Genomic DNA, 72,089 nt, shown 5'->3' on the forward strand with positions numbered 1-72,089 from the left:
GTCTACTACCACATGGCTTCAAGAGTGGTCTCACAACTACTATTCTTGCTTCTTTGACAGTGGAGATCCTACACAGCACCAGTCATATTGGCATCAGATGACATTCAGCTGTGTCTGGGCCAGCAGCCTCTATACCAGGGCGTGCAAGGTGGGTAACAAACGGGAGGAGCTTGAAGGCACCGTGCTGCTAGAAAGTTATGTGACACCTTGTTGCCATTACTGAAACTCGGCGGGATGAATCCCATGGCTGGAATACAGCTGTGGACAACTATGGGTTGTTCAGAAGGCACAGAGGAGGAAGGAGGGGTGGACTGCATCATGAGGTGGATTGAGTGTGAAGAGTTGTCTCTGAAGAAGAGCTATGGGCAGGTAAAAAGCCTGTGGGCAAGAATCAGAGACTGAGGCAATGAAAGGAACCTTGTGGGTGGTGTCCACTTCCAGATCAAGAAGAGTCTTAGAGCCTGTGTTTTGAATTACAGTAATAGTTTTCCTAAAATTACTGTATAAACCCAAATATTTTTCAAAAACCAAAATAATATTGTATTTATTTTTCTTAAAATAAAAAGGAATATATTTAAATTTTAATTGTACCAGATAGAGCTGGTTCATTTTGCATTTAATTAGTTTGAAAAAACCCTGAAAGAATAGTTGGTCTGACTTGTCATATATACCTTCTTAGAGAAATTTAATTTCGTCTGTGCTTTACTAATATTGTTGCTGTTGTCACTATTGTTGTTATTTCTTGCTGTTTAAACTGGAAAGAAGGGTGACCCTGCTGAAGCAGTGGAAAGATTCTTGTTGGACTTGCAAATCATCTTGCATTTATATAGATTTGGTGCAAGTTCAGTTACTGAATGTGTACAGTTGCCACAGAGCAGCGGTTAGAAATAGTTATCACTGCTTGCCATTGTACTAAATGCCACCAGTAAAGAGAGAGGGACTTCCTTTTCTTTATCTTTAACATTGATACATTTATATATTTTTAGACTGCTTTCCAGAAATGTACCATTCAACAGTTCTTAATCAGAATCAACTGGCACTTCTGGGTCCTGTGAGAAAAGCAATAACTCTTATATAAATAAATAAAGGGGCCTGGTAGAAGTAGTTCTGCATACTGAATCCAGTCCATCTGGCAGGGCATGCGTCTTTGCAGTCTGACTGCACTCACATCCTGTTTTGGGAACAGACTCCAAACCATTCTATCTGCCTGGGAATTATTCAGAGTGGTTGTTAGAACAGGTCCAATTTGTGCCACAAAAGGGTTTAATAACATACAAGTAGCAGAGGCGCTTGACTTACAGTGTCTAGGAAGCAGCAATAACACAATGGAAAGGAAAACTAGGTACTTAAGTTGGACGTATGGTCAAAGCACCTCTTTCTAACTCTATACACTAAAACTCTCTCTTAGTTAAAAATTTCTTCAAATCTTGCTGTTTTTCCAGAGGCTTCTCCTTTCCCACCTTATACATCATATTCCTTTTCTTTCCTTTGATTTTTCTAAAGCAGGGAAAATTAAATTGAAACTTCATTAACATTACTAGTATTCTGCATTTAATATGTATTTATGGTTTTCCAAATATAAAGCTGACAGCTTTTAAATGGTGTTATGTGGCAGTCTCTGGGTCTATAGAACCTATGAGGGTACTCTTGAAGATATCTGGAATAATATTGGGTTAGCTTGTTTTTCCTTTGTGGGTCTCAGTGCTGTTGGCCAGCGTTTTATTGGTCAGTCTGGCATGTGTGAACCTCAGATTCTGCAGAGATGTCACATTAGATGCTATTAAAATACTCTATTGTAACTGCAGAAAACAAGTGAAGGCTTTCTAGAAAAAAATATCCTTCAGTCTTTGACTACAGCTGAAGCATTTCCTCTCATATAATGATGAATTAATTGAACTAAGAAAGCATTATTATTGCCATTAAATGCAAAATTTTTTTTAAAAGCCATTCACAGCCAACTTTTAAAATGCAGTCAGATTGTGCTACTCTTACAGGAATTTGTCTGTACTTCAGGATGTTATATTCACATTATACTAATTCATAATAACTGTTGTTATTCACTTCTTCTGAATAATATCATGTGCATTACTTTATCAAAATTTCAGCTCTCACGGATAGAATTTTTTACAGCTTTATGATATAGTTATTTGAAGTGGTATATTTTATACTACATGGGACAGAAAGTAATGAAGAGTAGATTTTTTAATAAAAGATATTTAAATATCACTTTTTAAAAAAGTTTATCATGAAAGTGAGACCAATTATAAAAATCTATGGCACTACTGTAATGGATCATTTAACAAATCATTTGTTAAAGGCAAAACTTTTTCTGCTGATCTGGATTGCTTGTGAATAGTTTATATATTTGTTCTTTGTTTTTCCCCCCTCAAATTCCTTTATCCAAAATTATCCACTGGTTCATCTTAGTTTTAGTTTGAAAGTTATCAGTTCACAATGACTATTAGACGTTAGAGCTGTTCTCAACTTCTGCTGAATAGAAAGTTACGTGAGATGTTTTTCCTCCCTTATCAGGTGGGATAATGGGATGCCCTTTTTGTGCTGAGAAAAAACCCAGGAGTCAGCAGAACATATTCAGCTGTAATAGCTATAAAGTGGTATGAAATACAATAGGAATATCCTGTAGAATAGTCAGCTAAAGCACTTAGACCTCATTACAGCTAAAGACCAAGTCAATGCAGCCAAGTGTGCATCAGCTGTTATTTTTGGGTTTCAGAAATCAGGTGTTTTAAGAGGAGGGTCAGCCAGCCTGTCATCAAAATCACTTAGGTTACAAACATGGAATTAACTTTTCATAGGTGTTGTTGAGTATTTACTTGGACGAAGTTTCACCTGTAGAAAAACTCTACATTGAATTACTTATTTTTGTAGTCTTCTCCAGTTGTGTAAATATTAAGGGAACTGTATAGCAAGTCTCATAAGGGATTTGGGCTCATAAGAACATATTATTTTTCTTTATGCCTTGGGGGCAGATGAGAGGTAACCCTCTTAGTAACTTTTTAGTAGAAGAAATGTTCAATAGAATTAATTTTCTTTTTTCCTTTCTGATTTTATACTGTGTTGCTGAGATGAATTGTCCTTTCTGCAGCTTGCATGCTGAGAAAAGAAGATCCTTTAAATAGGTAGAAACTCTGGCAAAATGTTTTTCTAAACATACGACAACATTTCACTCCTCTTTCAGATTAACAAGCCCAGTATTTTATATTCCATTCCAGAAAAATTAGTGTGGCGTTATAACTTTGTGATGCTTTTATGGTTTGTCTTACTTTTCTGCTCTGAGTAATGTAATTGTTAATCTCCTTTGGTTTAAATCCCCCATTAATTTCCTTTAATGCTTTCCTATTTAGAAGATCATTTTGGGATGCTTTATTACATCTCCATTTTTGTCCACCTCTCCAAGATTTTCTGACAATAGTTTTTGGTCATACATTGTAATAAGTAATTAATTACTTCAGGTTTTTGAATGAATTTATTTTATATCTTGATCATACAGAATTAACCCTGCCTAGGTGGAGAAAAGTCAAATCAGCTATGTTCAAAATTATTCAGCGTTTAAATTTGAACTTTTGTTCAAGTGCAATATATTCAGGAAGTAAACTTTAATAGGATTATCATTTCAGATGTTATTCTGACCTTTTATAAATAAAAAGGCCTACACAGGTTATTTTCCTACCCCTGCAAATTAAAAACACCAGAACTGTTCTCTGGTGCTGAGGTCATTGTCATGGCAGTGTCTACTTTATTATTAATGACCTGGACTAACCTTCCATAACAGGGTGTCTGCATTAAAACTGGATTATCCCATCTCCCAAACAGTGCTTATTGAGACAGAGAATCATGGGAGATGCTAGCTGTGCTGCAACCAATGCCAGGGATTGTTCTAAACAACTGAACAGTGTAGGTTGCTGAGTTTCAGTGTCTTTGGCTGAGAGCAGGCACTTACAGAGTCGTTAGTTGCAGTCAAGAGGACTGAGAGAAACCCTCTTGTTTTGGCTGGGGTAGAGTTAATTTTATTCACAGTGGTTGGTACAGGGCTGTGTTGTGGATTTGTGCTGAAAACAGGGTTAATAACATAGAAATTGTTATTGCTGAGCAGGCTTACACAGGGCCAAGGCCTTCTCTGTTTTTTGTGCTGCCACACTGGAGGAAGTTGGAGGTGCCTGGGAGCTTGAGAGGGCAAACAGCCAGAACAGGTGACCAAAGGGATACTCCAGATCATCTGACATTGTGCTCAGTATATAAAGTGTGAGGAAGAGGAAGGGGTATTTGGAGTGATGGCATTTATCTTCCCAGGTCTCTTTGTGTGTGAGGGGGCCCTGCTCTCCTGGAGATGACTGAACACCTGCATGCCCAAGGGAAGCAGTGAATTAATTCCTTGTTTTGACTTGCTTGTGTGTGTGGCTTTTGCTTTCCCTATTAAACTGTCTTTATTAAACTTTCCCTATTAAACTCAAGCCATGAGTTTCCTCACTTTTACTCTTTCAATTCTGTCCCTGACCCTGCTGGTGGGAGAGTGAGCAAGTTGCTGTATGGGGCTTGGCTGCTTGCTGGGGTTAAACCTTGTCACCATCCAAAATTGCTTTCAATGGGGCATTGCTCAGTGATGTTTTCCCCAGAAATATGGCCCAGAAGCCTGAAATTTTAGGAATGTCCAATGGCCCTGTAGGCACTGAGCAGCTCAGCTGCAAAAAACTCTTGGGATCCACAAGCAAGACATTCTTCCCTCATTCTTTAAAGCCCTACCCTGTTGATGGTACGATGAGTTTGCCTAACATGAGCAGCAGAAAGTTTCACAAAGTGAAACAGTGGCAGCCACTTTGCCCAGGATAAAGTAGGAAGAAGTACTGAATATGTATATCTTTTTTATGGAGCAACCTGAAGGTAAGATTGGAGATTAATTCAGTCTTCCCCTCTGCCTGAATAGATTTATGCATTTCTTGCTACAGGTAAGCAAATATCTTTCAGATTGTCTTACAGCTGCTCAAGTGATTGAATAGATGCCGTTTAGTCAGAATCTGTGAAAATAACGTAAGATTTTTTGGACCAGACAGAGAGAAATGAAAGACGGATTGGTGATCCACTGGCATATGGAAAATTGTTGTCTAGCATTTGCACCAAAGCCTTTTTTTGTCTAGTTATAATGCAGTGTAAAACACAGATGCTTGGAACAGTGGCTTTGAGCAGCTGTGTGCTTCTCAATTCCATCACTGTCTCTAGTATCTTTGTGGTTAGGACACTTGCATGACGAAAAAGAGAGGTAACCTTAATTTGCTTCAGGCAAGGCAGTGATTTAAACTTGATTCTTCTGCTTCTGTGGAAATGATCCAACACATTGAGCAAGAAAGGGAGATAGAAAGAGGGTGAAAGAGTGACCATTGTGTTTGCAAGGGAAGCCTGGACCTTGCTGTGTTTTGGAAGGAGCTTCGGCACCATTCTGCGGAAAAAGGTCAAAGCTAAACCTAATTGGAAGGAGGCATGTCTGTTTGACCTAACACTGTTTGTCTCTGTCCTGAAAAGGACACTTCTATCCTGTCTTCACCAATGCTCATTGTTAACAGGATTTGCACACAGGGATTTGCATTTTGACATGTCTATTTCTTTAAGAACAAAGAAGTTTCATCAAGAGATGTGATTTGGTTTTGACTATTAGAATTGAAAAAAGTATGTAGACTTCCAAAAACAAGGAAGGCTTCCTGTAAAAGATGATATTCATAAGTATTTATTGCTAGCGGCTTATGTTATTCAAAAGCATTACAGATTTTGATAATTGGCAGTGTAACAACATCTCTTTAGGACAGTCTTATGTTATTTTGGAGGCTGGAGTACTCATTAGAGAAGCATGAGGGTGACAAAATAGCATGTCTAAATAGGCCCAGCAGCCATTATCAGTCATTTCAGCATCTCCCTGGCTATTCAGTTGATTCAGAAAAGCTTTTAAAAAGACTGGCAATACTTAACAATTTCTGCAAAAGCACCTTGGGTACTTTGATATTTCAATATCAACGGTCTCTTTTGTCTTTTGCAAGCTGAAGATGTTTCAGCTGAAAGGCTTCTACTTCAGTCATGATCTAGAGTTTGTTAAAGTCTTATAATACCAGGAAGGTATTTCACAACTTCACTGTCTGAACTGCTAAATTTTTAGGAGAATAAAAAAAAATTCATATCCTGAGAAACACTTTTGGCTTTTAAATGTACCTCTTCTTAGAAAAAGAACTTTTATTGTCACTTCTTGTCTTTTTTTCAAAAAGTCAAATCATAAATTTTTTTTCTTTCAAAAATGTTACTTTTTCAATTTCCTGGACTAAATTTTTAAAGACATAGATTATGCCTTTTCCTCTTAAGTCATCATAATGATGCAGTCTATTTGAGAAATACAGTCTACATATCTGCTACCAAATATGAGAGCATGCAGCAATGTTCTATGATTTATCCAGACTCGGTATTTAATATGTGCATCTATCCTATGTGTTTCACACAAAGTACATGCCAGGATAGAACTTGGTAAACAGCTAGTTTAATGCCATCCAAGTATAGTTTAATGCATTAAAGGAAAGAAAATGCCATCTAATTAATAAAAAGTGCAAATGAAGACACTCTAAGAGAATAGCAGAGAATGGAAACCAGTGGGGAGGAAGAACCACTACCACAGCCCATCTGCTGGAAACCTCCCAGACTCTACTCTGCATATCAACCCCTCCCCTTGTCCTTCTCGTGCCTGCACAAGCTGTGCTTCCCTTCCCAACGGTAGGGGTGATGAAGAGGTCATGAGCAGGTACAGATACAGAAGGAAGAGATGGAGTGCCACACTGGGATTGTGATGCTTTGAGATGTATAGTGGCTTGTAGAGACAGTGAAGTTTGCGTCAGTGGGGGAATGAATTGGAGTAGATTTGGTTTTCATGGTGGTGTGGCCAGTATGACACCTGTGTGTAATATGAACTGTTTTCAATATCACTGGTTGATTCTATTTTTGCTTATGCTCTACTTTCCAAGTAAACTGCAGTTTGTGCTAAATTGCTTAAATTGTCCAAATGTAAACCAGAGGGTGAATAAGAAAGTTATTGCAACCACAGAGGGATCCATTTCCTTTCTCAGCCAACTATAACTCTGGGAAATTTAGTTCACATAAGAGGAACTATCTAAAAGATATATTGAGTCCTCAGTGGAAGATCTGAACAGTATTCATGACATTGTAAATAATGCCCAAAGCCACAAACAATAATGATGACAAGTAAGTAAGCGAATAATTGTTCCAATTTATGTTCTATTTCCTAACTTTAAAATGCTTGATGTTCCAAGATGAAAATCTTCCTCTAATATATAAGTAAGATTTTTAGTATACAGAGAGGTATGGGAAGAAGCCTGCTATTTCAGGCATGTAATCTGGCTGGAGCACAGCACTCCAGTTCTTTTTGGCTTGCACATAGCTCTGCACAGTTACTTTCAGAGACCACAGGTATTCAAATAGCATTCAAAGGTTCTACAGCATATCCCATTGGTCAGCTCAGCTCCTCTGCTCTTTTGCTTCCTGGGACAATAGGTCTTGATGTCATGTGTTGCCACACCTTCCTTTTCTGGTTTACCTGTCTCCTCTAATCTGCGACATTTTTCCACTGTCTCTATAACAGCGTCAAAATCCACCTTTTTCCACTCAGTACAATAGGACACTTTAGTAGTGATACAATGAATCCTTTCTTGCTCATCTGTTGCCTTAGGTCTCTCCAAAGTTCCTGATCACTACTTAATTTTCTCTTCTGCCTCTTCAGCGGAATAGATGCTTGGGCTAGCTTGTGAGTTTCGTGGCACAGTGAAGCAAACAGATGATGGACTGAAAATTGCTTGCAGCGTATATCTGTATCTTCAGTATCTTATGCATTAATTTAAAACTACTATGCCCCACAAACAATGCTTTGTATTTGCATATTAATTTAATTTAGAGCTGGATTTGAAGAGCGGATCCATCTAAGAACAAGGACATGGTTTCAGAAGAAAGCACTGTTTTGCCATTGCCTGCTGCGAATCCTGGTCTCACCACTCATTCTTTGGTCCTAACAAACAAACCATTTGTTATCTCTGTGCTGTTGTGTCAGAACTATTCAACTAAAGCATGGCCTGCCAAGCAAGCATGGGCTGCGTGGTATCGTGCAACACTGCAAGCATGATCTGTTTTGCAGAATATACCTATGCCATGGCAGTGCCAAATGATATGCTGTACTTCATGCCAGTGCCTGAGATTTGTGTGACAAAACTTAACTAGCAGGAAAAAAAGAAAGAAAAAAAACTGACAGGGACTACATGTCCAAAGCCGATGCCCTCCACTTAGCAGCCCAAGGCAGAGACTGACGCTAACGATATACACAGGAGTGCGTAAAAGAGTGGGTAGGATAAGGATAGCCGACCAATGTCAACTCATAAATCTGCAGCCACAAAAGCAAATAAGGTGTGCACACTGATTTGAGTGGGAACTCCCTGCCTGGCTGTCAGACACGTTCAGCCCTGGATGAGGCTGTTCCAGTTCACCTCATGCGCTCGTCCACTCTGAAAATGAAGTGTCCCAGCTCCTACGAACAGAGAGCTGGGTTGTACATGCAAGATAAGTTTGTCTCTTTTGATGGCTGAACGACTCTTCATCAAACCTTTAAGGGCTTCATGACACACTTTAGGTATAAAAATTTGATAGATGGATAAGAGGTCATGGAACAGGAAGAAAACTTTTGTTAAATTAATTCTGTTTTACTAAAACACCAAGAAACTGATAATGATACCAGTTTATTACTCTTAGTGGTTTTGCAATTGTGTGGTGGAAATGTAATAAAAAATGTTACAATATTATAAATAATAAATTTAGAGTCCTTTTGTTACCTCTTATTTTTAAGCTAAAACTTATATTCCAAACTGCTTAACAGTTGTATTTCCTTAAAATGTGGGGAACATTTCACAACACTTTTTATTGTCTAGAGGTAGGTTGTTAGCTGTCTATCTAAACCTGATGAGCTAATAATCAAAAGCTGTAAAAAAAAATAGATATTATTTCCTTTGATGGCATTCCACATCTCTTAGGCTGATGAGTACCTCATGGTTTCCACTTACAGGATGTGATTTTTGTGCGGAGAAGTCAGAGGGACTATTTGCGCTTTGCGGGATCACACACTTAGGCTGTGTTTTGGTCAATAAGGAAATATGTTCTGACAGATTTCTGTTCTGTTTATCACAACTGTGGTATAACACAATTTACATTTGCATATAGACAAAAAGAAGTGGAAGGAAGTAAATATTTTTAGAAATATTTTATAATATGTCATTTACTTGTAAGTAATTATATATTTTTAAATATAATTTTTATATAACGCAATTATATAATTTAATTACGTTATAATTTAAATACTTCAAATGGAATCTGAGTTTTGAGTCTGATTCAACAAGGAAGACATCTTAACTTCTGTCAAGAAAGACAGAAGTTCTTCATAGAGCAGTGAAAATCTGTCTCCTTTGGTTTATTGACTGAATGCAGCTTTTGCATTTTCAGTTTAAGATGGTCTTTTAACAGTCCACATTTCTAAATCACTGGTGATGAGATATCTGTGAGTACATACCCGCAATGTATAACACCAGGACTATAGGTGTCGGCGAGAAATAACCTGTTGAAACTTTGTGTCATCACGTGGATTCTTGGTCTTGCATAAACGTGAATAGTATTTTTATTGTGTGGGAAAACGGGAATTAGGTTTAACACGGTACGGTGACCGCGGACTGTCAGGACTCCCATTTGAGCGCTGCAGAGGGTGTGTTTTGACTCCAGGTGCTGTACAGTCACCTGTGCCGCCCGCAGCACGCCGGGCCCGCGGGGAACGCCGTGCCGCTACATCTCCGTGGGAAGCGGAGGCCCTGCAAGCCCGGGCTCGGGACCGCCCTGCTCTGTGCCCGGGGCGCCGGCAGCCCAGCCCGGGACCTGCCCCGGCCAGCAGCCACCTCCTGCGTTCCACCACCTGCGTTCCGCCTCCCGGCCGTGCCCGGCCCCGCGGGGCGCCGGGGCGGAGCAGGACCCGTCCCGCCCCGCCAGCCGCAGGTCGGACAGCTGCCCGCCCGATCCCGTCCCGTCCCGTCCCGTCCCGTCCGCGGTCGGAGTATCCGCGCCCCGGCGCTGGCCGATGGATCCCGAGGCGGCGGGGGACGAGCTGTCCCGCTTGCGCGCCCTGTTCCTGGCGTGCGACGCCCGCGGCTCGGGCCGCATCGAGCGGGAGGACTTCGCGGCTCTCTGCGCCGAGCTGCGGGTGCGGCCAGCCGAGGCCGAGGCCATCTTCCAGCGCCTCGACAGCGACCGCGACGGGGCCATCACCTTCCCGGAGTTCGCCCGTGGCTTCCGCGGCGCCACGCTTCAGCAGCCCGGCGGCGACGACGGGGAGGAGGAGGGTGCGGAGGCGGCGGCGGCGGCGTGGGTCGCCGCGGGGCTGGAACAACCGTGGAAGGACTTCGAAGTGCGGCTCGGGGACGAGGCGAGGTACATCCCCAGGTAAGGTCCGGGCCCGCCCGCTCCGTCCCATCCCGACCCCGCGGTGGGAGCGGGTGCGCGGCCCCGCGGCTGGCGGGGCTGAGCCTGCCCTCGGGCACCCGTGCCCGCCGCCGAACCGGCCCTGCCGTGCTGCGGGACGGGAACAGCCCTGCTGGCCGAGCTGCAGCCGGCGCTGACGCAATCCCAGCTGGGCAGCGGCGGTGGAGCCTCCCTCCTCGCCCCCTGCGCCTGCCGGTGTAGCGAACCCTCCACACGCCTGCTTCCCGGCCGGCGTGATTTCCAGCGCTGTTCTTCCAGCATGCAGCCGCTCTCCTGGCCTCCTCTCCGCTGCTCTGCCAGCGAGCCACGTGGGAAAATCAGGCCGGGAAAACGCACGGGATGCAAAGTTCTGCCGGCTCCGCAGGAACTTTCTCGCGGCGCTGTTCCCCGACCGGGCCCCAGCATCTTTCTTCCGCCTCTGTCAACCTTTTCCACTTTAACGATGTTGATAAATACGGCCCTCGGTCTGATGTTTGTGAGAGTCTTTGTCCTCGGCCTCAGTGAAATGAAGACAGTTGATGGTAGCTTGGTTTGAGATTACACCCGTTTACCACGGGTCTGTCAGTTCGGATCTGGTTCCAATATACAGAGGCACGTTTTGATGACTCTCAGTAATCTGCCTGAAAGCTGAGGTGCTGAAGATTAGTATGAAAATGCTGGCTATAAAAAGTGCAGAGTGATTCTGCTTCATTTTAGAATTGTAATTTGTGATGGAAAACAAGCAATCTGAGTTTCAGGATTTGGCAGCTAGTCAAGAGAATTAAAACAAGTCATGTACATGAATATATCTGTATATTGTCTCTATATAGTGCTCCTTAAATTCCTGCCTATACCAATAATTTGGTTCCAGCCACATTTGAAAATGTGTTTGGAGGATGAGGTGAAAAGTTTCTTTAGAGTAATTCTCAGTTACTTAACTTACTACTCGAGCAAATCTGGAGCCAACTCTTCTTTTTGGACTAATACCGGTTAATCTTTCTGGACTGTCCCATTTTAGACAGATCATACTTCATACAGTAACTTTGTACAGGTCCTTAGTTTGTTCGTGGTGCTTTACTTGCTACATACTTGATTTCTGCAGAAAAAAAACAAGAAAAGAAGGCTGAAAACTTGCAGAAACAGTTAACCTGAAGTCAGAAACTCAGTAGGAGCTGAAAAAAACCTGACTTATGAACAGTGGTAACTTCTGAAAGCATCTGTCTCCTCTTGGTAATAGTTCTGTGTCAGTATCTTAGTTACTGTTTGCGGCAGCAGTTTCAGTACAGTCTAACTGATTGTCTGAAAGGATAATAGTAAGGAAGTGGAATAGCTTTAATTGTTCCACTCTGCAGACACATCTGGTAGTTTTGCTATATTCATCGTGACATAGTGTAATTTGTGTTAGGATACTTATACTTGGGAACTGCAAGCAACTAAATTTTGATGGTTAAATACTATCAGGTGGGCAGTATTTTGATGTAAAAGTTTCCTATTCAGGTTCAGTTTTGAACATCCTTCATAGTAGGCTGTATTTGTTCGGTGTGTGTCAGTGTCAACTGAAGAACAGTGTGCCCTTTGTTTTTTCTCTCTCCTGTCCTGAAGTGCTAGAAGCAGGTCTGTTTTACAGCTCAGCATTTTTTCCATTTGTAGCCCACATCTTTTTTGTCGAAACATATGTGCAAGGGTTTTTTTTGTATGTGAGTAGTCCCACTAAAATCGTTAGGATCGCTTATGTGAGTAATGAATATATTGAAATTGTTTGAGGAGTCTTAAGCAGTAGAATGTAACAAAATCAAGTGAAGTACAAGCTAGACTTATTTATCTTTTTATTTAAAATGTTTAATTTGTTTTAGTTGTTTGTCACTTAAGCTTTTTATTCAGGGGAAGGCAGTACTTTGGAAACTACGTCTTCAGTACTATAAAAAAGAAAAGTTGATGTCCTTATGTTGTGTTTTATTGGTCTTCATACTTTTGCTGTAACATTGACATTGAAATCTGTTAGAAAAGTAATTGCAAAGGAGAAACTCCTCAAAACCAGATGAGTGCAATCGGTAGTCCATATTTTTTAATCTCAGTTTAATTTCTTGATCATTTTGGGATTCAGTTCTCAAAATGCTCTGCCTTGGGGCCACAGACTAGCAAGACACTGGCACGTATGCTTTGATGCTGTTGGGGTTTATACAGAGAGAAGCAAGGCATGGCAAATGGACGTAGTGAGATAAATCCAGGGTTGAAGTCAGGAGAAAATTCCACACTAAACACCTGTGGGTCTCTGTCGCTTGTCACCTTGACTGAGTACCTGTGGAAACCAAAGGGAAAATTTTCACATGATACACGTGGTTCTGTCTCTGTTTCAGAAACTAGTTCAGTGTCTGTGACTGAACTTTTGAAAGCAAAACTAATCCTCCTTAATGAGGTATGAAACCCAATCCGCAGTGTAATAGCAGGCATTTGATGCAAAAGTATTTACTTCCAGGTACTAAAATAAACATGTATAACAATAAGTATGTTTTGAATTTAATTACTTTTTAAAAAAGGTAGTTTTTTTATGGGATGGATCATACCTCTCTGCAGTTTGGTATATCAGTTGCACTGTCCTTTGAGATTATACTTTAAAACATTGTCATGGTTTGACTCCGGCCAAATGCCAGGCATTTACTACATCTGCTCTCTCTGCTCTCCCCTGCTACAGCTGTGCAGAGGAGAGACAAAAAAAAAGTTAACACATACAATCAAGGGGTCATGAGTTGAGATAAGGAACCAGGGAGGATGCACTAAAGACAAAACAGGCAAAAATCTGAAGTTCCAAAGTGTTACTAACCTAACAGAGTCAGAGGAAGATAATGAGAAGTAAAAATGAGCTCTTAAGACACTGTTTCTTCACTCAACCCCCTCCCTCCGTCCCACTAATGGCACAGAGGGGGACTACCTGCTCCCCACCTCCTCACCACAGCTAGCAGAGGGTTTTCAGCTCTGGTGCCTGGAACACCTCCTCCCCACCTTTCCACTGACCTTGGTGTCTCCATGTTGTTTTCCCCTCACATGTCCATCATCTTCAGAGCCATCACAGATTGGCTCTGCTGGACTTGGTGAAAACTTCCAGAACCTTCACACAGAACACATAGGACACATCTTTGTGCCCCCTCCACCCACTAGCAAAAACTGGACTAAGCAAAACCAACACTAATATTCAAGTCTGTGCTGAAGCTGTGGTTGTATTGTTTGCAGTTAAACAGGCAGAGTAACATTAAAGAGTTTCTTTACAGCCTTGCTCCTTTCTTCCTCACCTGAACGGATTGTTTGAACTAAATTCAGTTAGATTTCTTGGTAAGGTGGTTACTGTGAGTCAAAATATTGTTTCTGTTAGCCTTTACTTTTGCTTGGTGGGCAATTTGCCTCTAGGGGAAAAAAGGTGGAAAGTCTTTCCGGGCTGATAATCTAATGTGTGAAGTCAGACTATACTGGAATTATACAGAGAGTTGTTTTTTTGGGTTTGTTTTGTTGTTTTTTTTTTTTTTTCATTGATTTCATTTAAAATACAGCTACCCTTCTGCATTTTTACATTTAATCAGGAAAATGAGTAATTAAACATAAAATCATGCAATGCATTTAGTTTATATGTATATGTAGTGAATTGCCAGCTGGAGATCTGTTTTATTGAGAACTCAGCTATGTTCCTTAGTTTATTCCTCTGAGAAGTGTTTGCCATGGCACAGGAATGGACAAAAAGGAAACTTACCTTTTTGGTGCTCTGGGCAGTGAGTGCTTCAGTGCACTGCCCACACTGGAAGGGTTTAGCCCTAGACCACATTACTGGATGTTGCGTTCTTTGTTATGGCCAATGTCAGTTTGAATTTTAGTGGCAAGATTGAAAAGTTCCCTCCCCTGCTCCTAATAGACAGACATGTTCATTTAAGCATGTGGGAGCATCTCCTAATGGCAATCCTTTTCTGTTCCTCAGTTTGGGCAAGGAATGATCTAACATCCTCTGACACTCCAAGAGAAAACCTATACTTTCGAATGCTATGACACTTACTTCTCTTTCTAAATTACAGCCAAAAAACTTCCTGGAAAGCAGTTATGTCAAAGCCTTCAGTCAAAAAGAACAAAGACTTGGGACTATCAAAAAAAGACTAAGCCGTACAAGGCAACTTTTGTGTGCGATTTGGCAAACTGGATAATCTTATTGGAAAATGAACTGAATTGATTAAGAGCATGAATGGGGGGATGAATCTGAAGTAGAAAGTTTGTATCCCTATTTCGAGTTAAATTATGGTGCCTCTGAGAGTCCTCATACTCCATTGTTTTGCTTTTTAGTCTTGGGGTCTGTTTTATTTGTGTGCCTTATACTTTCAGCCAAGCTGTCTGTTCATCTGACTCTGAATTCAGTGCTTCCCGACTGTGAGATTTTATGCATCATACAATTCCAAAGTCTCCTAATGTGATTATGATGACAATGTGCCCCCAGTCATGTCATCTGGAGCTATATAGAAAATGTGGATCTGGGGGATGTGATAAAATGAGAAAAGAATTCTGTTCTTAACATGAGCTACTTAAACTGTGAAGACAGGCGATGCTCATGGGATATATTGCTGTACTACAGCAAAGAAGAGGAGCTCTGCTGCATAAAAAAACCCGTCCAAAACCTGTCATGCTCTTGCTGTCATGAACCAGGATGGATTTTTGCCAAAGTCAATACAGAGCACAGTATTAACTTTTGTCAGCAATTTGTGTTTACTTCCATGAGATGGTGAGCCATGATGTCAGAACTGGAGAGGTTTCCTTGGAAGTTGCAGCATGCTCCCTGGAGAGGGAATAAAGGCAGATCCTGAAGGAAAACAAATGCTGGGTCCTTTTTTGTCACAGTGTTGGAGAGGAAATCTCTTCTGTAAGAATGTTGTCTTATCTTTTAATACATCTCATGACAGGGGTTTGAGAGATGTGCTCTGCTGAAAGTGTGATGGATGCCTTTCTGTGTGCTAGAAGACTTTCTGAGCTACTTTTACTGCTCTTCTGATTTTTTATTTAATTAAAACAGCACCTCTGCCAACTAACTTAAGCACTATAGCATTAATTTTTCTGGTATTTTATCATATGATCATTTGCCATGATGCCTTTGAGGTGTTCTCCTTTTCCACAGACTTATCTTTTCCTGTCTGTCCCACAGTCTTCTGCACTGCTGCTCCACTGGCTCTAAATCACACCTCTAAGGGAACAGTATTTATGGCTTGGAAACATTGCAGTCTTTTCTCTGGGAATCAGACCTTGGCAGTGCTGTAACCCCCTCATCTGGTGGTTACAGATTTGATTGTCTTCTTTGAATGCAGCCTGTTTTTGAAGGGGCAGATAAAGAAAAGTTAGTATTAAAAAAAAAGCCCATAGTGGTTCAAGTTGATAAATACTTTGAATTTTACACTTAAAATTTTGAGTAATCTGTTTTTCCTCAAGGCACTCAATCTAGGAGAAAATGTTAGGCACTCAGCTGTGACAAAATTAGATACTTTCCGTTCTGTATCAGATTTGATTGTTCTTTTCTGCTGACTGATACAGGGGCATATCCAATGTGTCTGCTTTTCAGAAAAAGGTCCTTCTCCATCTCTTGGTGGCACACATAGGCTGTTGGTCTCCAGTGTAAGGACAATCATCAGATGCATAATGCTTGGGCTTTGTTTTGCTCCGACCACCCACCTCAGACCTTCCCAGCTCAGACCACCTTATGCTTCATCTCTTCATATCTGTACCAGAACAGAATTGTTACAAGTGATCAGAGCAGTTTTACAAGCTTACCTGCAGTGGAAAGAGGTCATTTAAAAAGTGTTCTAAAACAAAATACCATCCTTAGGGTCAAATTGAGGGCCCTGTATAACATAGCATATTCTTTTTTATGACTACACAGGGAACACATATAAGGTACTGAGCAACTCTGGAGTTGTTACTTGTTGAAAAATTCCATCATCTTCCAATGAACTGCATTCAGCGTGTGGATTATTAGGCAAATGGTCACTGTGCAATCAGCAAACCAGAAATAATACTATGAATTGATAAATATTAATATAGCTGTGTGGATTAAAGGAAATTATGAAATACGTAATATCTCAAAGACCAGTGTTGTGGGGTTTTTTGGTGTGGGTTCCCCCTTCTCCCCAACTCACCCTTCTGCTCCTCCTGTATTCTACTATGGTATTTTTAATCTATCATATTGGAAATTGGATTATAATTGGAGCAGTTTTATTTTCTTTGTGCAGTTATCGCAGGAACTCTCTGAAACCAAGTGAATACTGTAACTTTGCTTAAGTTAACTCATGTGAAGCTGTGCAAATATTGACTAATTACTCTTACTAAGTACTAATTTTACAGATGGTTTATGCTATAAAACCTTTGAGATGAAGTAAGGTAAAGCCAAAGCACTACTTGGCCACAATGCTATACTTTTTGTGGATACTAATGTTTTGTGTCTGTACTTTGCAGAAGCAACAGAAATAAATGCATACATGATGGGTAGTGTAACTATAGTGCCAGATGAACAAAGTGACAGTCTTTCATGCCATATATTAAAAAAATGCTCCTATTATGCATTAGCATTTGTGAATGTCCACAGTTGTGTTAGTGTGGAACTTAAAGGTGTGCAGCTAAATACAATGAAAAATGAGTTTAGGATTTCAAGGAAGACCAGTTTTAATGAGCGGATCCAGGCATTTGCAATGAATTTTGCTGAAACTTTTTGTCCAACAAAAAGACAGTCTATTTAGAGTTCAAGTCAGCTTGGTGAAATCCATTTGTAAAATCTTCATTGATAATTAAATTTGAATAACTAATAAATTTGTAGAAAAAAATAGCATGTATTCAGGGGTAACTGAGAACAGACAAACAAATTGGGCAATATTCATTGCAGCTAATCTGTCTTTCTGCAGTGGTGTCATTGATATTCACCAGAGCGTGTGAAAATGGAGGAATGATTAAAAATATGAAAATGGCAATTTGGAACAAATAATCTGCTAGTATTTTATGCATGTTGATGCAGAGTGCACATAACTGCTGCTAATTCATCGTGGATACTTGGAGTGACTAAATCAATAACAGTCTTTCCCATTAATGAAAGTGTATTACTTCTTCCTGAAAGCATAAGTGATTAAGTAGTCCTGTCAGTTGTTGCATGACTTTGATTTCTTTTCTGGTGTGTTTTTTTTTTTGGTGGGTTGTTGTTGTTGCTGTTGTTGGTTGGTTGGTTTTTGGTTTTGGTGTGTTTTTGTTGATGTAGTAGTTGTGAGCCTAGTTTTTAATTAAGAAACCCTTTAAAATCGTTGCCCGAGAAGCACTCACATAAGTATCACTCAGAGTTTCAGTGATCAGTTGTGATCTATAAAGCCTTCCAGGCCCTTTTCAGCATCTAGCATGGTTATGGTTTTATAGGTATTTTTTGACCTCTTAAGACTAAGTGCTGCTTCCTAAAACTGTCACTGAGATATTTTGAATCCAGCTATGTGGTAGCTGGTCATTGGGCTAAGAAAGAATGTGGAATATAAATGTTCCTTTTAATCCCAGAGGGAGAATAAAACCTCACAGTAACTACTTTGTGTTTCTGACGGCTGCATCTTTGTGTCGGATTAGAGACAAATTTTCTAGGAGGAAAGTGGTCTGAACAAATGCCTCCCCCAAAGCAAAGGGCTTCCAGCACCCCCTCCCCCACCACAAAAAACTTTCTTGGATGAAAGTGAAAAAGACTTTATTTAACAGCACATTCAGAGTGCCCTGCAAGGTACAGGGGAAAGGGAAAGGGGAAAAGGAATTATTAAAGCTAAATAAGCAGCTGATGAACTTTAGTGTCCTTTTCCTCAGGCGTAGTTTCCCCTCCCCGGGGGTCCCTGGGGAGCCAGGTGGAGTTGCTCCGGTGGCTCCATGGAGGATTCTTGTCTGCCATCCTCCGGGGCTCCTTGGATTCTTGGGCGAGAAAGCAAGTTGAGAAAAAGTCCAAAAGGGAGACAATGAAGAAGCAATCCCAGGGAAAAACTAGCAGCAGCAGCAGCCAGTGAAAAGGATGTCCCTTCCTCCCCTTGCTCCCCAGCAGAGGAGCTTGGGGAAAAGTTTTCAAAACAAACTGTGCTTCTGCCAGCTGCTGAACGCAGTTAAAGCTACAGGACCACGTTTCTGGGCATACAAGCAAACAATAGGGAATGCAGGTTTATCATAACATCATGCCAAGACAATCTTTAAGCAGATTTAGCTGTGTGGCAGAGGCTCAGCATCACAGACATAAATCATTCCTAGTTTCAGTTTGAGTATGTATATTTCCAGATTACAGAATGTTCTGAGTTGGAAGGTACTGACAAGGATCATCAAGGCCAGCTCTTCAGTAAATGGCCCATAAAGGGATTGAACCCACAACCTTGCTGCTATTAGCACCATGCTCTAACCAAGTCATCTCAGGTTTGCATATACTTTGAAAAGAATCACAGAATATCTGGGGCTGGAAGCGACCTCTGGAGATCAGTCCAATCTCTCTGCCAAGGCAGGGTCAGCTAGAACAGATTACCTAGGAACCTGTGCAGGTGTATTTGGAATGTCTCCAGAGAGGGAGATTCCACAACATCCTTGGGCAGCTGTTCCAGTTAAACACCAGTGCTCTGACAGCCTCAATGTAAAGAAACTTCTCCTTATGTTGAGGTGGAACTTCCTGTGTTTTAGTTTATGGCCATTGCTCCTTGTCCTGTCACTGGGCACCACTGAAAAGAGTCTGGCATAATCCTCCTGGCACCTGCCTTTGAGATGTTTATGTCCCCTCTCATGTCTTTTCTCCGGACTAACCAGGCCCAGCTTCTGCAGTCTCTCCTCATGAGAGAGATGCTCCTGGCCCCAAATCATCTTTGTGACCCTCCACTGGACCCTCTCCAGTAGCTCCTTGTCTCTCTTGTGCTGAAGAGCCCAGAACTGGACACAGCACTCCAGATGTGCCTCACTAGGGCCGAGTAGAGGGGCAGGATCACCTATCTTGACCTGCTGGTCACACTCTTCCCATTGCACCCCAGGACACCATTTGCCCTCCTGGCCACAAGGGCACTGACAGCTCTTGGACAACTTGTGATCCACCAAGAGTCCCAGGTGCTTCTCCACAGAGCTGCTCTGTAGGAGGTCAGCCCCAGCCTGTGCTGGCATTGGGGCTGTTCCTCCCCAGCTGCAGACCCAACACTTGCCCTTGCTGGGCTCATTAAGTTTCTCTCTGCCCAACTCTCCAGCCTATCAAGGTCCCACAGAATGGCAGCACAGCCTTCAGGTGGATCAGCCCAGTTTAGTGTCTCAGCAAACTTGCTGAGGGTGCATTCCATCCCTTCATCCAGGTCATTGATAAACAAATTGAACAAGAATGGTCCCAGTATTGATCCCATGGGAACACCACTGGCTGCAGGCCTCCAGCTGGATTCTGCTCCTCTTGTCACAACCCTCTGAGCTCTGCCTTCAGCCAGTTCTCCATCCACCTCATTGTCCATTCATCTAACCCACATTTCCTGAGCTTACCTGCCAGCATGTTATGGGAGAGAGACAGTGCCAAAAGCCTTGCTGGAGTCAAGGCAGACAACATCCACTATTCTCCCCTCACTGACCCATCCTGCCCTGCCATCACAGAAGCCTATTGGATTGGTCAGGCAGGATTTCCCCTTGGTGAATCCATGCTGACTACTCCCAATGACCTTATTCTTCTACATGCCTGGGCGTGATCTCCAGAATGAGCTGTTCCATTCCCTTTTCAGGTATAGAGATGAGGCTGACTGGATGTGTTTTCCCAGCTCCTCCTTCTGATCCTTTTTGAAGATGGCAGTAACTCCATCTTTCCTCCAGTCATTGTGCAGCTCTCCTGTTCTCTGTGATTTTGCACAGATAATGGAGGTTGGCTTGGCAACATCTGCCAGCTCCCTCAGCACCCATGGGTGCATCCCATCAGAGCCCAGGGATTTATGGGTGTTAAGTCCATCTAGTTGATCTCTAACCCAGTCCTCTATGAACCAGTGGGAAGTCTTCCTTTCTCCAGACTTCTCTTGCCTCCAAGGTCTGGGACTCCTCATATCTGCCTTGGGAGACTGATAAACTGTCCATCTCACCGTGGGTAGTCCTATTTCTATTTTATATACAATGCATTTAAAAGACTCTCTGTGTATTTACACTCTTTGAACAAGTGACATTCTTCAGCATCTATTTCTGGATATGAACAGTGTCTGCTTCTGTCTAAAATTTGAAACTATTCTAGAATAGTTTATTGCCTGTTTTGGTGTGCAGTTTACAGCTCTGAAGGACAATTGCTTAAGTGCTAGGAATTTATGAAATGTAGCATGTGTTAGCAACTCTTCAGCTATCAAAAATAAATAGAATTTCAAATTGAGAGGCTACAGAGAGGTTGCATTTTGTAATGTTTAGCGTACAATGAGGTTCAAGACTATTCAGTGTTAATGGAAGTGTTAGGAATTCTGTAAATGGTAATAACTTGAGACATTGAACTTACTGTTTGTCCAGTTGCATGCACTTGGAAATCAGTGTCTAAATACTATAAATCTTCTATGCATTTGACATGTAATTGAGATATTATGAACCCAAACCTCAGATATACTTTGTGATACACAGTATCATCAGAAATGTTCCAAAATTCTCTTGTGCAAGAAACCCATCAGTACAGGAATCTCACTTTTGTCTGTACATTGCTATAGTACAGAGTAAAAGAAAGGCAGATTTAAAGCCTTCAATTTTGTTTTATTTTATCTTTCCTAGTTTAAATATTTCTGATGGTGCTATTAATGTCAGTGCTGTTTTGTCACTAAAACTTGTTGGCAAGAGAAATGACCTTAACAGTTCTTTAAATGCAAACCATTAATTGAATTAATATGCATTTGATGAGTTCTTTAATATTACTTTATTCATACATAGTTTGTAGCATCTGATGATCAGATAAATCTGTTCATTATTGTTACTGTTTGTGAACTTCAACATTACTCTGTTTAAAAAACATTTTGAAAAAGAAATTGCGTGAATATATAGGAAGATATTTAACTTACTGAGTACAGGTAAGCATTAGCCTTTGTAAAGGAAATCCTTAGGAAGACAGAAACACATGTATGCAGAAATTTCTCTGTCATCATTAATGTTTATCTCTTTGCGCTGGTCTTACATTTCTGTGTCTCAAAATGGATGTCAACATTTCAGTTGGAAACAGTTACAGTATCCTGAAATAGTTAAGTTGCTTAAAATGGGAATTAGAGCTATAGTGACGTTATGGTATTGTTTTAATAAAGTTAGACCTTCAGTGGGGAAATCACATAGAAGAAGCAGAGTGCTGCAGTGTTGATAATCAAAGCTGTGGAAATGCTTCAAGTGGGAAAAAATGAAGAGAATATCACTGATCATTAGTACCATATGTATGGTGCAGGTATTAGGTAGCACTGCCTCCACTGAAGATAGGAAAACATCAGCTGTCTGACAAAGAGGATCATTTAGTCAAAGTTCAAGCTTTCATTAGCAAAAAAAAAAAAAAGGCATGTATTTGTGACATTAGATATGGCATTAAACTTGACTTGCAAAACACTAATTTTGGTTGCATTTCTGCCTCTGATAATGTCTACTTCCTCATTGCTGTCCTGCTTCCTCCACCTTTTTAGACTTGATCTTCTCTGTTCGTTTTTTTTCCATTCAGGTTCCATTCAGTTTTAAAGTTCTTGAATACCTGTTCATGTTCTAGCGTGTAGTCTATGTCAATCATATTCAGTTTTCCTTGGAACTGCTAAATTCTCTTATAGAATATTTTCTGTTGTATTGCCTAATGTAATCCAGGTGTTGGAATCTAGCATGTTAAACAAGGGTTCACATGACATACTAGTAGTATGAACAGAAATCAGTGCTATTTATGTAGTGGTCCGTGTAGCAATGGTTTGGCTTTTATGCTATTCTTTTTTTTATCTTGTAAAGATTCTTTGCTTTGACAATTAAAATGGTATGCAATCTATGTAAATGAGTGAAGATCAAATAGAAATCAGAATGTACTGTTCCTGCAGTGAGGCAGCTTTTACGTATGAACTTCACGAGAGCTTGTAACATCTAAAGGATCTACAGAAATGTTTTCTTTCTTCTCTATGAGATGTATCTATAATTTTTCACATGAGAATCCTATACAGAATTGACTTCTTATAATAATGGATTTATTTGAATATAGACGAGAATAATTTGTCTGAAACTGAAGAGAGAGAAATGAACTATATTCTCATTTTGCCTACAGTGCACCTCCCTCTACCCCTTTTCCATTTTAACTTAGGTATTTGGCATTCATACCAGTTTTGAATTCTTATGCAACTCCTGAAATGTTAGGTTTCTTCACAGATTATGATTAACATTAGAGCAACCAAGAAGCTTGATACACATTGTAGGTTACTCCAGTGGAATTCTCTTCACTACACCATGAATAGAAGTAAAAAAATTCTTAAGTAAAGACATTTTTTCAGTACCTATATTAAAGCAGAGAAGTGGAAATGGTAAACATAATTTAGAAGAATTTAAACTGTATTGAATGTTCAAAGCCTATATCTAGCTTGCTAAATTTTAAAAGTAGACAATATCTTAATTTTTAGTACATTTTTCAAACCTGTCATAGAATATTGTTCCAAGTAAGTGCATTAAAATGTACATATCTCTCTTTTTCAGACAAGAGCAGGTCAGTGTTCTGTATCAGAATATACACATAGCAGAACCAAGATTAATCCAGCCATATGAGCATGTCATTAAGAACTTCATTCAAGAGATCAAACTTCAAAGCACAGAGATGGAAACTTTGGCCATAGCAGTAAAAAGGTATAGTGAATTGTATTTCTAATTCAGTTCTGCAATTTCTTCTCTTCTCATGCTTCATTTGATCAAACTACTGAGAATTAATGCCAAATTAAGGCATGCAAAGTATTTCCATTAACTGAGTTCAAAAGTTTGTTTGTATGCACACACTTGTGCATAAGCATGTATAACAGCATGCAAATGATTACCTGTTCATACTTTTGATAAGTTCTGGACCAAATTTTTTCAGACTCTCTTATTACGTTAAATGTGTTAAAACATTTTGACTCCTCTTCCTTGACTGCAGCTTTGAGTTTTGCCATACATTTTCATTATACTTTCATTTTAGAAACCATATTTTTGCTTTGTGAGCTTCAAGGAGTGTATTTACCTGTTTTAATGACTTGGCACTGAAGTCTCACATAATTTCTGCCAAAACCAAACAGATTAGCTCAGGACAGAGATCTCGTGTGTGTGGGTGATGTAAGTTGCTTTTGAAGTCTCTTCATAGGGTAACAAGAGGTGCCTTTTAACTTTGTAACTTAATTTAAAAAATGCAGATGTGATGTATTTCATGCTAATCATCAGCTTGCAGCTATTATTTAAAATCTAATTTGCCAGTATCTTCAAAATAATTTGGGATTTAGGTTCCCAGCCACATCAGTTTCAAGGTCTGGGTAATGTTAAACTGTTTCTATGTCTGTCTGTCTGTCTAATTTGTTTCGGTTGAGGTAAGCAGATGTGTTTCACACAGTATTTCTGTCAAGCCAGAGGGCAATTCCTAAGAGAATATTTTCTTTTAAATTTTAGAGCTCAGGACAAAGCAGCAGTTCAACTCAGTGAGCTAGAGGAAGAGATGGAGCTACGGATACAGGCTGCAGAGCATAAAGCTAAAAAGGAAGTGAGTATTTTATATTTATAGAATTTCACACAGAATTTCACAATTACCAAACTCTCAGTGTTCTTAAGCAGTATTCATGGCCAGCTGTGGTTTTGATCCTGAAGGGCTGACTCAAAGCTGCTGTAGGCAGGTCTTGGATGAAAAGAAGCTATCCATGAGAGAAAAAAATAAATGAACTTAATGCTTTCTTAAAGCTTTAAGTCTGCTTAGGTGTAATAAACCAAGAAAAAAAGTCTTTCCCTTTTGTGGGAACATACTAGCAAAGAAGAGTTTCCTTCTCAGACCAGTTGGAAATAGAGTGGAGAAAATGATATTTCAGCACAAAAGAATGGAATCTAATTCTCCTGGGAAATGAATTTATGTAGAATTTAATGCTTAGATTATTCGGTCCTGCTTTGTATATGTGCCTGGAGTAATATCTTTCTTTCCTCCATTGTCCTGCAACTACATTTTAGAGAGTTATAGACTTGAGAGAGGGTAACTGTGGTAAGAGTATGTCAGGGCCCAGGTCTCTCAAACTTGATGGGAAATTCTGTTCTGAGCTGCCCAAGTTTTAGCAGTTGTTTCAACCCACTTGCAGTCTATATGAAAAAGTATAAAAATCCTCTTCTCCTTACGCAGGAAAAGATATATTAGAACCACATGTGACTATATAATTCAAAGGAGCAAGACCAGCTGCTGGCTTCATTTTGAATTGCTGCTCCATTCATTTAAGATAAGCTGAACTTCATAATGGACATAAGAATCACAGTTTGTGAAAGTGTTCTAATGTGGACATAAGAAATACATTAATTAAAACATATATTGTGGGCATAATTATTGCTCCATAGGACACCCAATATAGTGAGCATCTATATATACTTGCTATGGGTGCTTTCGCCAGAGTATTTGCAGAACCAGATGCAACAAAATGCTGTCTGCCAACTTGCTGATTTAAAGTAGGACTCACACTAATTGATATGTGAAGGTAAATGGTATTCTGATAGATTTGCTTCAAACAGCATCTTTTTCTATGCAAGAGAAAATGGTCCTACCACATCATAAAGGCCTATTGTTTCCTTATAAACAAAATATAATGGCATAAAAAGGATAAAGATACCACTCCAGCAAAAAAACTATGGTTTAATATGTTTAACTAGTGGTAATGCATCTCTCAGTAGAAGTACATTTTCATTTCCAGAGAAACTAAATGGTTAATGAAACATAATAAGTCACTGAAAAAAGCCCTGAATTCCCTTTTCCCGCTACTTTAAAAGGATGACTGGGATGGGTGCGTTTCCTCACTCAGAGAATGTCTACAGTTATGTACCAGCATTATGCAAAAGTACATCTTCTATGTATTATCCACATCTAGTCTGTATTCTCATACACGGTTTGCATATAGCTATAGGTATGAAAGATGGCTGTAAACATGTTTCTCAGAAGGCTTTTTTCATTTTCACTCTCCAGTGTTCCTTGTAGCTCCTAGCTCCACATACCGCACCTACTAAAACGCCCTGAGAGTAAATGTTAAGTTATTTACTTTGTGGGAATGTACTAAGCCATTAATCTTAATGCCTGTAATCAAGGCTATTGTTTGTCAGAGTGATCTCACTCATGCCACCGGGACACCTGCCTCTGCATGAGCCAGCTGCCTATCCTGTATTTTGTTTCTTCAAGGGAAGCAAATAGTTACCAAACAATACTTAGGAGTCCTATGTAGTTGGCAACAGAAAGGGAATCCATCTTAAATTGATTACTTTGATTATTGTTTTAACGCATGAATGTCAGCATCACCTGCAGGAAAGCACTGAGTTCTAAGCAAAGTCCATGCCTGCCTGTTTCATGTGAAAACTCAGCCTGTCTTGTTGCCACCACTGGTCACTGCTGCATTCTTATTTCTTGTGTCATGTAACTGAAGTTCCTGGGGAGTGACTAGAGTGAATTTAACAAATGCCAATCTATAGCACACCGCACACTATTCTTCTCATTGTGGTTGATGTAGCCTGTTTCAAAAATCTCTCTGTTTTGATTAAATAAATTACAGGATACTGTGCTCAGTTTGATACTCAGACTGAGTACCATATTTGGATATTGATATTTAGACTGAATACCTGTGCTGGTTTAAAACACAGCGAGAAAATGAAGCCCACTCCAGTTGCCACCTTTTACTCCCTCTGCCCCTTCCAGTAACAGAGGAAACTAGGAGAGATTATAAGTTGGAATCACAATTTACTGAAAAACTGCAATAATCACAACAATATTAATAATAAAGAGTACACAAGGGAAAAAGAGAGAGAGTTTTACACACAAAAGAGCATTTGCCGCTGAACGTCCCTGTGGACAGTACTTGGTGCAGTCTCTAAAACCAGGCAAAATGGTGACCATTCTGATGTTGTTTGCCATGTGGCACCTCACCGAGGAAGACAAAGGCAGCATGGCCTGGAGGCTCCTGCAGCTCAGCCTCCTCCCCCTGGACCTGAAATAATGGAAAACAGGGACAACCCAAAACCTGGAAAGCTAGCTGGTCTGAATAAGGAGTTGTGCTGCCAATGTGCTGACCCAGTGGTGGTGGCAGTACTGGTGCAGACTCTCTCTCTCTGGGGCCACGGTGCTGGCAGCAGTGCAGGTGCAGGGTCTCTCTCTCTCCGTGGTGCTGGCAGCAGTGCAGCTGCAGGGTCTGTCTCCTCCACAGCGATGGCAACAGCTGCAGGTCAGTAGCTCTGGGGGCTCCAGCTGCTGCAACTGCGGCTCTATCCCGTTGCCCAGCAGCTGTGCAGTGCTGACTCCAGTCCAGCACACACCCTGCCATCTCTGCAAAAGATGGCAAAAGATGGCACAAGATGGCACTGCTGCCTTTTCCATTCATGGTGTTTTTGCTGCTGTGATCACACCCTGCCATTGGTGATGTGAGTGATATTGAACAGACAGCAGTGAATCCACCCCCTTGTCTCTGTACTTGGGGCAATACCATTTGGAACTAGAGGTGCTGTTGTCTGCTATCCTTTTGCTGACATTGGCCTGTAACATTCCAACACTTGGAAGTGAAAAAATGGAAAAGGAAAACAGAAGTTAAAAGGCAAGTGACACTGAGAATGTTAAGTGCAGGAATCATGGATAAAAACACTGAATAGACCCACGTTTTTACTTCCATGCCACCATTTTATTTCTATGAGTGTTTTGTAAGCAGACTGGAACTACAGAATCAGAATCTGTGAAACTTAAGGAAGGGACAGGTTGACAGAATGGAAAGACACATTTGTCTAAGGGAAAAGTATGTGCTTTGCAAACTGATGAATGTATTTTTAATAAACATTTGAAACCTATCTCAACTTCTAATGAGATTGAAAATATTGCAGGAGAAGCAAAAAGCTGAAGAAGCACTGAATGAGCTGAAGCGCCAGTATGATACTGAGGTTGGGGATCTTCAGGTAACGATAAAAAAACTTAAAAAGGTAAGTGACTTGAAGTCTGGTGAGTTTTTAAAGTGTTTTAAGAGATTCTGACCTTATGAAATGCCTCCCTCAAGATGGATAATCGTAATTGTAGGTTTTAATTTAATGTGTATTAGTAAATGGCAACTGCAGATGACTTTTAAGTTGTGCTGTCATTCTCTGCTTCTGTATTAATGCTGTGTAATTTGTTGAAATACTTAGGAAAGGGAGCAACTACTGCCTGAATTATGTAGCCTAACAGTTTTCTAGGTCCATCAGGTTATTAACATTGCAGTTACCTAGTCTTGTATTTGGTCCATTAGAAATTCTCCAAGATATTGCCACTAAGTATTTGTAATTTATAGATGGAGATGCAATTGGCAACCAAGATATAGTAATTTACAGTAGTACAGTGCCTTTTAGAACCCACCTCCCATCTGATCTTTTAATTTGATACCTAGCAGTAAGGTAAACTGAAATCTCAGATATGAATGATGTTTTTGGATATTCTGTAATTTGGGTTTAATTTTCACATTAGTTTCTGCTGTAAGTTTTACCAGAATTGTAGCAAGCAACGTGGATATATTTTTTCTTTTTTGTATTCAATTGCATTTAAAAGAACATTTACAGAAATGGAAATTTCTTCCAAGAAACATGACAGTTTCTTGTACTGTCGCCTGTTGGCTGCTCTTAGAATTATGAGGCAGACATGGTTAAAGGGGTAAAAGGGTTTTACATTGGTCTTTAATAGGATCCTAGGTGCACAGCTCTTCAATGGTGGAACACACTGAGATGCACACCAGTGGGTGGGTAGAATGCATGTACAATTTTATGCACCTTGCAAATTAGCATATCTGTCTAAGATTCCCCAATAAGAAACTTAATAAATGAAGTAATGTTCCCCTATTCTAGAGAAACCCCCCAAAATGAGGCTGGAGCCCAGTTTACAAAATATTTTCCAGAGAAGTGGTTTCAACTAAGGTTAAAACCTGGAGTTTTGAGATAGTATAGGGCTCTTTGGCCTCCTACTGTGAATGTTTGGTTGTTCTGCCTTGCAATACCCTGAAGCTAAGCTAGAGTATCAGACTGCAAAAAATTACAGGCATGTAGGCTAAGGGTACAGAGAATGTATAAAGGGTACAGAAAATATGTAAAAGTGTATATAAAAAAGAAAGGCAAAAATCATGAGGCAGCAGTACAAGTACTACGTAGCTGAGGTAGTAATTTTTAAAATCTTTTTCTTAAGTTAGTGGGGATACACTCGTTTATGTCTTAATGGCTGTCTTCTGTGTCTATAGTTACGAATATTTTATACTTAAAGAGTGCAAAATGCTCATTTAATTTTTTATAAAGCCAGTGATTTTTGAAATAATGCTGTCTACTAGTACATTTAGGAAAACTCTTAAGTTTTAAAAACTTTAGTAACTCTAAAACCTTTTAAGCCTTATTTATTGTGATTTCCATAAGGTTTTTTTTTTTGATCAGAGCAATCAAATAGCATAATTGTGTGTTTTTTAATCCTTCAAGCTGGAGGAGCAATCCAAATATGTAAATCACAGGGAAGATGTAGTTGAACTGAAAAAAAGGATACATGATATGTTGCTGGTAAGAGATTATTATCATTGACATAATAATTTAGCCTCAGTTTTACTTGCTACAGTACAGATTGTTATAGCTGTGGGGATTTGTTTTTTCTGGTTTTGGTTTTTGGTTTGGTTTTTTTTTTTGTTTTTATTGTTTTTGCTTGTTTTTGTTTGTTTGGGTTTTTTTGTTTTGTTTTTGGCTTTGGGTTTTTTTTCATTCAGTATTGGTAAGCTACAAAGTAAACTATTAAAGTCTTTGGTAAGTGTATGAGGATCTTTTAAGATGAAAAAGTACCTGTTTAAATGTGCACACATTCTATGTAGGACATTTAGAAATGGCTTGAGATGATATAGTCCCCTTTTTGGGTAGTCGAATGGAAAAATAAAAATTGAGAAGCTCTTGCATGTTAATTTTCTGACTTCTTTGTTGATCTGGAGTTCTTTCATTTTCTTTTCCCCTCTGTGCCAAAATTTTATAGTGTTTCATTTTTATTTAACTTAGGTGTTTTTCATTCTACTATTATAATATATCAACTTTTTGTGGAGGTGACTATGAGCTAACATCTAATATCTTCCTTTCTTGAAGGAAAATCAAAGACTTAAGAAGGATCTTTTAGAAGCACAGACAAATATAGCTTTTCTACAGAGTGAATTAGATAGCTTGAAAAGCGAGTATGCAGATCAGTCTTTGAACACTGAGAGGTAAGTTACTTCTACATGATAATAATTTCACCAGGGAAAAAAATCTGTTTTCTGATCTAATTATTATGTATGCAGTTGGGAACTGTTATTTTCTAAATGAGCTTTAAAGGACAGGTACAGGTTTGACATCATGTCACGACTACTGTTCACTTTTGTTAGGTTTTTGGATATGGTGAAAACTCCCTTAATCTTGCAAGAATGTCCACTGCCTTTAGTGGGACTTCAGTAGGAATGAAACAACAGTACAGCATCAGGCAGTTTTTTTTTTCTTCATGGCTTGCACTAACATGAATATCTTTATGAGTATTAGGGAGAATAGTTTTGGAAGCCTTCCTTGTCAATCTCAACTTTTTTTTTTTGTAAAGTGAATGAAAGCTAGTTCTAGTTACTCATTTAAAGGAGCATAAAAGGCAGTTTTATTGTGTGGTTATCTTCAGATAATGCTGATGCCTTTTTGGCTAGTAAAAATATGAAGCCACATACAGCAGTAAGGGAAAAGGGAATATTACCTCAGTTATCAGTAGGATCCTAGGTGCACACACTCGTCAAAGGTGGAATTACACCGAGGAGCATGCACTCTGTACAACATATATACAACTTCTATGGATCTCACAAATTAGCATATCTACCTAAAATCCCCCAATAAGAAACTTAGTAAATGAAGTAATTGTCCCCCTGTTCTAATTACCCCTTCACCCAAATGAGACTACAGCCTAGTTCACAAAAATATTTTCCAGAGAGCAGGCTCTGTCCAAGTTTGGAGCCTCCAGTTCTGAGATAATGTGAATGTTTGGTCTTCCCACTTTGCAAAACCCCAAACTAAGCTACATATCAGACTACAAGAATTATAAACATGTGGGGCTAGGTACAAGGAGTGTGTATAAAGGGTACAAGGGAAGAGAAAGCATATAAAAATGTATAAAAAAGGTACAAAAGAAAAGACAAAAATCATCAGGCATCAATACAAATTCTGTTTCAAGGGAAAAGGAGGTAGTCCCTGTGGTTATTTTGTACATCTTTTATTTTTCATTCACAGTCTTTGTTGAGTTGTAATGGCAGAGATTAATGAAGTCACTAAGTGATCTTACTTTGCATAAAACTGCTCTCAGTGTATTCAGCATAAATGTAAACTCCACCTAAAGCAATGTTGTGAAAATACAGGAATGGCCTGTGAAGTATAAGTTCACGTAAGTTTGGTGTTCATTTTTGTTTTTTTTTCCAGAGACCTAGAAATTATCCGAGAGTATACTGAAGACAGAGATAATCTGGAAAGACAAATTGAAATACTTCAGTAAGTTTTTAGTAATTAATTTTTTTATTGTCAAACTTTGTCCCAACATATTTAGGATAAATGTTTTTGTATGCAAAAGAGTGGGTTGAAATTTGGGAAAAAGTATCAAGTGAAAATACTGAAATCGCCTCAATTATCATAAAAAGGGCTGTTCTCAACTGTCATAAATATTACTGTGGTATTTATTAAACTGTGGTACTGACCCACTGACACTTCAATTGGTTTATTTTCATTTCTTCTGAGCCCCACTAACTTTAATTTCTTTCTGATAAGCTGAATGTGATTTGAGTCTATCCAAGCTATCATAAAAATTATTGTCTGACTCCTTTTTTTACTGGCTTTGCTTCTCCAGTAACTCCCTGTCGTATTGTTGTCTGGAAAGTATTAAGAATGTGCAGTATGATACAACAGGTGCACAAATTTTTGCTTTCAAGGAAGGTCACGATGAATAGACTTTTTTATACCTTTAGTTCATTTCCATATCCTAAAGAAATTCTATCTTGCAAGCAGATGAATCACATTTATCTTTAGAATCGCCTCAGCAATATTTAAAGGGTAGTGATTATGTAAAGAAATGGCTGGACCAGTTGTTTTGTTGTGGGGGTTTTTTTGGTGACCATTTTACAGTATCTTTTTTTCCACTCAGCTGACCAGAGACCATGGTGCAGAAGTGAAAACAGGCTTCCTGCGCTGCCACTGAAGTTAAAAAAGTCACAGTGGTTTTTTTCAGATTATTTGTTTGAGTATCTGTCAGTGTGTTTCTAGTTTCACGTTACTCTTTAGTACTTACCTAAAGAAAAAGAAGGCTTATTTTAGAAGTATTTTAAAAATTTTTCTTTGTGAGAAGTTACATAGTTTTTCATGTTTTCTTTAGTCCTGCAAGTTAAACCGTGTTTCCTTGTTAGGTCAGCTAATAGAAAGTTACATGACAGCAATGATGGTTTAAGAAGTGCACTTGAAAACAGTTTCAGCAAGTACAACAGATCATTGGTATGTATTTATGGTTTTGCTATGTTGTCCTAGAAGGTGTAAGAATCAACACAGCAAATTTAAATTGGTACTTCAGTGGGTACTGAGAAAATTGAGTTTTATTCAGTGGACTCACCGTGGGAATACTCTTGTGTAGTTGAATTTTGTTAGATTTTGCTTATCTTTTATGAAACAATGGAAGTTTTGTTAGAGCATGAGTGCTTTCTGAAGTGCTTCGGAAAGTAATAACTTTTTAAATATGCTGGTATGTTTAATGAGGAGAATAAATCAACAGTTTCTCTTGAGCTAAAGAGAATGTGTTTGTATTGTGTATAGCGGAGTACCCTGCCATTAACAACACACTTTCTCAGAAAACTGCCCTTTTATAGTAGCATGGTCTTCACCTAACTTGAACTTTTGTCCAGGCAAGTCTCTGGGAAAATGAATAGCTGGGACTAGTGGTAGAGACCTTAGTCAGACCCTTTTGAGGTCTCAGAACTGCATGGGAGTCTCTTGTAACAAATGTCACCTGACATCCTCTAAAGCAGAGAAAGGAAAGCTTGAAAGTAACAAAAAACCTACTCTACCCTGTCATTTTGCTCTCCTGTGAAACCTGTTAAACTCTTAAAACAAATGAGTGGGCATCATGAGGAAAGCAGATAGCTTTTTTAGAAGGATGGGACCATAACAGTGGGTCCCCAAAGACAATACTGGACAGGAAGGGGGAAAATAGGGGTCAAGTCACTGCCTGTTTCCAGTATTCCATACCAATGAACATGAGTGGTTTTTGCTGATACAAGTTACCAGAGATTCACTACAGATGCAACAGCAGATACCCTTTCCTACTGTCATGCGTAGAAATGTAAATAAGCACGTAACAGAGAGGACACTTCCCTTTCCTTTTTAGTAGTCAGCATGCCATGTTCTAAATAGTACTTTCCAGAGTCTTCAGGTATAGTCAATGAGATCATCCTCATGGTGTTTGTATTGTCTTTAGTGGCTAAATGTATCTAGTAGGTTCAGTATAAAGGCAGCAGTGAAGACTAAATGCTATAGGTAATAGGCCTTTTGACCCTCAGTCATATATAAAGTATGATGTTTAACTAAATGTAAGTAGCTAGATATGTATATATTTATATAATGTATATAAATACATATTAAATACATGCAATTTGTAATTTTGAGGATGCACACTTTTTTCTGAGCAAATCTAGATACTTTCACTGTGTTCATCAAAGTTAATATACATTTGTTATATATCTCTTGCAGCGGTTAGCAAACACCTCACCAGGAAGTACCATTTCCAGAAGCAGTCCTAAATTTAATGGTGAACATTCTCCTTTAAACCCACGGTATGACAGGTAAGCAAGGCTGGCTTTTGTTAATTTGAAAATGACTTGTCTTAGAAGAGCAGATTACTGTTAAGTAAGAATAGTTTTGTCTGATTTAGAAGTAATGTGTGACCATTGTGATTCCAAGTATACTGAAGTCCATAGGAGTCTTTTCATTACTTCAGAAAGATCGGGAAAACCCTTTTCAGTGCAAGCCATAAACTTATGGAGAGTTCAGACAGCCTCTTGTTTGGTCTTGAACTGTTTTGATTCTAGTTTGATTCTCAGTCTCTTTGTCTTCAAGAAACCATAAAAGTCCTCTGAGGGCCTCTGTTAGCCTTACTCAGTACTTGAGAAATAAACCATTTCTGGTTTTATGTTCAGCTTGTGTGCCTTGTTTCCCATGCAGTAGTTTTTACAAACGTTGGTGTAATTCTTCAAAAGAATAAACAACCTCGACTCACACTAACATGCAAAAGTAGTGGATACGCTTGGATATTAATGGGGTAAGGATACAAAACCGGTCAGTTATCTAAATGGAAATATTAAATGGTCGGAGGTATTTATTTCTGTACTTACTGGATACAGGTCATTGATCAGAACTTCCTCAGATCATTGCTGAGACTCACTGAAGACACTGGGCGTTGGAGTCAATGCCAAGTGCTGTTAATCATGCTGTGCTTTCATACTTGGATTTTTAAACAGTCAGATCTGTTGGCAAAAATGTGTGTCCTTATTCAATTGATAGATTATCTTCTTTTTCTTTCAGTGGTACTCCAAACCTCCACCTCTGATGGAGGTCTTAGTAGTCTGTGTTTTAGATTTTGCCAGAGAGAAGATCATCTTGGATAGGCATTAAACTGGCTTCTGCTTCACACTTACAATGTTGCCATTCATTCAGTAGTGTCGCTCTTATTATGAGATTGTCACTCTCCATGTGAGAAGTGTTTGCTGATTTTGAAGTTTTGTTTGTCACAAGCTGTTTCCCTTTGAATGCACATAAACCCAATTCCCTGTTGTTGGACCCTCTGCACATTTTTAGAGGCACTGACTCTAAGCTGTATATTACATTGAGTAATTTTCTGAGGGAGTAACTAAAACCGCTCTGGAGACTTAGTGATGTCATTCTCTATGAATATTTATTAGGACCTGCCACATGGTGCAATCCTTGCATTTCCACAAAAGTGAGAAATACAAGCTACTTTAGAAGAAAGTTTACATGGTAGGAATAAAGCTTACTCTTAACAGGTGTGACTTGATAGTATCAAAAGAGAGAAAGAGATGTGAATGTCACAGAACCTGTACTTCGTCTCCTGTAATCAGATCAACATTAAAAGATATTGGTTTGCATACTAACATGTTTTAAATAATTTGTGCTAAAAGGTATGATTTTTCTTTTTTTATCTGTTAGATTCATCTTGGTCTAACTTGCTTTAAGCATATACAAAATTCCCAGCATTGGATCTGTGGTTCAGTGAAGTTGAAAATTGGCTACTAAAGAGCTTTATTTCGGGGAGTACCTGACAAGCTTAACTTAGTTAGAGCATGCACTCTTCCTCAGTATTTCAGTGATTTCGTATAGGCTAGTGTCCCGGGTTAATGATAAGACTCTCTCCTCCGAGAGCGAAGGGCCCCGACACCCCCTCCCCCACCCACAACAGAACCTCTCAGATGAAAGTGAAGAAAAAACTATTTATTTAACAAAACCATGCAGAGTGCCCTACAAGGCACAGGGGAAGGGGAAAAACAAGGTGAAAGGCAGTTATTCAACCTGATTAAAAAGTTCTTTTTTCAGACGCAGTCCCTCTCCTCCTCGCCCCCCACCCGGGGCCGGGTGGAGCTCCCCGGAGAGCTCTGCTGTCCTCTGGCCCTCCTGGGTCTCCGGGTGGCAAAGCAGATCGAAGAGAAGGGGTCCAAACGAGGAAAAAAGAAGAAGAATGGAAAAAAACGGGAACAAAGCTCACTCCGACCCCCGTCCAGCACGCAGTCTCTGCCGAGCGACGAATCCTCCCCCGGAGCGAGGCTTGGGGAAAATGTTTTCAAAAAAACCCGCGTTTCTCTCTGCGGCTGGGTGCAGTTAAAGAGACAGGACCACACATTTTACACATTTTTTTCTTTCTTGGGCATATAAGCCAACGATAGGGAATAAAGGATTATCATATCATCAATCCAAGACATTCCACCCCTTATTCCATAGCGTTGGCTTAAGGCCCACCTTAACATCTTCCAACTTCAAACACACACATATATATATACACATATATACATATATACATATATACATATATACACATAACTATGTACAAATAATGTCACGAACGGTGAACGGTGGTATGTTGCCATCCCAATCTTACATGTGGCCTTCACCCAAAATTAAATTTCCCTGAGGGACACATTGTGTTTTTCCATCTTCCTGCATTATCCACCAAGTACACCCTGGTCCCTGAGCAAAGACAACCCCACGGATGGGTTTGTCTTTATGTGAGGCAGAATCAATCCAGACAGTTTTCCCTAACAAGCCTCTGGCATGTACTGCTGGGACCTTATCTCCATCCACTGTATGTAGAAGCTCAGATTGGGCAGGACCTGCTCGGTTGATGGAGCCTCGGGTATTGACTAACCAGGTGGCCTCTGCTAAATGTCGCTCCCAATTCTTATAAGTTCCCCCACCCAATGCCTTTAGGGTGGTTTTTAACAATCCATTATACCGTTCCACTTTGCCAGCGGCTGGTGCATGATAGGGAATGTGGTACACCCACTCAATGCCATGGTCTCTAGCCCAGTTGTTTATGAGGCTATTTTTAAAATGAGTTCCGTTATCTGACTCAATTCTCTCAGGGGTACCATGCCTCCACAGGACTTGGTTCTCAAGGCCCAGGATGGTGTTACGAGCAGTGGCATGAGGCACAGGTTAGGTTTCCAGCCACCCAGTGGTGGCTTCTACCATTGTGAGCACATAGCGCTTGCCATGGCGGGTTTGAGGCAGTGTGATGTAATCAATCTGCCATGCCTCTCCATACTTATATTTTGACCACCTTCCACCATACCACAGGGGTTTCACCCGCTTGGCTTGCTTGATGGCAGCACATGTTTCACAGTCATGGATAACTTGAGAGATGCAGTCCATGGTTAGATCCACCCCTCGGTCTCGTGCCCACTTATAGGTGGCATCTCTGCCCTGATGGCCTGAGGCATCATGGGCCCATCGAGCTAAGAATAAATCTCCTTTATGCTGCCAATCCAAGTCTACCTGGGACACCTTTATCTTTGCAGCCTGATCTACCTGTTCGTTGTTTCGGTGTTCCTCATTAGCTCGACTCTTGGGGACATGGGCGTCTACATGGCGGACCTTCACAGGTAGTCTCTCTGCCCGACTAGCGATGTCTTTCCACTCTTCAGCTGCCCAAATTGGTTTTCCCCTACGCTGCCAACCAGCCTTCTTCCACTTTTCCAGCCAACCCCACAGAGCATTGGCTACCATCCATGAATCAGTATAAAGGTAGAGCTTTGGCCATTTCTCTCTTTCAGCAATGTCCAGGGCTAACTGAACGGCTTTGAGCTCAGCGAATTGGCTCGATCCCCCCTCTTCTTCCCTAGCTTCTGCAACCCGTTGTGTGGGGCTCCACACAGCTGCTTTCCATTTTCTTTTTGTCCCTACAAGACGACAGGAACCATCAGTGAAAAGAGCGTAGCGTGTTTCATCTGCTGGCAGTTGGTTGTATGGTGGGGCTTCCTCTGCACGGGTCACCTGGTCCAGCTCCTCTTCCTCAGTCAGACTAAAATTTTCACCTTCAGGCCAATTTGTAATTATTTCCAAAATCCCAGGGCGATTCAGATTTCCCATACGGGCACGCTGTGTGATAAGGGCAATCCATTTGCTCCATGTGCCATTGGTGGCATGATGAGTAGAGGGAACCTCTGCTTTTAACATCCACCCCAGCACCGGTAGTCGAGGTGCCAGGAGGAGTTGTGCTTCTGTGCCAATTACCTCTGAGGCAGCTTGGACTCCTTCATATGCTGCTAGGATTTCTTTCTCTGTTGGGGTGTAGTTGGCTTCAGACCCTCTGTAACTTCGGCTCCAAAATCCCAGTGGTCGACCTCGGGTCTCACCAGGCACCTTCTGCCAAAGGCTCCAGGACAGGCCATGGCTCCCAGCTGCAGAGTAAAGCACATTCTTTACTTCTGGCCCTGTCCTGACTGGGCCAAGGGCTACTGCATGAGCAATCCCCTGCTTGATCTGGGTGAAGGCTTGCTGCTGTTCAGGGCCCCAATGGAAATCGTTCTTCTTGCGGGTTATGAGGTAGAGAGGACTCACGATCTGGCTGTACTCAGGGATGTGCATTCTCCAAAAGCCTATGGCACCTAGGAAAGCTTGCGTCTCCTTCTTGTTGGTTGGGGGGACATTGTGATGATTTTATTGATAACCTCAGTAGGAATCTGACGCCGTCCATCTTGCCACTTCACTCCTAGGAACTGGATCTCTTTGGCAGGCCCTTTGACTTTGCTCTATTTTATAGCGAAACCGGCTTCCAGGAGAATCTGGATTACTTCCTTTCCTTTCTCAAATACTTCTTCTGCTGTGTCCCCCCACACAATGATGTCATCAATGTATTGCAAATGTTCTGGAGCCCCACCCCTTTCTAGTGCAGCCTGGATCAGTCCATGGCAGATGGTGGGACTGTGTTTCCACCCCTGGGGCAATCGGTTCCAGGTGTACTGCACGCCCCTCCAGGTGAAAGCAAACTGAGGTCTGCACTCTGCTGCCAGAGGAATGGAGAAAAATGCATTTGCAATGTCAATAGTAGCATACCACTTTGCTGCCTTTGACTCTAGCTCATACTGGAGCTCCAGCATGTCTGGCACAGCAGCACTCAGAGGTGGAGTCACCTCATTCAAGGCACGATAGTCCACAGTCAATCTCCATTCTCCTTCAGATTTTCGCACAGGCCAGATGGGGCTGTTAAAGGATGAATGGGTCCTGCTGACCACCCCTTGGCTCTCCAGCTCACGGATTAGTTTGTGAATGGGAATCACGGCATCACGAGTTGTCCGGTACTGACGGCGGTGCACAATCGAGGTTGCAATTGGTACTTGTTGCTCTTCCCCTTTCAGGAGTCCTACTGCAGATGGGTTCTCTGACAGTCCAGGCAAGGTGTTCAATTGTTTTATGCCCTCTGTCTCCACAGCAGCTATCCCAAATGCCCACTTGAGTCCCTTTGGGTCTTTGAAATATCCATTTCGGAGGAAGTCTATACCCAAAATACATGGAGCCTCTGGGCCAGTCACAATGGAATGTTCTTTCCACTCTCTTCCAGTCAGGCTCACCTCAGCTTTCACGAGGGTCAAGTCTTGTGATCCTCCTGTAACGCCGGAAATAGAAATAGGTTCTGTCCCCACATGTCTCGATGGGATTATCGTGCATTGTGCACCAGTGTCAACTAAAGCCTCGTATTCTTGTGGCTCTGATGTGCCAGGCCATCGAATCCACACTGTCCAAAAAATTCGGTTTTCCCTGGCCTCTACCTGGCTAGAGGCAGGGCCCCTCTAACCATGGTGGGTATTTGTGTTAGAGGTTCCTTCAACGGAATCAGACATATTGAGTAGAGCTACTTCCCTTCTGGTGGAGTTCCTTCTCTGAGTCTTGCCCTCCTTCAATTCACGCACTCGTCGTGCCAGGACAGCAGTGGGTTGTCCATCCCACCTGTTCATGTTTTCTCCACTGTCACACAGGAAATACCACAACTCATGTCAAGGGATATATCCAGTTCTCATAGCTGAGGAGCGTCTGCGTGGGGTAGCAGAACCTCTGGTCTGTACTGCTGAGATTTGGAGAAGGCTGTCTTTAATCTCTTTACTGAGTTTCTCATGATTCTTCTCTATCTTATTTTCTAGTTTCTGCAGATTTGTTTCCACAGCTGAGATTCTTGCATTCATTGGGCTATGCACAACATCTGCATACGCTCGGAGTTTCTTTGTCATATCACGCACAGTCTCATGCCCGTCATCTTGCTTCATAATGGCTAAAGCAGAAGCATACCCTGATGGCCCAAGCTTTAGGAGTTTCCGCCACATCACAGGTGTACATTCTATCCTATCTGGGTCTATAATCGGATCTGGGTTTGCTATGTCCTCTGGGAAGACAATTTCTACCACTGCCATTTCTCTCAAGCGTTGAATCCCTTGTTCTATGGTTCTCCACTGGGTTTGTTGCGAATAGAGATCGTCGGGATGTAGGTATCTGTCCCTCGCAGCTCTGATAGCTCGTCTCCAGAGGCTGCTGCAGTCAGGCCCATCTCGTATAGTTTGGTTGATATCTGGGTCACGTGACACAGTCCCTAAATGCCTTGCCTCAGTAGCATCTAGAAGTGTAACATCGCCTGCAGCATCCCAAAGACGGACTAACCAACTAATCACAGATTCATCATCTCGTTGGACATAATCTTTTCTTAGGCTGTGAAGGTCTCTCACATTCATGGATTCAACAATGACCTCTGACTCAGTTGCTGGCCTTGAGGGTCCCTCCCCACTGTCATCTGGGCGATCAGTCTTAAATTGGGCTTTCCTGCTCCTTGTAATAGGAGCAACTGCCATTGGCTTAGGCTCCCTTACTTCCTGTTCTATAATATCTGACAGTGTACGATAAGCATATGCCAGGGCCCAACATATTGCACTGCAGTTGTCTCTGCACTTCTCTTTCAGATACTTCCCCACCTCAGCTGGTCTCGGGATTTGTCCAGAGGGAAATTCCCAGTCTATTGGATCAGAGAATTTCTTTAAAGTTTTACCTATGTCCTCCCATACTCCACACCATTCAAATTTCCTCACATCTGGATTAGGTGCCTGCTCCTGCTCAGCCCCTCTGGACTTCTCAGCCCTCATTCTGGTAACACTGAACATCATATACACGGAAACTCCTAGGTAAAGCACCTGTACTACCAAGTTAATGGTCTCTTTAACATCCAGGGGAAACTGAATATTCTCAAAAGCTGATATACCAGATTTAAAGGGAAAGAGATGGGTGAGGAGCCAGGAAGCTTCACCCTCTACTTCTCTAACAGGTTGGGTAATATTACTAACAAAACTCCAAAACAGGTTACTAAAACTAGAGGAGGAAACAGAGCATGTACATCTTTAACTGTTTCCCATACCTTCTTACAGATCGTCAGTATCACACACATTACTATAACAAGCCGGAGTCGTGTCCCTGATTGGTGGAAATTATACATTAGGGACAGGATTGCCCCTACCTGTTGGTAGGGAAACAAACCTATGTGCCAAACAGACAGTATTACATCAAACAACCTCCCATCAAACAGCATAGTGACTACTGATGGCTGTAATTCAATAAAAAGCGATTAAAACCAGAATGCAATTATTAGGGTTTTTTCTTCACTTTCTCTAACCCCACAAAAGGTGTAGAACAAGTAATCGAGGCCCCACGTTGGGCGCCAAATATGTCCCGGGTTAATGATAAGACTCTCTCCTCCGAGAGCGAAGGGCCCCGACACCCCCTCCCCCACCCACAACAGAACCTCTCAGATGAAAGTGAAGAAAAACTATTTATTTAACAAAACCACGCAGAGTGCCCTACAAGGCACAGGGGAAGGGGAAAAACAAGGTGAAAGGCAGTTATTCAACCTGAATAAAAAGTCCTTTTCTCAGACGCAGTCCCTCTCCTCCTCGCCCCCCACCCGGGGCCGGGTGGAGCTCCCTGGAGAGCTCTGCTGTCCTCTGGCCCTCCTGGGGCTCCGGGTGGCAAAGCAGATCGAAGAGAAGGGGTCCAAACGAGGAAAAAAAGAAGAAGAATGGAAAAAACGGGAACAAAGCTCACTCCGACCCCCGTCCAGCACGCAGTCTCTGCCGAGCGACGAATCCTCCCCCGGAGCGAGGCTTGGGGAAAATGTTTTCAAAAAAAACCCGCGTTTCTCTCTGCGGCTGGGTGCAGTTAAAGAGACAGGACCACACATTTTTTTTCTTTCTTGGGCATATAAGCCAACGATAGGGGATAAAGGATTATCATATCATCAATCCAAGACAGCTAGTAGGTGGATGAATACAAAAAGCATGTATGCTTTGATATTCACATGCATTCATGTGATTATTCACTAGCCTGAAAGGGTGTAAATTAGATGGTTGTGAATGTTATTGAATGGGACAATGATGCCTCTGTCACGCCCCTTTTGCATGTTGCAGGGAGGAATTTGACTTGGTAACAACTTCATAATTTGGTGATTTTCCCCAGTGTACTCTCTCCTGTGTTGTGCCATCACACAGAGAGCCCCTCTGGGAACAGGCTGTTTTACAAGGATTGATGCTGACCTTGTCTGTTTTAGCAGCTCAGTCATCACGTCCATTCCCAACAGGGCTAAGTCAGCATTTCTCTCTTCTCTGCTGTGACTTCGAGACCTTCTCTACCTCATTTCAGTTAATGCCAGTCCCTGTCTTGCTGCAGGAGCATGAAAATGATTGTAGCCATTGTAAACTCTTTCGTAAGATTGGCTATTTTAAGATTCACTCAATTAATCTTTCTTTTCTGTATTTTTATTTACATAAATGAACCCTATTTTTTTACTGCAAGCCATACTGGCATTGCAGCATTCACTGAAGTATTTTTTTATGTCACAGCATCCAGAGTGAAAAACAAACCAAACTTTTGAAGAAAGATCGAGGGAAAAGAGAGGAATTCTGTGTAAAATTTTAGGTTTTGCGTAGCCTACCAAACTGTAAGAAAATTTTTCATTGACTTCTTCCACCATTGCTGATTTCCTGAACTTGGCTACTCCCCCTTCTATGTTTATAGCTGTTCCTTATTGGCACGAGTGCTTCTGTGAGCAAATGCATTCATCTAAATGAGATACAGTATCTTGAGGTCATTTTATGTCTTAGAATAGCCCCAAATCAGCCCATTGTATATTATTTTCTGCTTTCAATGTCTTCAGCTTACATTGCTCTTCCAAATGATTTCTAAATAGGCTTTTTTGAATTAACAGATAGTCGTAATTGCTGAGACTTGGAAAGTCATAATCGGCAATGTAGGTTAAATAATTAAATAATTTAATCTGGGAATCCCAAGACATTTGATTGAGAAAGAAATTCTTAAAAGGCAAGGTAGGGATTGATATATGTCTTAATATTAGCATTTCTAAGAACTGACTATTCCAGAAGGGCTCAGATTTTGTTGGGAAGAACAATTGTGGAATAATTTATTTTTTCCCCTCCAATATTTTTTTACTAGGTCGTCTCATTCATCTTGTGTTGATGAAGATTACGATTCTTTAGCCCTTTGTGATCCTATGCAAAGGATAAACTGTGAAGTTGACAGCCTACCTGAGAGCTGTTTTGACAGTGGTTTATCTACCCTGAGAGATTCAAATGAGTATGATTCAGAAGTGGAATACAGGCATCAAAGGATTTTTCAAAGGTCACAGTGTATGCAAGAAGGCTTTGGTGGTGATGCTTCTGATACAGATGTAAGTGCCAGATTTACTCCTTCTCTGACAAGGACCTTTGATTGGAGGGAAAATTAGCTTCCTGGTTTTAAAATAAGATGGTTATTTGTCCACAGGTCAGGTAAAACTAAATATTTGGCTCATAATGCAATTAAATGAAATTACTGAAAATTTTTTGAGAATGTGTAAACAGTTAGTTCTCTTTTGTTTTTGTATTTTTTGATATGTTTTTGAGGTTTTTGAGGTTTACGTGATTTTTGAAGGTTGTTAAACAATATGCAGAAATGAGGTCATTTTCTAATGATAAAAAAGCAGATAGCAATAAAATAGTTTCCATTCACTTCCTCTTACTATGCTGTGGCAGTGGAGAAAAGAAAGCATGTGTGAGAATACTGTTAGTGCACACCTTGACTTAACACTCAAAGTCTCAGAGAATTTAAAAATCGAAGGAGGTGTTACTGTGTCTGTTTTAATTGTTAGTAACATTGAAAGAGTTCATGATGACTATGTAGCAAGACCGGTATTAAGCACAGTTGAACTTTTTTTTAAGGCAAATCATTTGGCGTGCATTTAGTAGACATTGATCTCTGTGGGGACTTTGCTATGAGTAGTGTTGATTTACAGCTGTGCTGTACTTAGTTTGAGTAGTGATAGCATAGAGAATAATATCTTTGGGAAAATTCTTACAAAATTTGCAAAATAAACTTTGAAATAAAGTATTTTTTTTTTGTGACTATGTTTTAAGCTGAATTTTTCATATAGAGATTAATTTTCTCTATCAGAGTACTGAAAGAATGTATGCCAAAGAGTAAACATGTTAAAAGACAAAATGTAGATTATGGTAAACAGCTAAAATGAATAAGAGCAGGATAATCGCAGTATTTTGATTTGAATTGCACAGCTGCATTTAATTCAAATGGTTAAAAATTTTTAATCAGCCTTAACTGAGCCTTTTCAAAAAAGTATACTTTTCTCACTAGAGAACTAACTTGAACTTTCAGGTTCCAGAGATCAGGGATGAAGAAGAGTACAGTCCTGCTAACAGCACTGTAGTTTCAGACTGGAAGCCCTCACGACCAGTTAGTCGAAGCAGCTCAGTTGCTTCAACGAGGAAATACATATCTGCTCTCACCCCTCAGGTAACCAGTTCTTCAGGGGAAAAATGGAAAACAGTGATACAGAGCTTTTTTTTTTTTTTGTTAATTAGATGTTATAGAGGGATTCTTTTTATTTTCAGTTAGATGCAACTGAATGCACTCCAAAATACCTCAGTTCAGAGAAGGCTTACAAGATTGTTCTTGCTGGAGATGCGGCAGTGGGAAAATCCAGTTTCCTTATGAGACTTTGCAAGAATGAATTTCGAGGCAACACCAGTGCAACTCTGGGTATAGTTGATGTTCTTCCTAAAATATTGAAATGAATTTGTTACTTTGCAGTAAAGTGGGTGAAGAGCTTCCCTTTGTGATTGCTTGCTAGGCTTTCCTGGATGTACACACCCAGTTTCTTAGGCTGTGAGATCTGACTGAGTATTAAAGCTTAGTAATAACAGCTGTTTGTAGTGGACAATAGGGTACTGGTCTAATTTAGTTTTTCTTTACAGAGCCTCTTTCTGAACAACACAAAGAACCAGAAAAGGAATTTCAGTGAAAGGAACTTTTCAGTGTGTGTATGAACCTGTTGGAAAACACAGTTTTCCAGCAAAACTTGTGTTAGTTGAGCAGGCCTGAACAAAGCCTCAGCATAGGCAGGCCTCAGTAAAAATCCTAGTAAAGTGTCATGAGAAGCTAAAACCTGGGAACACAGCTGTGTGTTTCTAGGCTGTGAGAAAAATGTTATGAGAAAAGATAGGGAGTCAGAAGTGTTATGAGAAAAGAATAAGAGAGTCACCAGGAAAAACCCTGATTATGTGAGAACAGACTGCAAATACGTGTGTAACTATAATTAGAAACATCTGTAACTGTATATAAGTTTCTCATTTGGTGAAATAAAGTGAAGCTTGCTTTATATCTCATATTGAGACTGCTGCTTGTTTCCTCTCGCCTGATTGACATGAACCTTTTTGCATTTTTCATTGCTTTCTTATTTTTTCAACTCTTCCTTCTTTTATTAGTATTTCATACTACTCTTTGATGCCTTTCATACCATTTTTTGTCATGATTTCTTCGAAGTCTTACTGAAGCTTTGGTTTAACTACAGCTAGAAGGATTTCTGACTGATTTCTTGTGTATATTAGTATAGTTGTCAACTAACAAACTTGTCTTAAAGATGCCAAAGACTGTATTTTGCCTCCCAATCAAATCATAGTTATATATTTGTTTTATTACCTATGAGTCAGGATTTTTGGTCTAATTTATCTTTTTCCTCATTGGTATGTCAAATAATGTTTTTATAAAACATTTTCACTTCTTTGATAAAACTGTTCAGCAAAATAAAGCTGAGCAAGATCTTACTTGTTTTTCTGAATGCAATTTGTATCAATGCTTCTGGGAAAAGACAAATTAAATACATTCATGGGATTTTTTCAGTTCAGAAGTATGTGCATGACTGACTGAAACCTCATAACCTTTCATTGAAAGAAATGATTTTTGGAAAAATTCTTGTATATAGCCTGTACCTTTTATTTTTCTGTGGGTTTTTTTAAGGCTATTGATGGTTTTTGTTAGACTGTACACATGATTCTTTTCAGGTGTGGATTTTCAAATGAAAAGACTAATTGTTGATGGAGAACCTACAGTGCTACAACTGTGGGACACAGCTGGGCAGGAGAGGTTAGTGATCCTCTGCAACTTCCTCATCCAAATTCTTTTGTTTGTAAAAGTCATTTGTCTTTTTTCATCTAGGTGCAAAAAAATCTGTTAGTTATATGGTCCATACGTAAGTATCTATAAACAGATCCAATTTTTCACTGCTGAGACCCCAAGACAGGTGGAGTGTTTATTTTTTAGCTTTGGTGATGTTTGAGGTAATCTTTGTTCTGTATAGAGAGAAATAGTTGAGGTTTACCACAGGATTAATTAATTAAAGCCATGTGTCCCTCTTTAGTGATACAAAAAGATGGAGTAGATGCACATGGTTTCTTCTAATTTTAGTCTCTAGCTTTCTTTGTCCTTACACATCTGTATTTTTAAGCAGGCTGTTTCTTAGAGATCCCCTTCCCATCCTCCCCATCTCTTGCTCTTTCCTTGAAAATCCTGTCCTGATTTGCATTGTATTTAGTATATAGAAACTTCTTGCCCAAGATTTTAGAATTTTGCCAAAAGTTTCTTTGCAGATTGCTGAATGTATATCCAAGATTCTTCAAATTATGATGTACATTTTCCTCAAAATCCTATGACATCTTTTCTTGAGAGCCATTACTTTTTTACTGCCAGCTTTTAAGGTTTATTAAGAGGTTAATCCAGTGCTGTGGAAGTCAATTTAATGTGTTCATTGATCAAGATTTGTGTTGGGCTGTATGTGTTTACTTTTACCTGAGTGCGTGATTATGTGAAATAAGTAGGTAGGGTCCAGTCAGTCTCCTCCCACATAATACATTTGTGAAGAATATTTTAATATCCAATGTAAGTACCTAGCTACTGTACCTTGGTTAAGTGGAGTGTGTAAAGTTTGTGACAAAGATGACTGTAATTGATAATGAAGTCCTGAAATAATTTTACTGGTTACCTGTCTTTTTCAAAGGAAATAAAGTAAGCCAATCAATTTAGGAAGTTATGTGTAGGTGAATTGTGGAATCAAAGAACCATTTAAGGCTGGAAAACACCTCTAAGCTCATGAAGTCCAGCTGTTAACGCACTACTGCTGTGTTCATCACTAAATCATGTCCCCAAGTGCCACATCCACACATGCCTATTGAACACTTCCAGGAATGGAGATTCTGCCACTTCCCTGGACAGCTCATTCCAATGCCTGACCACCCTTTCAGAGAAGAAGTTTTTCCTGTTATCTAATCCAAACCTCCTCTGGTGCAATTTGAGACCAGATTGTCTGTAATAGGTACTCTGTAGATTGTTTTGATACACAAAATACTGATTGTGGTTTAGGACAGAATCCTATTGATTCTTAAGAAGCATTAGTAGACCTGCATCAGCAGTTTTCAAGAACTCATCATGTTATATGTAGAGAATTGTACTTGATAGTGAAATTAAATAATGCTGTGTTCTTAATGATGTTAAACTGAACTGTTTTTTGATAATGTGGCCTTATGCAAATCCTTTCTTTTCCTGAAAGATTTCGAAGTATTGCGAAATCATACTTCAGAAGAGCAGATGGTGTCTTACTACTATATGATGTAACATGTGAGAAAAGCTTTATTAATGTGAGAGAATGGGTGGATATGATTGAGGTAAGACCCTTAAGTATATACAATTTATAAGATATGTTTCACTGCATTGTTAGCTTTATTATTTATAAAATTTTATTATCTGTAAATTGTACTTATCCAGACTACTGGCTGTCATAGAAATAAAAGCTACATGGAAGTCCTAGATGTATCATCACATACTCAGAATTCAATCTGATACATCTTTTGGTGTTAAAGGATGTTATGCAGTCATACTCTTCCCATTCACATCCTTTTGAAATGAATATGCAGCATATTTCAGATAACCTTCTTGTGGATGGCTTGAGTATTCCTTGGGAGTCTTTGCATTTTAAACCAATATATTAGATTGTGTAAATTAGTGATAGGCCAAGTGAAATTTTCAATATTTCTTTCTACTCGTCTGTTTATTTGGATATGAATTTGCATTTAGTGCGAGGGATTTTTCACTTACGCTGAAGATGCTTAATAGGAGGAAAAGTAGCAAGCAAAATATTTAGTTCATCTTCTGTGAAGGCATTTTGTTTTAATCATGGTATAGGAGTTCGTTACTTTTCCCATAGTAATTTTACTATGCAGCATTAAGATGCAGTAACCAATTGCATTAGATTAATTTAACACATTAAATTCCTTGTTGGAAAACAGGGCTTATGGGAATGGAAACACATCTTTGCAGGCGTATAGTTAAGCTGACTTCTTACAGTTTGAGGGGTTTATGAAAAGTTCTAAGCACAACTTATGTAATTTGTCAATTTTTTCTACTCGCGTGCAAGACTTTGTGGGGAGGCAATTGGTATGGCATGATGATGTGAGTCATGTATTCTGAGTGTTCTAGCAATAAGGACATAAAATTCTCTTTACAGGATGCAACTCACGAGAATATTCCAATTATGATGGTGGGAAACAAGGCAGATCTCCGTCAGGCTGTTACAGAACAAGGGCAAAAATGTGTGCCTATAAACTATGGAGAAAAGCTGGCCATGGTAAGGTCCAAGTGTACCTCATTGGTGTAAAATGGTCTTAGGAATTTTAATCAGAAAACCACGTGAGAAACTAGTAAACAAAAGTAACTTTCTGGTCATCCTCAGTCATTTAGTACTGAAGATTCATGGATACTTTTCATTAAACTGTCCTGGTTTCATGAGGTTTTCTGGGTTAAATCACATCTCAGTGTCTGCTGAGCTGAACCTCATTATTGGCTATGAAAGACTTCTCAGTCTTTTTCGTAAAAAAGTGGGTGGACAGAAGACTGAACTTTTCTACTGCCAAATAGAAGTTGCCAGTTCAAATATGAAGCACACTATTGGCTAGTCAGTGTGTGTCCAGCTTTTGAATGGAGTGAGTGTTTTCATCTTCAAGATACTGTCTTGTATTCCTGCCACATGTGCAGAAATAAAAGTGGAATTCTCTGCTATGGATAGAAATATGGACAGGTGTTTTTGCATGTATTTATATGGGGGATAAGAGACTGACAAATCCTGTATTTTGTAGAATAATAGGGAGAGTCTTAATGGTCTTGAGTGTTTGAATGCTTGCACAATTGATTGATTAAACTGGGGCAGATGCCATGTCTTTTACTTATGGAATGATGTTTTTGGTTAACCTAGAATAACCAGCTGCTCTAGTCTAAGTAGCTAACAAATTAGATTAAGCAACCTGTCCTGGCAACTCCATTGCTATTTTGCAGCCTTGTGGACAAGAAGATTGAGTTCGGACTTTAAGCTTATAATTTTTTAAATTCAGTTTATTAATTTGGAATATACTGAATATAAACCAGATATAATTAAAAAGCAATTATTGTTTTATTTCACAGTACTAAAGTGAATATGTTGGACAATGAAAAGCACTAGAAGAAATCCTGTTCATTTAAATGTGTCATCATTCTTTGTGTTATTCAGGAAACAATTTGTAATTAAATACACATGTTCACATGGGAACCATCTCAGATCAGTTAGCTTAACATTTTATTTTTGCTCACAGACTTACAATGCACTATTCTGTGAAACAAGTGCTAAAGATGGATCCAATATTGTAGAAGCAGTTCTTCATCTTGCTCGGTAAGTAGCTCTCTTTCTATTTTCACATAAACACATCTGAGTATATTTTATAAAAAGGACATATGTAAATATCCATAAAAGAATACACATATAGTTTTAAAATTGTACCAACATTAAAAAAGCATTAAAAATAATACTCTGTAAATCATTATAGATAAATGCAGAGTGGGATTTATTCTCAGTTTAATGAAGTAACATTTTTGCTTGAAAATGTTACAAGGCTGTCTCAATAATTAATATTTAAACTAGGACCCAGTTATGGAGCACACAGTTTTAAAATTTGTTTGCTGGATCAATTTTAATTTTAATTGTGCATAGATTTACTGTCTTAACTATTTCATAATTTATTTTGAAGTGTAATAATTCTATATGTAATTATTTTTTAATTCTTTCACACATATTAATATGTATTCAGTTTTATTGCTGACCATTCTAATTACTCACATTTTCTTTGATGTCCCCATGTCTAAATTGTTTACCAGACAGAAATTCTGTTTAAATTCCTTTAGCACCCTGGTATTTCTGTCATAATGTGTGAGCCAAATATTACAATTCTACTAACCATTTTTGGTTAAAGTATAATTTTGAATGACTAGTGGTCTGCAATCCATAATCAGTCATATGTGCACAGCTTTTAAGTCTGCCTTTGTAAAAAACATCCAACAATGTGCATTTTTTCTGTGAAGGTAGATTCATACTTGAAACTGACGTTATTTAATTTTGTAATTTAAACTGTGAACATACTCTTTTTCTATGGTAAAATACTGAAGCCAATAAGTAAAAATTCTCAAAAGAAAAGGAAAGGAAAATCAGAACATTGGGGAGTTATTAAATATTAGAAAAAAATTGTGTTTTTATCACTATGGTTTGCATAGAGATGTCAATATTATTCCCAAATTGGAAATTTGTGAGACATGTTGATTCTGTGCTAAATTCCATAGTATTAGCCATGCAATAGAAGGTGTTGAGCTCTGTGACATAAAGTGGGAGAAACAAAAGGTTGAAAATGACTAGATATATGTTAATTGAGTGCATTTTTTGATTGGTTGTGTTTTTTTCTTACAGTGAAGTGCGAAAACGAAGTGATAATCAAGATGATACAAGATCAGTAACCAGCCTGGCTGGGACACCTGTCAAAAAGTCAGCACTCACAAAAAACTGTTGCAATGTTTAAATGACAAATAATGTTCTTCACCTAAATAACTTGTCAATATAAGAACCCCAAGCCTACAACCAAACCAATATATTTCAGTAATGTTTTCTTTTTGTTATGGATTTATAAATTTGTATATTTAGAAACTACAGATAATGTTTGAATTCCAGACTCTACTTTCTGTTCATTCATATTTGTGAAATTGCTTCGCCCCATAGATTCTGGTTTCACTTTTCTTAAGTAACATAATTAAATGAAATGAGCATAGAATCAATGCTACAGTGGTCGCTACATACAATAATGTAACATATATGCTACATACAATAATGTAACATATATTATCGTGTCTACCTGAATGTTTCTTTATGGCATCAGTATTTCTTGCATACAGAACTCAATACTATCCAGTATCGCTCACAGGCAAAGGAAAAATTACAGCTTCAATTAATTTAATCTCTTTTTGATCATGTCAGCTTATCTAGTTTTTGAGTGTAGCATTGGGGACCAAAGCATGAGACGCCCTTGAGATGGTATGCAGGGATCTGTTTGTTATTCAGAGAACAAGCCTTTTTATCCCATCCTTTTCACTGGCTAGCCACTGATTGGCTATGCGGCTGTCAATCACGTGCTTTTCCATCCAATCACCATGCAGTGTCCACACATCACGCTGGCCAATCCCAGTCTCTTGCAGAAGGCATTTGGGCGGAGCTAACAGCCACGCCCCACATTTGCGTGCCTTAAGTATAAGCTGATGAAACATTTCTTAAGAAAACTCCAAACTGTTGAAAGATCGGTTGGGTCCAAGTAATCCCTGAGTTTAGGGGAACCAGAATAGTTGGGAGAAGACAGTGGCAAGTGCATGGCATTCTGTTGTAGTTTCTCATAAGTTGGCTAGTTAGAAGGTATTTAGTTTTGAGTGTTGGGGTTTTATTAAGAACTGAGAAGGAGACTTTACGTCTGATCCTGCACATCTCAGAGTTGAAAGAAACATTTGTCTGGACTAATTACAGTTCAAAATCCCAGAGAGAATGTGATATGTGGAATTGCTGAAGTGAGTTACTGATCCAATATCTGCATGTTTGTTTAGGCTAGATCATAATTGCTATTACAGAGTGATAAGAGTTGTAATTTTTCTCTTGTTTTTGAACTATCTTCCATTCAGTCAGTAACTGAATGGTTGTAATAGTACATAGGAGTCTGATTTAATGGATATTTTTAATGCGTTTTTTAAGTTTTAAATCTGCAGGTGAAAAAGAGCTGCTGCACATGCACAAGCATTTGTACAAACTGTTCATTAAAAGAGAAACCTGGAATGAACAGCAACCACTTACCTCAATAAGAGTTCTTCCACTTGATTTTACAAATGTTCTGAGGAACTGAGGGGTGGTAGCTTTAGGTGTCAGCACCTCTAAAAACTGAGTTATTATTGCTTAAAATAGTTTCCAAGAGTTCCATAGTACAGTAGAAAATTATGGGCATTTATACAGTTAGCAGTCATAATCCAGTTCTTCTTACCTTTTTCTGATTTTGATCAAAATAGTATAGGGCCTTTTCAGAGCCAGCAAACTGTTGTCTTCTCTGTTTCCATTAGTAAGACATTTCCAGGCTGTAGCCTAGTTCAGTAAATCAAACTTGGATAAAGTTCTATCAACTGATTGAAAACCCATATGACTTGCAGTTGTTGCTGCATTTTATCAGCAATATATGTGACCACTGTAAGTCCTGTACTGTGTTATCTCTTGTATAAATTGTGGAGTTCTGAGAAACAGGGTGGTTCATAATTTACAAAAAAAAACCCCAAAAACTTAAACTAGGAAAAGTAGTGTTTTTAGGCATCCTTCCAAACCTCTAATCAGAGCAGCTAATCATCAGGTAATTATCAGAAACTTTTTTAACAAGAGAGAGAAATCTAATGCCAGAATGAATGAGACATTTTATTTCACTGTGCAGTAGTTCAGCCCTAGAAGACAAGACATGTTTGGTGGGGGTTTCTTGAAGTACCAAAAGTATCTTCATACGCTACTTAATCTCAGCAGGAGACTTCAGGGTTGTAGCATCTTCCCACACAGCTGTACAGGAGGCCTCACTGTAGTTCTGAGGGTTATCCAGAGCAGGTGCACAGAATGAAGGACACTCAGGTGTACCAGGAATATCTCTAAACACATATTCATATGGTTTTCTGTTGACCCTCTACCATGTAAAAAAAAAAAATGCAGCTTCGATTAGTGTCTTCGAGGAGAAAAGCGACATTTAACTGACTGAATTGGTGAGGGTCTCTTCTGTGTTCTTTGTGTGCAAACACTTCCCTCTCTTCATATGAGTGAAATGGAAGTAGAATTATTTTGGGATGCATTTGCAGTTAATTCTTCTGCAGCAGTAGGTAGAAGAGAGGAAGATGATCCAGTGCTTGGTTTCTGAAATGTGAGACTCCAACATGTAGGTATTTACAGGAGAACAAGGTCATGATTATAAGTTGTTACTTACATTCCAAAACATTTATCCTTCAGTGGTGTTAACTTGGAGAGCCTAGACTGGAGATCAGTGTTCTATGCGTGTCCTGAGGTACTGTGTTTGACCAGCGCTGTGGTCTTGGTCTGCAGTAAATGAGGTTAAATGTTTGCCTTAACCTTCTTGACACACCTGCATGAGCAAAGTGTTTTGGCTGGATACAGAGAATCACATAAAATTGCTTGCAGGAAGGATTTCTGGAAGTGGTTTTGTCCAGCCTCCCAAGGACCCAAGCAGACTTTCGCCATCCCTAGGCTGGGTTATCTGTGGGTTTGGCTAAGCCAGCTGTGAAAATGCTCCAAGACAGAGGTACTACAGCCATTCTGGGCAACGTGTTCCCATACTTGCCCTCCTTTTCTGGATAAACATTTATCTTCATGTCCAACCTCAGTTTCCGAAGTGCCTGGAAATTTATGGCAGTTTTCCCCCCTTATTTCATCTCTTGCAGTATGCTAACGAGAGTTTGATGACAATCTTGGTGACTCCCCTTTGAGCATCTGTAGATCTCCCTTGGCCTTCTCTCCACTAGTGTAACATCATCAGGAGTATCTCTTGCAAATGTGGGTTCCACATCTCAGAATTGGTGGCATATGTGCATGTGTAGTAATTGCTTTCATATCTAATATATTTATCATACAGAGGGTGTGGTGTGAATGTCCATGCTTGTAGAGATTCTGGTTGAAGGATGTGAGTTCAGGGACCTGCCTTCATGCTTGTTTTTCCCTCTCTACAGGCCACTGATATTTTGAGTACTTTTGTTTTTCATTTATTTTAATGACCAAAATCTATTTTATGTTATTTAACCAAATTATATAACCTGAATTCATTTATTAAGCTCTGTAATTTTTTTGTGTCATGTAAAGCAAGTTTAATTTGAAACAGTGTTGTTTTTTTAAATAAGATTCAGGGTTGAAGATTGTTAATTGTTAACAAAATTTTACCTTGGAGGACTTTTAGGATCAATGTGTAGATGACTTAAAAAGCACTACTAAATGGGGATATAGCTATAGCTCAGTTGGAACTTGTTTTAGAAATCCTGTGATGGCCAGCTCCATCCTGTCTTGAATGTTCACATAATACCATGTTGAATTCATGTTAAAGCAAAAGAACTTGGAAAAATATTTAAATCTAGAAATTAAAGCATGTCGTCATACATGGAAATAATGAATGCATAAATTTTCCTGTTGTTTTGCTTTGAAAGGTTGACTTCCCTTCAGCCTAAAAGGTAAAATAGCAAACGTTAGCTTTATGCTCTGACATGGTTGCACTATTGTACTTTGAATGTTTTTATGGTTTTGTTTAGTACATAAGAACTGTTCATTTAATCGCACAAGTTTATTTTTTTAGTTAGTGAAAGTGTTCCCTTAATACATGTATTTATTTGAAAAGGAAAGGTCTTTTATGTTCTTCCTCATGATTTGTAAATAAATTATTTTTATTCAGTTGACATGGAAGCATTATTTTATCCTATATTTTTGACCCTTTTTAATTGTAATGTATTACACATTTCTGATGCAATAGTTTCTGTGACACGCTCCAAAAATGTTTTGGTCATGTAAGTCCTTGTAACCATTTTGTGCCTGTTTAGCATATATTAGTGGCTTAATAAGACAGGCTGCAGATTCTATGTTCTATTATGGCCTTACATGGTGTTAAGTATTTTTCTGTGTAACTGCTTTTGTATTGACTAGAAAATCCTCCATTAGGAAAAGAAAAAATCACAGTTATAAATCTGTATAGAATGTTAAAATGTACTTTAAGGAAAATATCTATAGGCCACTCTTGCAAAGAACATCATGTAGTGGCTGTGCATATATGCAGATCTCCAAATAAAGTAATAGGTTCTGTGCTAGTGCAGGAAATCCATATATACATCCTTCTAAAGAGGTTTTCTTTGTTTTCCCCTATTCACTGCTATACAGCAATGCTAGGTAGCATTTTAGGTAAAAATACTGCAGCCAAAAATCCCCAAATCATAAACCAAAGGGAGAAATAGATTCATATAGTTATGGGACTTCATTATGTTATAAATAAACATATTTCCAAGATGTTTCTAGCTTTATCTGATAATTATAAAAATGGACCAATATCTCAAGTACAGTTCCAATGGCCTTAACCACTACCTCTGCTGTACTTGATACAGCATGTAATACTCTGCCTCGAACCCTGTCTGGGCTACTTAGGGATTAGAGAAGCTTTTAAGAGCACCAATTATTTTATTATTTCTCTTCCACTGTATTACTACCAGTCCTCATCCATTCTTACTGGTATTCTTAGGACTGGTAATACCAATCTTTACTAATTTTTTTAAACTATCTTGTTTTTTGAGAAAAATTTTTTGTTTTTTAAAAGAAAATTTGAGTCAGTATGTGAAGTGTTACTGAGTTTGTACAAAGGAGTCCTTTTTCTACAGTTCTGCTCCTTGAGTTATGGCTTCAAATAGCTGGACTGATAGGAAATTAGTAAGTGGCTGAGTAACAAATAAAACCAAGCTGTGAAGGTTTCCCACTGAACATAAAAGGAGGCATGTAAAATAAAACTCTATTTTCCTACTAATATGATGAAGAAATTGTGCCTATTGTGTGTTCATCCTTTAATAAAAGTCTGTATATTCTCTAAATAAGGTTCTAATTTGTGAAAAGTTTTTAAAAATTTTATACTGTTTACAAGCAAAACTGCTATTTGTGCAGCTTGTTGCTCCTTAAAACAACCGATCATTCAATTTACTGTAATTTTGTATATCTATGTTTAAAATTTACACCTGTCCTGTATTACAAATTGCTGTATAATAAAATATGCTTCAGTAGCCGTTTTTTCTTCGCTGTATTTTCTTTTTGTCAATGCCTATGAGCAGCAGTCCAGCATAGCATCTGTGACCTGTCAGGTTAATGTTGTTACAGTTCACCAACTTCTGCAGCCAGTTGCATGCAAGAGTGATGCACCCAACCACTGGTATCTGGCTGCCTCCAAATTTTTAGCCTCAATGAGCAGTCATCAGCTTTAAGCTGAGAGATATCCCTCGCTGTGATTCCTGAATAAATCTTGCTGTACCTCTTTGCGGAGATGATTTAGCCACGCTGTCTCTAACCAATAAAATGTGATATTAGTCAGCTAAGAAAGAAAAGTAGCAAAAAATTACCAGCCTATTGCAAATATGTTTCATGTAGGTCCCTAGGCATCTAATAAAGAATACTTAGGGGTACATATGTCAAAGACATATGTAATGCCCCAAAATGCAAATTAAAAGCTGCATCAGGTAAAATTGGCCAGTTTAAAAGTTACCATGGAATCACAGAATCATACCGGTTGGAAAAGACTTCCAAGATTGAGCCTGTCAGGACTAGTGTGAGACCAAGTCCTGTTCTGAGCTCACGTGTGACTTCACTAGTGATTGGATCTGGAGCTAAAGCATGAATATGTGCTGCTTTCCCAAGCAAAGCAATAAGCTCTGGAAGGATGGGGTGGGGGGTGAGCAGTGTGTCGCTATCAAAGTGCCCTTTTCAAAACTCGATTTCCATTATTTTAGGACACAAAGATACTAAGACATCAAATTTAATTTTTGTGTTTTCCTCTTTAGGTATTTTTCCCTTTTATTTTTGTAACCTGTTCTTCACCGGCCACCAAAGCAGTAAGGACTAAAATATGGTTTTGCTTTCTTTACTATTTGCACAAGCTAAAAATTATTGTTGAAATGGAAGCATTTAGCCATATTTAACACCTGATGTTGTCAACATATAATCAGAAATAGCTTTTATAATCTTACATTAGGGGGCTATCTCTTTTTACTGATATTATAGTCAGCAGGGAATTCATCCAGCAACAAAAGTTGGTCTTACTACGACAAAAAATACACACCTGGTAGTTTTCTGTTTTCACGATTTTTGTTATTTCTGCCAGTAATCCCAGATTTCCTAAGGACTTTCTGTTGTTTTTATTTTGAAAAAGGTATTTAAAAAAAATCTTACTTAAAAATAGGAAGCAAATCAAAGACTGAATCAAAGATATAGTCCTTAAAAGAAAGGAGAATATATGAGTTGCTTATTTTTCCTGCTCCCCAGCACCAAATGCGAACTTCCATGAGGACAAAAATTTGAAGTGTTGGCACCAGAATAAAAGATCAGTGAAAAAAAAGTAAAATACAGGAAGAAAAGACCAAAGCTATATTTAGTACATAATACTGACTGCCTTGTGTTTGTTTTTCCTGAAAGTAGTTTTCCACTCATCTGTATCCATTCCTGTGGAATTCTTCCTTTTTGTAGATTTTAGGAAATGTTTCTTTTCATGTCACAAACGTATTTTTAGAGAGATATAGTTGGAGAAAATATTCAGGCATTTTGCAGTCAATATACCAAAGTTCTCTTTTATCAATTGAATAAGTCTAAGAGCCTGAGATTTGCAATGATTCCACAAAACAAACTCAACCTCTGTGTACTGAATAGACGCTCACTCTCAGATAAAATAATGAAGCAAATTAACTTGGGGAAAACCAGGTCTGTGAGAGCTGATGGTACTGTATTAAACTATGTGTGTAAATGATGGAAATAAAAATAAAAGTTATTAAGTGAAGTGTTCTAGATTAATCTAAACCCCAAATTGAATTATAGTAACAGTTTGTGAAGTAATTAATATTTTGCAAACTATTTCTGCTAGTTTCTATGTCAAAGTGGAGGCATTGTTCTGGCACTATCAGAGCTGTAACATTAAACTTGCCTGTAGATGAGTTCTGGGCCACAAGAATCCTAAACTGAACCATACACGGCCCTTGGCAGCTTTGTAACTCTTGCATTATATTCTTACTTATTCATTATACTTGATCAAACTGGTGGAAATCTGTACCAAAGCTCTGTAGATAAATTCTACTAAGAGATTTCTGCAAATGCAGAAGAATAGATACACTTTTTCCACATTTATATTCAAGCCGTCTGAAGTGACCAAACATGAGTGATAGTGTAAGGCTAAGCAGTGACTAGGTACATTGACTTTGTACACCAATGCTCCAATTCTGGAAAATCAGGTTGAGGGAAGTATGTACTCATACATACCTGCATAGACATAAACATTATAATATATATGTACTCCTTTTTTTCATTTATATACAAACATGCATACATGCATAAAATATATATGTATGTATACTGCATGCATACATGCATGTGAAACAATGACTACTGTCTTTCCGTTAAAAAAATTAAAATCCTAGATTACAGAAGCCTTCCTTTAGTGGTTTTCATAAAAGGTAATAGTGACACCAGTCTTGTCATCTTTCTCTCTCGGTGTGTGTCTGTTCTATATCCAAGGTTGTGTCTTGCTAAGTAAGCATGCACTGGCAGCTACCTTTGCTTTTGAAACCCAGAGAATTTTTAGTGTTTCGTTGCAAAGTGCTTTTCCTTTGTACATAGAATCATGAAGTCATTTAGGTTGGGAAGGACCCTAAAGATCATCAGTCCAACCATTAACCCAGCAGTGCTGTCACGAAATTTTGTCCCTAAGTGCCACATCTGCATGTCTTTTAAATCCTTCCAGGACTGGTGACTCAACCAGTTCCCTGGGCAAAGCTACTGTAACAATTTTTGAATCCCATTCTGTATTTATCTGGGAATGTGTATCAACATTTGAGTATACAAGTGCTTCAGAATGGATGTCTTTAAAGATTTACATGAATAATTTACATTGCAAGGTGGTCCTAAGGAACAAATAGTGTCTTTTCTAAACACTTTATGGACCATTTGAGCACTACAGTTCTCACAGAATAACTGTGCTTTTTGAAGAAGAACATGAATAATTGTAGCCTCAAAGAGCTGTGATGGACATAAAATCTGTCCTTCTTAAGTGAAGAAGGTAATTTTTTGTGCATAATGAAGAGATAGTTCCTTCTGCCTGCTAAAGAAAGGCTTTTGTCTTTTTACCTCCTTTTTTTTTTTTCTGGGGTACTAGGGTGGATAGGAGTCATGCAGCCTATGTGCAGTTGCTTTCCCAGAGAGTATGATGACAAATCAAGGTTTTAAATGAGTTCAAAATAAATGTGACACTTAAAGTGTATGAAACAAATAGGTGCTGTAGAGTGTGAAATATCTTTGGTGATTAGTTACTGATAAGATTTTGCTGAATAAATGTGGTAAAATTGTACTTCTAAAGAATATATTTGAAGCTAGATGGGGAGCCTTGAAATTCAACCAGTGATGCATGGAGCCAGTGAAGCCTATATAACTTTGAATGAAAGATGTATGAGTAGGTTTAACCTCAACTTTTTTTTTAAAGACAAGTTCTGTAAACATTTTGCTAAGTTATAAGGTTTTGTTAAATTCCATCTTTTTCTTGCTTTTATCTTAAATTTGAGACTTAGGATTTAGGCAAGTGAGTACTTTATATATCAATAATTTAAAATATTTTCTTTTTGCAAGAAAGTAATTTATCAAAAAAATGTAAGCAAATATTTGCAGGCCAAAAGTCAATCTGCATTGCACATGGAAAAAGACTTACTGTTCTGCTCCTGTCTGGAGTTTTCTAGTTCTTACTTTCATGTTTTTATTTTTAGCTTTGTCCTGTCTCTACCTACCTATCTATCCCAATCTCTCTTTCCATGCTTTTCCACACTCTTCCATTCATCGACATGCAATTATTAATATTTTCTGATTTTCTTTCACCCATAGCTATTTCTTTGCAAACTTCTATCCCTTCTGTTTCACAATGCAAGGACTTTGTCTCCTGTCCCTCCCACACCTGTTTCTGCTCTGCCTCAGGGAAATCTTTCTCAGATAATCATATGATAGTTTCTTTGCCATGTTACTAAAAAGGAGCCTAGGTGGTAGACACTTTCTCTGAACTATTTTAGATAGAGAAATGTGCTTTTATCACTACTTCTTTTCAGATCAGGACTTATTGGTGGAGTAGAAAAGCGCAGTGCAGGAACCTAGAAGAGTCCATGTATGCGTTGCAGAGACTGATTATAAGTTAGATAGATGTTTAGTATTTAGCACACTCTGTTCTGCCAGGTTCATTGCAGAACTAAAAGGTTTGCTAATGACAGAAGATGCAGTTTGCTGCATTCATCTGGAGCACTGTAGTCCTGGGTTAACAAAATGAGGAATGTATTCTGCTTCTCAGAGCACAAGTGCACAGGACTTCAAAAGCTGTTGCCAAACTGAAAGATTAAAAGTGCAGGAATAACTTGTTTTGGTTTCTTTTGCTATTCAATCTGATTCAAAAGAGAATTTTACTGAAGCTAGGTGGAGAAGAGAAATTTGCAAAATCAAAAAACGTTGTGTCCTCAGGACTGACAGATCTGTAAGGCCTGGGTATGTGCTCTTATCATGTTCCCCATTCAGAACACCCTTGTTTTCTGGTGAAACAGATAGGTTTAAGATTTTGCATTGAGAAACTCATCAAAGGGTATGATTTTCATCATTTTTGCAATATGGCCAAGTTCCCTTCAGAATACAAATCTATAAGCTAAGCAAAAAAGAAAATAAGTCACAAAATTGGAAATTTGTAACTACAATATTAAGGACTATCAAACCACTTGTCTACCGTGTAACATATCTTTTGTAAAAAAATAAAGTTGAATTTTTAGAAAACATTAAAGCAGTCTTTTACTCCCACTAAAATGTTGGTCAATTCTGCACATATGCAATTTATGGAATGAAGGCAATGATGCACATTTATGATTTACACTGCTCTTTGTTGAAATGTCTCTCACTGTTTACTGCAAAAGTCCCCAGAAGTGTAACACTGTCACATGCATAAGTTTCATAGCTAAATTAGATCAATTTGTTCCTTTAATTAATTGTCATGTAATATAGTTTTCTTGTTTTCAGCTTTTCTGAAATGCTTGTCACGCACTATTTTATTGCAACACAAAAGTATTGCTGATTGTAATTGCATTGCTCTATGCATTCAATTTGCAGAAATATGTATTTATTTACATTCAAATACTTTTAAAACTGAAATTATATTTAAGTCCAAGGTTAACTAAGATTTCAGTCTGAATAAAATTCTGTCGCAGTTCAATGGTACCCAGCTGATCACTTACCTTGAGAGCAAAGAAACCTTTTTGCAGCACTCCCTTCCCCAGTTGCATGTCCTGTGCTGTCACCAGAGGGCAGCAATGTCCAACATAAAGCTATTTTATCCCTCGGGTTTGGTTCCTGTTGCAAAATCTAACACACAAACACCCCACATTAGGAACACGTACAGTCCAAACGTGGGTTTGTATCGCAGAACATTTGCCCTATGTTAGTTAAATTCAGTTCTGTTTTCAGTAAAACAGCCTTCCTGCGTGGTTTATTGCTTGCTTGCAAAAACTCTCCCAAGGCTAAAATGTCACATTCAAGAATCTTGCACCGTTTTCCCACCCTCTTTTCCACCCCCAATAGGTTGGGTTTTTGCTATAGATTGGTTTGGCTGTTTTTTTGTTGGAGTCTGTGGTGCAGCAGATTCTTCTGTGGCCGTGGGTGCCGGCTGCTGCCTTGCAAAAATGTTTGGATGAGTTTCATTCTTTCATTTCTTTCATTTGTCTTTTAGGTCAGTATTATTATGAAAAAAGCATTGCTTAGGGCAACTTTCTGTAATGACAAGCATTTCATTATAGCCTTTGAATGGTGGGAAAAAACCCCATTCTACCTCCTCTGACTAACGTTTCACAGAATAAGGAATGTGTGCTGCATTTTGTGTCCTAGAGTACCTTGTGGGTTGAAGAGATTACTTCTTCCAAGAGTCCCTTTATATGTGTGTCTTGCTAAACTGCCTTTGTTAATTTTGAAAAAGCAAATAATAACAATGTAAAAAGTAGAAGAGTTGCACTTTGAGACCATCCTGATTAGAGTTTTTGGTAGTGTAGAGGCATGCATTAATTGACAATTAACTCAATTTAACTAAAACAACCGTAAATGTTAAGACTGGCTAGTCCCAAGGTATTTATTTATTCATTGCTCCATTTCATCGATGCAGAAATGTTTGTTCTTTATCCTGCTGATCAGCCTAGGGTAATGAACATATGTTTGCAGTTGGAAACAAATAAGCTCCATGCTAGCCTTACTGTGTGCAATGGAAAACACTTGCAAACATGGAAAAACTGACTCATTAAGTGGTGAACCTCTGATCCTGGAACAAAGACACTGACCTGATGCTACAGTAGCTTTTCCCTTTACTGGGGATGCTGTGGGCTGAGGTGAGAGCTAGCCCACCACTGTGCCCACAGCCCCTGCTCATGAGGCCTGGGCTAACCACTTGCAGCTGTGCAGAGCAACGGGGACTTTGAATTAAACATTTCCTGGTGTTGTATAAACAGAAGAGAAAAGGATCTGCCCCAGTCAGCTTCTGGCTGCCTATGAGGTCCCAACCCTGCGAGGTGCTGGCCGTCACTGGCAGGGGATTGCTAAGGACACTGGGGCACCCTGGGAGCTGGAGAGTGAGGGGGAAGCAGGACCCTGGCTCTGGGGCTGACCCAAAGCTTCCCCTCAGAAGAGGGGCTGCCGAGTGGGACAGTGCAGCTGCAGTGCTATGCTCCCTGCTAGTATAAAACATTGTCTCCTGGTGTGAGTGGTGTGGTGGTGGGTGCTGTTGTCTCCTGCTGGGGATAAGCACCAGGGTGTGGTTTTTTGAGACAACCCCCTCTGTTTTTGTGGGAGAAGAAAGAGCAAATATTGCTCAGTTGCAGGCTAGCAAGGCTGTGGTGAGGGTGGAGAGGAAATTAATGTAACAAATGAAATAATTTCATGGTTAATGAAAGGGAATAGACACAGAGGCCTGGAGCGAGATGGAAACAGAAACACAACGGAGGCCTTGAGAGAGTGCTCTTGATATGGGCAACCTCCAACAGCACCTATTTTTGAGAGGATGCCAGGGCTGTAGACTCCAAGCATGGTCTTCTGCATTGCTAGGAAAACAGCATAAAGGAGAATAATACTTTGTGCTCAGCCAGCCTGTCTGTGGCATGTGGTCTTGCTGCACACTCGGTGTTGGTGCTGCCCTGAGCTTCCACATGCCATGAGGGGAGCAGGGCACAGCTCTCCATGGGACTCTGCTATACAGTTTTATATATACTCACTCTGGTTTATGTAAGTTTGGGGGTTTTGTTGTAACATAGTATTTCAAGATTGTTCCATGTCCATTATCTGGAAGAACCCCAGGCCTGACATCATCTACCTTTCTGGAGGACTTGGTGGTGTCTGCAGCTGCAGGGGACTGGGAGCTGGGTCATCCAGCCTCAAACACCCAATAGACCTCTCCAGTCGCCCTGGGGAGCAAATCCCAAAATGCTGTACTGACCTGGGCATAAGCTTGACTGTCTAAAGGTAGGGTCTAATGCCAAATTAGATGGTAACTGTGTAGAAGTTGCATTAGAGACCCCTTGGACCCCATGAGGAGTTTGTAGGATGGTGGGTACTGAAGCTACTGTGAGGTGATGGTGTCTCCAGAGACAAAATGGGTTGTGAGTTGTTACTTTTCCTTTGCCTGAACTTAAACCATAAGAAGATAGGATTTTCTTTTTTTTTTTTTAATCTCATAGAAAGCTTTAATTTCTGGCTTGTTTTCTGTGAATTTTTGGGAGGAGTTGAGTGAGATAACATTATTTTAAAGCAAATCCACTTGTATCTCTTGTGGAGATTTGATGTCAAATATGTGTGTGTATGTGCCCATTAATATATATGTATATATACACACACTTTTTCCCAAAATGAGTTGCTTATGAGATTTCAAAAGCCATGTTTCTATGATTGTTTTTGTGTTGCTTCAGTAGCTCTGGAGCATTTATCCATGTAATAGCACGGTCTTCTGCTTCAGTGGTTATATAGAACTCATGCCTCAATAACTTCATTTGATAGGATTCACATGAAATGCTGCTTAGTGTGTTTTGTGTTTAAAAGCTTACTTTTAGCAAATAAGAAAAGCAGATATTTAACAAGACGTAATCAGGTTGACTTAATGGGCTAATTAGGTTTCAACATATATATTAAAATAGATGGCTGAACCACTTGTTTTTAATTGATGTAAATGTTGCTTTTTATTGTGGTACAATTGAAAAGTGAATTATTGTCAAAGACAGTTTTTGAAATTAAGAGATCTTAATTCCTGTATAAATTAAAAAAATCCTAAGTGGCAGTGTATTTCAGAGATTGATTATGGAAGCTGGTTTAGGAAGGCAAATATCCATGTGACTTTTACATATTCTTCACAAGATGATAGTGGGACAGTTACTACAGGGCATTGTGATGCTAATTTAAATTAGCCTAAGAGAGCAGGCTTAACCCTTGTATTACCACTACTCCAAAATAATTAAACTCTCAGAGCTGAATTGGCTGTCATAGTGGATGAGTGAACCTCTATCAGATAAAAATTAATCAAGGAGTGGAAGATAGTCAGAAGGTTAGTTCTCACATCTCAACTAACTAAATGGTCTTATGCATCTCCACTCACTTTCTTGCAGCTTCTTGCAGTTCAGCGATTACATTCAGGAAGTTCCAGGGGCAGATAAAGGTTGTCCTGGAACAAGTAAGAAAGTAGTTTTTTGGATCTGAGAGTCTCACCAGCTGTGCCTCCTCATATGTCAGTTAATTTCCAGCTCACACTCTGGTGTTGCTAATTCCTCAAGTATAGCAAAGCAGAAGGGTTATCTTTCAAATGAGTTCCATACATAGGAAGTATAATAGCTTAAACTCCAAACCTAGAATTCAATCCAGAGTTGAAACAACTGATTGCACCTAGCAAAAGAGAGCTGTGACAGGTATGTCAGCAACTATTTTTGGCTGTTGCACTCAGAAGGATTTATTAAATAATGTCTAATGTCTGAAATGTTAAATTCACTTGGCTTATCCCCTCAAAACTTAGTAAATAGACTAAGAACACTTGAGAGGGTTTTTTCCTAACAAGCAAATGACTATCAGTTAGAGAACTTACGGGGACAAACATGACAAATTGAGGTTGTTACACTATCTCCAGAGTAGTCTCCAGAGTCTCTAAGATGTAGCTTTCTGCTAAAAATGGGTAGAAATCTACACTGATCGTTTGCTTCGTCCTTTTTTAACAAGTAGAAAATGTACTGCTTAGTGCATAAGGGATTGACTGGATGGCCACATTCAAGTCCAAGTGGAGACCAGTGATGAGTGATGTCCTCAGGGATCAGTACAGGGTTTAACATCTTTGTCAGTGACGTGGAGTGCACCCCAACCATACCAATCTGTGTGCTGTGAATGAGTGCTGCAGCGAAGGGATGCCATCCTTGACAGGCTTGAGGGATGGGCTCATGTGAACCGCATGAAGTTCAACAAGGCCAAGTGCAAGGTCCTACGCTTGGGTTGGGGCAATCCCAAGCACAAATACAGGCTGGGCAGAGAATGAATTTGGAGCAGTCCTGATGAAAATGACTAAAGGGTTCTGGTGGATGAGAGGCTGGATATAAGCTGGCATCCCAGAAAACTAGTAGTGTCCCAAGCTGTATCCAAGGCCGTGAGGCCAGCAGGACAAGGGAGGGGATTCTGTTCTCTTCTCTGTCCTGGTGAGACCTCACCTGCAGTGCTGCATCCAGGTCTAGGGTCCCGAGCACAGGAAGCACATTGGAGCAAGTCCTGAGGAGAGCCATGAAGATGATCAGGCCGCTGGAGCACCTTTCCTGCGAAGACAGGCTGAAAGAGTTTTGATTGTTCAGTCAGGAGAACAAAAGGAAGATCTCATAGCAGCCTTTTGGTATCCAAAGTGGGGCTACAGGAGAACTGGAAATGGACTTTTTTAAAAGGGTGTGTAATGATGGGACAAAGGGGAATGGCTTCAAGAAAGTGGGTTGTCTTAGATTAGACAAAAGAGTTTTTTACAATGTGGTGCTGAGATACTAGTTCAGATTGTCAAGAGAATTTGTGGGTGACCTGGAAGTGTTCAAGGCCAGGTTGGATTGAATTTTGGGCACCTGGTCTAGTGGAATGTGTCCCTTCCTGTGGAATAGGGGTTGGAAGCAGATAAACTTTAAGTTCCTTCCAACCCAAACCATTCTATGATTTTATGAAATATTGACATCAGATGTTTGTTTTTTTCAGTGGTAATCTTTGAACCACAGTTTCAAGGACTTTTCCATTCATGATTCAGGAACATTTCCACAAGACCTACATGCGTACTTGAGCTATGGATATGAATCTTTTGCCAATGTACCATGAGTAGGTAAACTTTAAACACTTGGAAAAGAAAACTTCTTCTTTGGTCACATAACTCTGCAGACAAATGATTCTTCCTTATTTGGCCTTGTGGATTTTTTTTTTCTTGAGAGTGTGAAAAGGTAAAGCTATTCTAGCACTTTGAAAGTTGTTGAAAGATAGCTTGAACTGAATGCTGAAAATCTAAACTTCATGTGTAGCTTGTCTCTATCTTATCATTTTCTTTAGTGTGTGTCCCCTGTGTCCTTATCCCCCCTTCACCCCCCCATTTACAGTTTCAGTATGAAACTGCACTGGTAAGTGAAGTGTAGAGTGTGAACCACTGTCTGTATTGCAAAACTCTTGTTTATTTTGAGACAGCCCTGCACTGTGTGCTTTCATCCGAGTTATTTTTCCTGGTGTCTGGGTAAATCAGGTATTGGTGAGGCTGAGTCCCTATCAGTCAAGTTCACCAACCAGCTGCCTAAGTTAAAAGTTTCTTAATTAAAGCATGATTATCTTCAGTGAGAGATGATAGCTGAATTCCCAGCAGTGAGGTGGAAGAAGCATGTGGGTTGTGGAGCTGGTCTCAACTAAATATTGGAAACATGTATCATGGAGGAGCATAAGATCTAAACTAAATTCTCTGAAATAAATTATTCTGAATAGTAAGCTCTCCTCAATGGTGAACACCATTTGTCTAGAAGAAAAAAATATTTTTAAACCATGTTAGAGTGCAAGTATATGTTGTGAGCCATTTAGACTGCTGGAGCACTGGTCTGGGTATTGTGGTTTGATTGATTTGGCTAATCATTTCCATTGTTTCAGGGGATCAAGGGAACCCATCAGGGACAAAGACCCTGTAATACTCATTGTTCACATCTCAGCCTTTGATACATCTTACACAAGAAGAAATCCCTACATTGTATTGCTTATGTTGTTGACATAAGTGACTAGAGATATGGTGTTACTTGAATCCCTAGAATGTGTTAGCTGGAAACCACGGGCATATTGATACCTGAAATTCCTGTAGCTGAACTCCGGGGTAAGAGAAAAACATTTATTGAAAAACTCTTGCGAAAGATAGAACAACCAAGTGTAGACTTAATATTTTCATCCTAGATGTTACAGCTCTCTGTGGTAGAAGACTTAGTTCTCTTTTGGTTTTACAACAAGATGCTGCAAGTTTGATAGTATTATCTCAGATAAATAAGTGCATTTTTTCATAAGAGTCCCACGTCAATAAGTACAGAATGCTGAATTGCTGGTTGAAGAGATTTGTGAATGTCAAGGAAAGCTAGAGCTTTCAAAGAATTAAAATAAAAATCTCAGTCTAAGCTTGGACAAAAGAAGATTACTCAGGTTTCCAACTATTTTTTTATATTTGTGCACTAGTATCAAATTAGAAAATGTAAATTTATGATTCTTTTCTCATCTTCTGCAGAATGTATATTGTTGTCCTAGGTTGCAATATAGATGTAGTTAAGTATTCTGTTACCACCAGCTGTGGGCCGTTAGCTATTATCAGCTACTAGTGACCCACCCCGCATGACAGGCAATGGGCCATCAGGGACCCATCGTGTGACTCATGGACTTATCTCATCCCATTGTGGGATGCTCTGCCCAGGAGGGAAGAACCAGGTGTTCCCACCTGGATATAACCTGGCCCTGGAACTGCCTGAGCTAGCCCTGTCTACTGGGTTCCCAGAGGACCAGAGCTACCACTGGATCTTCAGCTGGAGACTGGACCTTCACAGGATCACCGCTTCAACTGGACTACTTCAGTTGGACTGCTACTACCACCCTAACAGGGTGTTAGGTTGTATCTGACTTTGTCAGTGCTCTTGTATTATTTCACTTATTTTTAATTTCAATCTTGACTTGTGATCTCCCACTGGTTTGTTTTCAAACCAAGACAATTGTGAAGTGGCTAGTACTGTTAAACAAACCACCTGATATAAATAGGTAGTTTCACTTTTATTTTTTTTGACAGCACTTTCAGGGAAACTGTTGAGTAATTTCTGATGATACACTGAAATAAATTTAATATAGCCTTAAGTAGAGAGAAGCATGAAAAATTCACTCTTAACTAGTAAAATTTGCTGAAATTATAAGCAAGGTATGGAATTATTTATATTCAATCTTCGTATTTCTTGCAACACAAACAAAAGTAGAACTGAAGTGGAAGTTTTTGTAGTGGGAGAGAAGCAGGATATGTACCAGAGTCATAACTTCTCTACATGGTGAATAATATGTGAAATCATACTTGTGTGTGATCTGAAATATACAAAATGCCTTTTACAAAATTATTTGGTAGTTTTCGGTGATTTTTTTTTTCATTCAAATTGCTGTGGATGCAGATCTTATAATATGGTAGGCAGGATTGAGCTATGTATTGATTTTCTGCGGAGTGCCTAAAGTCATGTGGTCCTTTCTTCTTACTCTTGCCTTTTCGCTTCCCCTTCTGTGTGTAATTCCTTAGACAAAGTCTTTCCAGTAGAGATGAAGCATGGGCCTGTTGGAGTGAGTACAGAGGAGGGCCATGAAGATGATCAGATGGCTGATCTCATAACAGGTGAGAAGGTTGGGATTGTTGAAGAAGGCTCCAGGGGGACCTCACTGCCACCTGTTGGTACTGGAAGTGGGCCTATAGGAAAGATGAGACAAACATTTTATCAGGGCCTATTGCAGCAGGACAAGCGGCAGTGGTTTAAAATTAAAAGCAGGTTGACTTTGAATAAATAAAGGAAGAAGTTTTTTACAATGAGCATGGTGATACTTAGGCACAGGTTGTCCAGAAAAGTGGTGAGTGCTCCATCCCTGGAAATATTCAAAGTCTGGTTGGATGAGGCTCTGAGCAACCTGATCTAGTCAAAAATGTCCCTGCTCATGACATGGAAATTGGACTAGATGATCTTTAAGGGCCCTTCCAACCCTAATCATTTTATGATTCTATGATTTCATTAATGATACGATGGCTTTCATATAGAATGTATATGTCAGTACTCCACCTGTTTTCAAAAGAGATTAAAAGACTTTCATTTGGTGAATTTTCTAAATTCTAAGTAAACATCTAGTAACATCACAAGGTATCCAATCAAATCCTTAATGCCATAATCTCACGAAGTCTCTAAGGTGTAGGCTACTGAAAGTTAAGGAAATTCACCAGACAAGTGGCATGTTTCATCCCTACTGTACTGTGTCTATTTGAGATAGAGGGGATTTTGTTTGGTTTTGGGTGTGGGTCGGGGTTTTTATTATGTATTTTTTTGTTAATAGCAGGCTGTATGGTGGTTTTTTGAATTTGTAACTGAAATGCTGCTGCCAACATATGCATGATATTGTTATTGCTGAGTATTCCTTGTTCAGCATCAAAGTTTTCCCTTTTTCTCACTCTCCTCCCTCACCTTCCCTCCTCAGGGACTAGGCTGGACCTGGGGAAGAAGATGCCCAGGAGAGCTGACTCCAGAAGACTAAAGGGATATTTTATGCCATAAAACATCATAGTCAGGAATGAAAACAATAAAAGGATAGAAGAAGGGATTAGGAACATTTGTGCCTATGGCTAGTGTCTTCCCAAGTAACTATTGTGTGTGCTAAGGCTTTGCTTTGCAGGAGGTGGCTAAATATCTTGCCCATGGGAAACAGTGAAACTTTTGTTTCCATATGCAATTTTTTTTTCCATATTGACTCATCTATTTTAATCCAAGAATATTCTTGTCTCTATTCTGTTTTCTCCTCTTTCCAAGGGATAAGGGAGTGACTGGCTGGATGTATAGGTATTTGCCCTACCCACCACAGGATATTTTGTTGCACAACATGGGGCTTAAGAGGCTCAAGATAACATCAGATTTGATTGTATTTGAATTTATAGCTGTTATAACTGCTTAGCTGTTAATTGGCAGGTTCTAATGCTTGCCATGGGGTTAATTTTCTTTACCGTATATTGGAGCCTGTGGCTTGCTGATGACTGTTTTTGGTTTTTGCTGTTTGATGTGCTGATTATCATCTTACTTTGCCATGCCTGATAACACTTTGATAACAATATGTTCCCATGTGCCTGGGCTTGTATATGACCCTGGCAATGCTACCATTCATGTAATGCTATACCAGACATGAATGGAGTCAATTATGAACTAGAGTAAAAACCCCTGAAGGGACTATGGCTCATGAATAAGCTCATGCTGGAGCAGGCACACCCTCAGAGGGCCTGCAACCCATGGAAGATTCATGCTGGCACAAGTGCGATGTGTGGATGTCGTTGGAATAGTAACTCTATTACCTGGTCCAAAGGAAAAAGGGGTGCAGATTGTAATTAACATTTATACATGTTGTAACCCATGTTTTGAGTTGTATGTTGTAGGAAGTCATACACGTGAATGGAGGACCAACATCAGAAGGAACTGGGCAAGCGAGCTGATGACAGCCTGAGCTGTCTTTGCTTTTCAACAACACAGCAAGCCTTGTATTCTATTCTGACATCCTATAACAGAAGGAGCCCAAGTTATGGGCTGAAGAAACTCAATGGTCTTTTATCATCTTCCTCCTGTTTTCTCTCTATCCTACAGACAAAGTGAGTGAGCAAGCAGCTGTCTGCATGTTTGTCTATTGGCTGGGATTAAACCACCACAACTACTTGTCTGTTACATGGTATATTTAAAAAAAAAGGTCTCCCCCAGATGAGGGTGTCACTTCTCCCTTTCAAAACCTTAGAGCTCTCCCTTTTAGAAAGCTAGAAAGAAATTAACTCTTGGATGCTATTGGAGACAGAAACTTAGCCTAAAAAGGCTTTTCATGTGGTCCAGTAGAGTTTCTTCTGTTATTATTAGGGAAATGCTCCTTTTTGATATCCCTTACATTGCAGCTCAGTCATGTTACTTGCTTTGGGTATCTTTTCAGCAGAAACACATGTTGAGTTAAACTAGTACTTAAGATTTATAGTATGTGAGGAATCACTCAAATGCCTCACAATTTTTAAGTGGATAGTGAATGGGTTATTTATACAGAAACTTCAGTTTTGTCTTGAGATGCATCAGTTTGCAATTAACCAAATGGTAAAAACACCATCAAAGAGAAATTGCTTATGTTTGCACATGAGCTTTGTGATGATTCTGCAATGAGAATTTGAAAATAATTGTTGCGAACCCTCCACTAAGAGTTGTATAATTTTGTAGAACATATGATTAAAACTAGACCTCCTTTTCTATCCTGTAGATTTAAAAGGACTAACACTTAACAACATGACCAACACCTTTGAAATCAAGCTAGCTGTAGTCCTAAGGACCATCCATAAATGGAAGTCAATGAAACTTAAATAAGCTTATCTTTCTTTTCTACTTGTTTTGATTCTGAATATAAAATTCTTCAGTTTACAGTACATACGGTAAGGACCTTAGCCACTCGAAGTATGTTCAAGCCTGACAGAACATACAGAATGTCTTTCACACCAGAGAAGGATAGCAAATTTTAGACAGCAAATAATAGAATATGATAGCAATTTTTTTTTCATTGGAAGAATATGGCAATGTCAATTAATCCCAGTGTCTGATTCTAGACTATCCTTCTTTTTTTCCTGAGAAAGAGAGATACAAGGGTCTAGCCAAACAATTATATAAGTATCGACATCAAATTTTCTAACATTTTTATGCTCTTTGTGCCCCTGTTTACATCAAGAAATACAGATTATTTTGTGGCAAAAACTGTCTGACATCCAAGCTCTTTCACAGACAAATGTGTGTGTGTGCATACATTGCTGATGTGTGCAATTCTTTTCTACTTAAGTATGAGAGCTCTGGATCTGAGTTGGTTTTTTTTCACTTTTCTTTATTTCTGTATATTACTGTTTTAAAAAGGAGGTTGCTAAGTGACAAATTTTAAGTAGTTTTGTTCTACTACATCAGGTAAAATAATAAGATTTATGTACTCTTGCCAAGATAATCCTTCTTTGTGGCTTTCC

At 39.3% G+C, this 72,089-nt stretch overlaps 1 protein-coding gene and 1 long non-coding RNA gene across 3 annotated transcripts; both read left to right on the forward strand.

Moving 5' to 3' along the window:
• The first annotated feature begins 10,053 nt into the window (after window positions 1-10,053).
• Window positions 10,054-50,663, forward strand: RASEF (RAS and EF-hand domain containing). The gene is made up of 17 exons (XM_085041921.1): window positions 10,054-10,527; window positions 23,218-23,364; window positions 24,151-24,241; window positions 27,580-27,675; window positions 29,182-29,259; window positions 29,824-29,939; window positions 31,162-31,230; window positions 32,136-32,220; window positions 33,469-33,560; window positions 42,766-43,000; window positions 43,981-44,118; window positions 44,217-44,364; window positions 45,666-45,747; window positions 47,207-47,321; window positions 48,161-48,280; window positions 49,278-49,354; window positions 50,420-50,663. The coding sequence occupies exons 1-17, from the start codon at window positions 10,166-10,168 to the stop codon at window positions 50,526-50,528; spliced, it is 2,160 nt and encodes a 719-aa protein (XP_084898047.1). The 5' UTR covers window positions 10,054-10,165; the 3' UTR covers window positions 50,529-50,663.
• Window positions 50,664-62,438: 11,775 nt separating this feature from the next.
• LOC146424741 (uncharacterized) lies at window positions 62,439-71,842 on the forward strand. 2 transcript variants are annotated; one of them, XR_014846798.1, is made up of 4 exons: window positions 62,439-63,070; window positions 66,962-67,178; window positions 68,616-68,708; window positions 69,554-71,842. It is a non-coding gene; the product is annotated as an uncharacterized LOC146424741 (long non-coding RNA). The 2 variants fall into 2 exon arrangements; XR_014846799.1 differs by lacking the exon at window positions 62,439-63,070 and adding an exon at window positions 66,032-66,157.
• Window positions 71,843-72,089: the final 247 nt, after the last annotated feature.

Source organism: Lichenostomus cassidix, chromosome Z (assembly GCF_008360975.1).
Source record: "Lichenostomus cassidix isolate B80296 chromosome Z, HeHo_3.0, whole genome shotgun sequence".
Classification (NCBI taxonomy): Eukaryota; Metazoa; Chordata; class Aves; order Passeriformes; family Meliphagidae; genus Lichenostomus; species Lichenostomus cassidix.

Coding starts and splice junctions, on each gene's coding strand:
- RASEF (XM_085041921.1), top strand. CDS start 10,166: ATGGATCCCGAGGCGGCGGGGGACGAGCTGTCCCGCTTGCGCGCCCTG. Junction 32,221..33,468: donor GCAAGTACAACAGATCATTG/GTATGTATTTAT, acceptor TATCTCTTGCAG/CGGTTAGCAAACACCTCACC. Junction 44,119..44,216: donor TATCTGCTCTCACCCCTCAG/GTAACCAGTTCT, acceptor TTTTATTTTCAG/TTAGATGCAACTGAATGCAC.